Below are 72,089 nucleotides of genomic sequence, written 5' to 3' on the forward strand. Positions count from 1 at the left end.
AATGCATTTTGAACTTGTAGATTGACTATTTTCGGTGCGAGACACCATTAAACGACTGAGCATAAATTAAGCATCAGACTGAAATTATCATGTCGGGGAGGAGGAGGACAGTTGAGTTGTAATGAGGCTGGTAGGCTCTGCCACAGACCAGACTGACTCTACCGCTTTATTGATCCCCGGTGGGAGCTCAGACAGGGAAACCAAAAAATTGTTAAATCGGTTGGAAAAACCACTGAGTGAGACATCTACAGCAAATCTCGGCATAAAGGAAGTGGAGAGCGGAGCATGCTTCCAGACATGAGAGCGGAGGGTAAGAAAAGCAGTATGTTTCGCCCTCACATGTCAGTTCAGTGATACATACTGTAATGTTACCTTGTGGGTGGCTGTCATGCTTGATTCAGAGGTAAGGCAGGGTTAATCACAGCGCTCAGCTCTGGGCAATTCACCACTGTGGGCTCACAATGGCTTTTCAACCTTTTTCATTTCAAGGACCCCAGTTTGATATCCATTAGTCCACGGACCCCCAAGTGATATGTTTTATTTTTATTTGTTTCTTTTTTTTATCTCTGCGACCCCAATCTACACAATAAAATCCCCAGTGTTATTTTAACCCCCGAGACTGTACAAAGAGATCGACACTTAAGAGTCCATTATGGTTCCATTCGTACAGTCTCTGAGTTACAAACCTGTAACTCGTCAGGGACCCCTGGGGGTCCCTGGAACCCCACGTTGAGAACCACTTCTTTAGACCATGCAGGGAGGAGTTTCTTTGAAATTCAACAAAACTGTGAACCTATATGCATATAGCACCCAGGTGTAGACAATAATATGGAAAACAAATGTTTCCAGTTCAGTTAAATAAATTACAGCTAAAGCTGACTATTTTAATGGACTGAAATGAAAGTGAATTGATCACAGCGCTGGTTCCATATTGATCTATCACCAGTTAATTCTGGTCTGAAGAAGACAAAAGGACAATGCACTAATCCTCAACGACTGATATATTGATTAAGCGATGATAATGGCTTATTAGCAGGGATGGATAACACTTATTGATTTGGGAGTGCACAATACTTAGAGAGAGAGAGGGAAAAAGAGAGAGCTAAGGAGAAGGGGGAGGGTGGTTATATTGCCTTCTACAGTATGTTTGAGACACACACAGCGTGTAAAAGCTATAGGGTAACCAGGGTGTGGGTGTATTCCTTGGTGGCAGTGGGCTTGGTAATATGATGAGTGAATCGTGCTTTAGTGCATCGCAGTGGCAGCACCACCAGAGTTCTTTGAGCCCCTTGAGATCTAATACAGTTCGTAGTTGAGTGTCAGCAGCTTTCCTGCATAACCTGTAACACTATTCAGAGCCTCCTCTGTTCGGAGGAAAAACATTCAGGGAATAAAGCAGGTGCGCCCATCCATGGGATTGGGGAACGAGGGGGGGACAGGCTGTTTGTCAGTGCCTGTTAGTAGGGGTGACCCAGAGGAATAGTGAGTAAAGTGGGTGTATCTATAACTGTCTACTAAAACATGGGAGGTATCTTCCTGGTTCTGAGGCTGATGTTGCCTCATATTGTAAACAACAGCCTATGAATTACAGTAAACGTACATAATGAATAATAATTAAACAGACCAGATGCTCTGTAGTGCAGAGCTAATGAAGTGGATCAAGTACTGTCATGATAATGTTCTGATTTCATGGCACTATCTTGGTCATAGAGATTTACATGATTTCCCCAGCATCTATTTCTTTCCCTGACATATCTCAATGGAAAATACTCAGGGAGTTTTCTTTGATTCCTATCTTTATAAAACTACATCCTAGTTAATAATAATAATAATAATAATAATAAATAAAATAATAATAATAATAAAAGATACATTATAATAATCAAACTATACACCATTAGGAAATGTTGCCTAATGTGGTGGCTTTATATTTAGTGTCTTGAATGATACAGACAGACACACACACACACACACACACACACACACACACACACACACACACACACACACACACACACACATTGTACTATTTAGTGTGATTATTTCAGCAACAATAGGAATGTTATTTTTGGTAATCTGACAGTTGAAACGCGCTAAAAAATGGACTGAGTAGCAGGGGTGGAAAAAGTACTCACATTTAATACTTAAGTAAAAGTATAAATTCTGCAATGTAGAAATACTCTGTCACAAGTAAAAGTCCAGAATTCAAAATATACTTGAATAAATGTACAAAAGTATTGGTATCAAAATGTACTTAAAGTACCAAAAGTAGAAAGTAGAACGTTTTCAGATGTATAATATTATTTTTATTTTTTTTAAAGCAGATCTACAAGCTCACAATGCTCATTGTGAGCTTGTAGATCGGCTATTTTCAAATGGCCGAAATGTATATAGGGCTGAAGTGTTTAATGTATGTTTTGTAATAATAATACAAATCTACAAAGTAACTAGTAACTTAAGTTTTCAAATAAATGTAGTGGAGTAAAAGTATAATATTTGCCTCTGAGATGTAGTGGAGTAGAAGTAAAAGTAGGCTACTGACAATTGGAAATACTCGAGTAAAGTCAAAATACCTCAACATTTTACTCAAGTACAAACTAGTACTTGAGTAAATGTACCCAGTTACTTTACACCACTGCTGAGTAGCTGATATCTCTTCCCTCCCCCTCTAATTCGGTCTGTGTAGGGCAAGGCAATAGTGAGTGCATCATTGCATACGAAACGTGGAAGTGCGCAGGAGCTGTGCAGGGAAATCGACTGAAAGAAAACTCGAGGAGCTGAAAAAAGAAAAAACATCTAGTGGATCCATCTGTCTGTATTATTAGGTAATCACAAAGAATGTCCTCGAAATGCCACGAGAAGACCGACAAAGACTAAAGAAAGAGTCTGGCGAGTAGGCTACCACCACCAGTGATGCGCGCAGGCAAAATGACGACGGGGCAGTGATTTTTCTTCCCAATCCACAGTTCATTTTGTAACAGCCATATGTGTGAATGTGTGAGTACAGACACAGCATATGTATACGGGATCTTCAAGGAACACTTGGGGACGGAATTCTGCCCAAGAAGAAGGAAGTGCGCACAGACCTGTTTCACCGAGGAAACCATTTTTCCCCATTCATTACGCAGAGAAGTGCTGTTTCTATGGGGTATTGAAAGGTTTTGAAGTTTAAAAAAAAGAAAAGAAAAAACTGAGGGTAGTTTTGAGGCAAATGTGGATTAGATAGGACAGAAATTCCCAACGCACCAAACAATAAAAGCTGTTCAAACCTGGACTGTCTGCGACTGGCGCGTTTGGATAGCTCGTCCTGTGCGTCGCCCATTCCTCATATGGCTCCAGTGTTCATTTTGTTGAAGACAAAAAGACTAAAAATATTTTGATATTTAGTCGACTAAGACTAGACTAAGACTAAAATAGGACTACAACTAAATGATGTGTTTTTCAAAAGACTAAGACTAAATCAGAATTTGCTGTCAAAATGAACACTGCTCTGGCTTGGTAAACTGCTCTGGTCCATTATTGACATTTCATGGCTGTGTTGAAGTGCAGCAACAGTAGTGTGTGGAGAAACAGGACGATGCGTGATTAGTCAGACATTGCACTTTTGCTCGCCTTATTTCCAATTAGGGGATAATTGCGCACGGGACATATAATAGGAACAACCGCAGCAACTATACAGCCACGCGTCCTGCAAAAATACTTCTCTTTGAATCCTTTAATTATTTTTCTTTTGCTGCTGTCATCGTAGTATGTCTGCACTCCGAAAGAAATTCGGGGACGATTACCAGGTAGTGACCACCTCCTCCAGCGGGTCCGGATTTAACCAGCCTCCCCCGGAGAAAAAGAAGAAGAGGCAGCGCTTCGTGGACAAGAACGGGCGATGTAACGTCCAGCATGCAGGTTGTGAAGCCAGCAGATACCTCTCAGACTTGTTCACAACACTGGTGGACCTGAAATGGCGCTGGAATCTATTCATTTTCATCCTGACCTACACGGTGGCGTGGCTCTTCATGGCCTTCATGTGGTGGATCATAGCCTACATCCGAGGAGACCTTTACAGAGCCCACGATGACAAGTACACGCCGTGCGTGGCCAATGTTTATAACTTTCCCTCCGCGTTCCTGTTCTTCATAGAGACCGAGGCCACCATAGGATACGGTTACAGATACATCACGGACAAGTGTCCCGAGGGGATCATTCTATTCCTGTTCCAGTCGATCCTGGGATCGATCGTCGATGCCTTTCTGATCGGATGCATGTTCATCAAGATGTCTCAGCCCAAGAAACGGGCCGAGACGTTGATGTTCAGCGAACATGCGGTCATTTCCATGCGAGATGGAAAACTAACTCTTATGTTCAGGGTCGGCAACCTGCGTAACAGCCATATGGTCTCCGCACAGATCCGCTGCAAATTGTTGAAAGTAAGTGTGTGCCACTAACTTTGGCCCAGGATGCCCCCCCCCCAATATATATAAAGCAGTGGTTTTCAACCTTTTTCATATCAAGGTCCATTATTTATTTGGCATTTGGGCCACGGACCACCGTTTCTCAGACCCAAGACTTTAGAATATTTTGTTGGATGAGATTTTGTCCACAATTCCATGCTGTGTTGATGTTGGTACTAATAGGAGAGATAACAGGCCAACGTTGATCAAAATAACAATTATTCTACATTCTCTAGTTGTGTAGACTTCTTGTAAATTAAGTAATGATGATGTTTAACAATAATGTAACTCTTGAGAGCGTAAAAACCATGGACCCGTAAAGGGTCCATTTGGTTTCATTTTACACTCAAGAGTTAAAGATCTATAGCCCAAGGGGCTATTTGGTTACCAACTCTCCATCATTTTGCTGGGGACCACCTGGAACCCCCTTAAGGACCACTGGTGGTCCCCGGACCACTGGTGGAGAACCACTGAAATATATAGAAATGTATTTTTCAATCACCATTTGTCAATTTCTATTTCAGTTGCAACAAAACACACCCATTTCACGACCAAATACAAATCCATCCACGCCCACGCATTAACATTTACTGAGTTAAACTGCACAAATGACAGGTTCTTATTTGTATTGATCCAGCTATAGCATCATTACCATTTCGCTCACAGGCAGACCAATGTTGTGATGAGATTTCTTGGGATCCATTGGTTGAATTGAATTGCTACAGTATGGCCTAGAATTTCCCTTAATCCTCCAAATAGCCATCTGTAGGCTTTTTTGCAGAAAATCCAGATGTTGGCCAAGTTTAAGAAGTGTGTTTCAAAAGAAGTGTGTTTACATTTTCCCATTGTGTACCCTAACAATTAGGATTACAAAGTGGGTAGTATGTTTTTGTTGCCAGTGGGTTATCATCACTAGAGTAAATGTGCTTGTGATTTACTTTATTCGCCTCACCACCATTACGTTTTCCTATGCCGTTTAAGTAAAATCCTCAGTGTTAATTTATCAATTTATAACTGAAAAAAAAATTAACAAATGTAGGCCTACCCTTCGTACACATTTGTCACATTTGTACACTCTAGGAGTTAAATCATTGATCACTTTGATTGTTTACTCAAATGTGAGCAGCTGTCAGAAAGGCTCACTCGGTCAGTGTATAGTTGAACCTTCATCTTTCTGTATGCTTCCATAGTCTCGCCAGACGCCCGAGGGCGAGTTCCTTCCACTGGATCAGCTGGAGTTGGACGTGGGTTTCAGTACCGGGGCAGACCAGCTCTTTCTCGTCTCACCGCTCACGATCTGCCATGTGATTGACACCAAGAGCCCATTCTACGAACTCTCCCAGAGGTCCATGCAAACAGAGCAGTTTGAAATTGTGGTGATACTAGAAGGAATAGTAGAGACCACAGGTAAGTAGTTACTCACAAACTTTGTTCACCCGTGAAACTGAGGCCTCAACCGTCTATACTTTAAGAATAGCTACAAATCTGGCTATAGCCTACTTGTACTATTGACTTTTATTCAAATATTTTTAATATAATTTGGACGTGGGGAAATCAATGTAATCTTTATTAATTACTCCAGGAATAAATGAATGATGCAAAGCATCAACTGTGCAGTCCTGTTTGGATTTTACAAGGGCCATGGGCTCACTCTCACATCATGCCACATGGACTGACAGTTGATAAGTTTATCCACTAACCTTTGGATGGCTAATTTTATTTTATTTTATTGTTCATTATTTTTGTAGCAATTGTGTACTTTCTAACTTATAGTACTGGATTGACACATTAAGTGGAACAGCTTTTAATTAGTTAATTCCCTTTCTGGCTTTGGGGAAGCATACATTTTAGATATCGGTGAATTTTGAAATGTTTAAAATACTGTAGCATGTACATACAGTATACAGCAAAATCTTCTTGTTGATTAACTGTGAGAGTGTAGAAATCAAACCAAACAGACATGTAACTCTTAGACAAATGAAACCAAATGGTTCCATTTAAATTAACACAGAAGATTTGACTGTATTTCAAGATTACACATGCACAGTACACGTGCATATCAGCGTAGGTCACTCACAGGCTAAAGTTGGCTGCTACATATTTTACTACAAGTCCTTTAAACACAAACCCCAGCATCCCTGAATTTCTCTGTATGTTATAACAGGCAAACATTTGGCCAAAATAGGCAAAAAAATGGCAAAAACAGCAGCTCTACAAGCTCACAGCACTTTGTGAGCTTGTACATTGGCTATTTTCGGCATAGAGATTTGGTGTAGAGGGAAAAAAAGAGGGGACCAAGTATAGACCACTACTGGCTACTATTCTTGGAGGGTATATTAATTTGCTTTCTACAGTGCTCTTGGAAAGTGGTTATGCCATTTCAATGAGTAATGCCACTAGCAAGATTCAGTAATATCTAGCTGTGATCATTGACCATCTATATTTCCATATAGACCGTTTCCAACCGTTTAAAAATACTGCAAGACTCACACACACGCACGCACACGCACACGCACGCACACACACACACACACACACACACACACACACACACACACACACACACACACACACACACATACATACACACACACACATACATTAGTAAGGAATCAAGAACTTGTGAAGCTGCAGGGTTACTGAAAACCAGGAGTAATGGGTCCATTCTGGCAAAGCTGCTTGTGTGAGGATGTGACAAGCAGCACTTGGTCTGTGCAATATGCTACAAATAGAAAACACCATTCAATTTTTGTTGAATATTTCCTGTTGACACTGTATTATGAAGACCTAGGGCTGGGCAATATATCTCTATTATATTGCTACTGTGTTATGAGACTAGATATTGTCTGGGATTTTGGATATCGTAATAAAGTGATATGGCATAAGTGCTTTTTCTGATTTTAACTGCTTATTAAGCCTTATTTCATACATTAAAATTTTGTCAAAAATAGTGAAAATAGCAGATCTACAAGCTCACAATGCGTCGCAAATATTGCCCATGCCTATTAAGATCATGGCAAAGTCATCTAACTCAGACATGTGTAATATGTCAGCTGTTGGAAGGCGGCAGATTTTTATTTGAACTGACATTCAGCAAAATGTGTGCACACACTAGATAGATGCACCAAAACATACAGACTGATTTGCCCCAATCATTTTCTTTCACTCTCTCTTTTCCCTGCACTGAAATCAGGGTATTTAGAATAACATTATGTAGGTAGTGAAATATTCAGAAATGTGCTCAGTCAGGTGGCTGTAATGATTTTAATATAGCATTGATTTTAATTTGAAAAGGTTGGGTCAGTTTTGTGTATGCTTCCATTGGTCAGAAGTGTCTCAGTCAAGGAGCACTTGTGTTTATGTGAAGTTAGTGTTGGTGCTGATGAACAATCCATGGTTAAAAATTGATGTACAGTGAAAGTCTAAATCCTCAGACGCTTTCATTTCTGGCCAATGTAACTCTGTTTCCATGGCAACCTTCTCCTTGAGCATTCCGGATTGCAGCACTGCACCTAAACTTAGATTTTTATTCCTATGGTATAGAAATCGTAATGCAATTCCAGTAATACACCAGTAAACATGGACGGTAAACATTAATTTGAATAGGTTTATATTGTTGACAAAATCACCTGGCAATGAGAAGGTTCTGGTGTGAAGTATGAGCTTGTTATTGTACGAGCGTAAGTGTGCTGCTTGCCAGAACAGGTGATACAGCAGAGACCACGAATAAGATAAAATATTCATGAGTCTTGGTGTTTACTAGTGAAGAAACTGCCCAATTCTTCAAGTGCATGTTTTTCTATGCTGTTCAAAAATCTGTGTCTGGAACACAGTATGAAACTCTTCACTAGGGGTAAAAAGCGCATCTTTGTGGTTTCTGCAGTTCATCGTTGAGGAACTTGAGATGCCATAGTACTTTTGTCATGTGGTATCTAATCTTTAGTCATACTTGAAAGCTTAGAGAATTCAATCAAAATGGTCGAGGTTTTTCAGGAACCTGTGACGTAACAACTGATTGTTTTAATTGTATGAGTTTTATACAACCAAATCAACATTAGTTATTCCCCTGTGGATTTGAGCCCAAGACCCTTAGATCCCCACCGTGTGGTAGATCCCTACCGTGTGGCATATTCCAGCGAAGCAGCACAGGATTGTAGTAGCATATACTCTCTTGGAGAAGAGATGACTACAGTACTGTACGTGTCTGTGTGGCATGAAGATGGCTGGCTTACATAGCCACGGGAGGTTATTTTCACTTGGAGTGCTGAAGTGGGATAATGTGGAGGATGCATTGCTCATCGCATTACAGTTGTATACTGTTAATGCAGTCTGATTAATTGCAGTGAAAAGATAGGGATGTTTACTTTGTACATTCTTACAACTTCAATTAAAGCAGAGCACACGTTAATGGCCATAACCATAACATACAACCATAAAATGTATAGCAGCCTTAACAGTAACAAACTCCATGCTTGGTCAATGGTGCTAAAACTGATCACATTATGGTCACAATTACAATGGTGCATATACATGTAAAGACACACCTTGTACTCAGGTAGGATATCAATCAGATTAAACAGAATATACACAAAATACGCAAGCTACAGTAGAATGAAGAGCAATTAGGCTGACATTGCCCATATACTGTAATATTTGCATTTGGAGTGAAAAATGCACGTCTGTCTTTAAGTGCTGTGTCAGTAACTGCGTGCAAGTTCGGTGACTTAAATTTCAGCACCAGCTAATTATATGTCTACATGCGATGTACGTACATCTTGAATGAAGGTGATTCTTATTTAGTCATTGTCAGATAATAATATTGTATTTGTGTAAAGGCTGAGATGCTGGGCATAGAAGTCACTGTAGCATGTATGACATTGGTTGTGTTATACATTCAGACACTCATTCACTACTCCCTACTCCCTATTTAGGGATTCAGATGTAGAACTCAGCTGCAAAATACAATTATAATTTCTGACACAATTCGGGCAACTGTCAATTACGTCATCAATGTCGCAAAAAAAAGAATTCTCGGATCAGCGTTGGCTGTTGGAGCGATAAATAAATACCTAATTTATGGATGGATGTATTAAAAAAACATTCCGGTATTCACTGTTGTAATGAATACTTATTTTTATCATTATATATACATATTATATCATTATAATTAGCCTGTGTATTATTATTGAGCGACGGGTACCATCGTTGTTGTGTTTTTATTTATTTCTTCCTTTCAGCGGAATCAGCGCAATGCATTGTGGGTTGGCAGAGCTTGGCTAGTGATCTTCGCCTTTACCCTACATTTCACGATGCATTGTGGGAAAGAATGAGTCTACTATAGGGTATAATAACGATATATACATTGAGACACACACCACTACAAAATGGCGTAATCACTATAAGTGCATAGACGAGTTTGAAGTTGGTCGGTCCCATATATGCGCATGACCATATATGGGCATATCGTCGGATCTATGGCACTGGACAACCGGATCTCCATATATGCCTATATATGGGCGTATCGGGTTTGTCTGAGTCATATAGTGACGGGCCAGCTATATATGGCCGTATCGGGTTTGTTTGTGGTTATGTCTGAGTCATAGTGACGAGCCCTACATATGGGCGTATCGGATTTGTTTATGGTTATGTCTGAGTCATAGTGACGTGACGGTGGTCTGCCCGCCCGCCGGCCCTCCCCTTAGCCAATTTTAATATAAGATTAGCTAGAAGACCTATTCAGCAAAAATGATCAGCCAAATTATTTATTTTCTACCTCCAAATACTACTTATATTTATTTTCCATCAATACAGCATCTCCGTATCAGTTTAAAAAAGAGGAGTATTCTTTTTACGGCATTTAAAATGATACCTTCAGGATTTCTAAATACCCTGGAATACCATAATAGCTTGATACCATGATATCTTGCATGATACCATCATGCAAGATGTTTAGGGATAGCTTGACAGCCATCCCTAAACATCACACTAGATTAGCCAGAACTCATTAAGCATGTAATGTATATTTTGAATCAACAAGCATTAAAAATTCAAGTATACAGCTATTTACAGATCCCTGAGAGGAAACTGATTTTCTACCAACTTAGAGACTGTTGACCCTGTATCAGTGGCATGAAGAGATTTGCACAGTTAGTATCCTATCAATCTCGGAACCCATCGGCAAAAAAAAAGGGAAAAAAGCTGCTGAATCTGTCTTGAGAGATTAATATCCTATTAATAGTAAGGCAGGTTTATTCTCTCTGTACTGCTTCTGGGACCTTGTCGACTTGATGTTGAATCATCAGCTGATTGTAATCTGTAAATAGATACATATTTAGAGCAGTGACCCATTGTCAAATAATACAAAAATGTAAATGGCAAGGCACAAGCTCTTTATTCATAAGCAGTTAGAGAGAACAAGACTATAGGAAGGAACCTGTAAACAGCTGTTAAAACGCCTCCGGCCGCGAAACCAATCACTGAACTACAATCAAATTCATTTTATAATTTACAGTGTTGAATTTGCACAGAATGCAATTACACCACAATGTCTGTCTGAATGGTGTACCGATTACATCCTGTATATCTAACATGCAATCTTGCACTTGTTTACCTAGTGTACCATTGAGATCAGAGGAAAAACATTTGGTTCAGTGGAAAGACAAACAAGTATGCATTTATAATTTTATGGTAAGCTACTTTTCAATATGACAGAGAAGGTAAAGAACTTTGTCAGCACAACGTAGTTTATCCCTGAAAAGTTGTATGGCACTGGAAGCCTTTTGCAGATGCGCAACGCAGTGGCAGGGCTGAAAAAACTTCTGCAAAGCATTTTCTTAGTTTAGTCACAGTGTCTGCTATGAAAAGCACCGATTCATCAGCATAAACTTGTGTCATCAGAATAAAACGTTTCTGTCAACTTTCATGCAAATGCATATACTGTGATCAATGTGCTTTTGGGGGCATGTATTGCAATTTACACGGTGTTGCAAAGCCTTTTAGAAATGTTGGAATTATCCCAGCAGAAAATATAATTTTTGTTAGACCATGTTGATCAGTTCTTAGTGTTGGCTGAATTCAATGACCTCACTGATTTTGCTCTATGGTGAACATGGATGTCTTAGCATTACGTTTACTTTATATTACTGTGTCTGTGAATTATTTAAGGTTCAAGTAGGCTTTGTAAAAAATATCTATCTGCCAGTCTAAGGCGATCTAAAAAATGAACAATGTTTTGGTGTTATTCAATTTACAGTGACACAACATTCAAGTCATTTACTCTTATGCCTGTTGTTAAATGAGGGATTTAATATGTTCACTCACTGTTTAAAACACAGTCATGAAAAATACATCACAAACACATAACTCTTACTTGAATACCAAGTTGTCTGCTGATTTGTATTGTTTTCATAGATTTCTATCAGCCCCCACTTTCTACTGCCACAAGGCTTTCACTGCTATAGAGAAAAAACATAGAATATCCTTGTTATTGAGCCTCAGCTGCTCAGTTTCAGTTTAAAATGAGTGTGGGAGGCAGAAGACGCTTGTATATGCCTGATTTAATGCTGATGTTTATTTATGTGTTTATGTGTGCAGAAACAAGCAGCTCTGAATAATGACACATCCCCTATCTTCTCAGACTAACATGCAATGTTTGACTCTTTTTGATGCAAGGAATACAGAGACCCATCTCTTAAAAAGAAAAAAGAAAAGAAAAAGAAAATTACGAATGTAACGGTTCTATGAATTCTGGATGACTGCCAGAGACAAGTAATACCTGGGTATACATTGTGCACATGCATAGAGGTAGAGACGTAATCTTCTATAAATGCACAAAATCGCTACGTATCTTGAGAAACGTCCGACAATCAACTTCAACTCGGCATTGAATATTTTATTAGACAGAAATGTAAATGCATATCTCTGAGGACCCGAAGGAGTGATGCGGCGCGTGGGAATTTCGGTTGGGTCGGTGGTTGTCCAATATTTATAATGGTACTAACAAAGTCACATATGCGACCTGGGTGACGCGAGCAACCTGTATAAGGAGGCCAGGAACCCAGCAATAATTTCCTACAGAATCTTCTCAACAAGACTCAGGAGTGACAATGAACTCTGACAGGAAACCCAGAATTCATATAACTGTAGTTACATTTGTAACTCTCATTCTACGTCACTCTCTCTAACCGCCAGAGACGCATGTAATACCTAGGTGACACATACTGTAGCGTTCACGCCTGACCTGGGATCGAACCCACAACATACAGCACGACAACCCACACTTGCAACCCGCTGCGCCAATAGAGCTGAGCTCAATTGGCAGAGCAGTTACGGACGGGTCGGGGCTTTTGTGGGGTCGCTACAATACTGTACCAACAAGGTCACGAGGAGGATTCTGCACAAGCCACAGTTGCAGAACAAAAGGAGCACACAAAACTGCTGTCACCAAGGTATAGGGGCAGCCACATTAAATCTGTAAAAGCGGGCAAAGGTTGGCAGAAGCCCACATAGCTAGCTGCAGCACAGATATCACTCATTGGAACACTCTTCAAGGCAGCCAAAGACACTCGTGCTTGAATTACATTTTACAGGAGGAGATTGGAAGCTCGGATACCAATAATATAACATCGACAACAATGTTTGAGTCTCTATTTAGACACGGCACAACCCCCTCCTGTGCCCTCCAAAACAGACAAATAGTGCATCAGACTTATTGAACCCAGACAACACATCTATGTACTTAGAGCCAGAACAAGACACAGTAGACTGACACTAGGACAGATGCAGTAAACCTGGCTGATCATGATTTGAAAGGCTGAAAGCCTAGGAAGAAAAGAGAGGGGTTGGGTCACATGGTAACCCCAGAACCATCAGAATTCCAATGCAAACACAAACAGTCCCTGGCAATGGACAGGGCATGAAGATCACCAGTACAGTAAAAGGAGAAAGGCTTATACGTCTTATACGTCTTACCAGACAGCCATCTACAGTAAGATCATAGCGGGGGCTCAACGGTGGGGAACAAAGGCTTCTAAGTAGAGGTGTAGAAATTAATCTACTCCAATTTCCTTAAAACTGGATCTTTAGGAAAAAAAATTGGGAAGGATTTATAAGTGGAACTTATTTACAGTACACAGTATATTTTGCATAAATAATTTGTATGAATAACAAGACAACTTTACATAGTAAACATAACAAAGTAAAGAGAATCACACATTTCAAGTTTTCAACTTACTGTACATTAGGTAAAGGAGAAACTCAATGTAGAAAACATTGAGTCACTATTTTATAAAAAAAAAAATTACTACAGTTACAGTAATCAGTGTTAAAATGCACATATCAGTCTATACTGAGAATGTGAAATTGAGAGTAATAATTGGTTTGATGGCTCCTTCATCTAGTATAATGCCAGCCAGCATAATGATTTGGAAACATCCATTGCCTCATTTTAGCAAAGCAGCCAATGGTTTAGCTTGGTCTGTGTTTTATCATTAGCAGCAGTAATTGAAATGGAGATGGAGCACTTTCTGTTGCGGTGGAGGTCTAATACTCTCAGGCATATGAGCAAAGGGCCATGGCACAGGAGGAGGGCGTCACTGTGAGGTCACATGAAGTCTGGAGCTGCAGAACTTAGGTAAACACCGGCACAAGTGAGCCTCACATATGAGGCAACTGTGAAAATCGAGACAGGTCCCTGGAGAAAGTGACCATAATTCATTCTGAATCATTACAGTAGAGCGTGTCCTCTCTTAGCTGTGCCATGCTCCCGGCTGCAGCTCTGCAGTTCATAGGGTTAATGTGGGTTAGATAGGGAAGTCAAGCTTCGGGAGCAGGTGAGAGCAGGAGTCTCCAATTAAATCTAATGTGCCCAGGGTTAGAGCACGGGGGAACAGTGGCCTTTCCTGTTGAATGCAACCCATGTAGCCTAGATGTTCAGAGACGTCACATGTTTAATAGCTCATAGCTCTCTTGTGTGTTACAAGGTGTTTCAATCATTTGTTTAATTTGCTGTCATTAACATTAAAAATTTCGACTAATTGCTTTTGTGTGTGTGTGTGTGTGTGTGTGTGTGTGTGTGTGTGTGTGTGTGTGTGTGTGTGTGTGGGGGTGTGTGTGTGTGTGTGTGTGTGTGTGTGTGTGTGTGTGTATAGTGGGGAAAAAAGCCATGTGTGTGTATAGTGGGGAAAAAAGCCATGTTGCATCACACATTGCAATCAGACAACGTTTTGTATGTCTATGAAAACGTTTGGATTGGGGGAAAAGAAAAGTTACTATATTATTATTTTATATTTTTACATATTTTATTGGTTTATTATTCCATTATTCCCATTATTATTCCAGAGGGCTTGTTGCTGCCATACTTGTTGCAGTGATTAAAACAAATCAGCCTTGCCTGGCTTTTCACATAAACTTGGCAAACAACAATGGATTTCATGTAACTATGAAAAAAGTTTTCTTTTGTGGATTTTTTTTCCAAGCGTCACATCTCATGACTACTGTATGATTATAACACATTGGGGTTGAACTCCACATAACGGGCATTGCAATGAAGAGGCTATGACATCGAGGATTCATTATCCCTTTAGATGAACTGCACTTGGTCTCCCACAGGGAAACAAGGTAATTGTGTCTTTAGGGATTTGTCAAGTCTCTGTTGGATCGTAATAAATAATTGGTAGAGGAGGTGTGGTGGTGGTGGAGATGGTAGACCTGGGATGAACCCGCTTGGTGACGAAAGCACCAGCAGCACCTAACGGCTGCCGAGAAGGCTGTCCTCATCTCGTCACGCTAGTGTAGAGCTGAAATTAATTGACTAGAAATAATTGTCTTTGTCCCTGGGAGACTTGCATGTCACGGTGTGGTGAGAAGGACAGTATAGTGCCTTTTCTTTTGATAATAGCATGTGCAGGCTGCAGGCCTCAACATTAACCCCTGTCATTGTGAAGGGGGACAGTATGGGACATAGTCATAATTGACACAGTATAGCGGCTCCACTTGTCTGACAGGTTATCCTTTTGAGAAACATTGCGCTGCTCTCCTGGTGCTTGGCTCACTGGCAGTATTGATTGGTAGTGCCTCGACTGTCCCCAAAGTGCAGGTGAATCGATCCGTGCGCAGCCTAAACACACAACCACGTGAACATTTTGTTCTTAGGACTAGTCCTCTGGTAAGACCCTCTGGGAAGTCTGCTTCTATTTCTGTCACTCACACTGTACACTTGAGCTCATTGCATGAGTTTGTTGCACAATGTAATATTCTCCTTGTTAATTTAACACTCAGGGTCCTATCTTCCGCCCGGTGCACAATTGTCATTGCTATCTTTCCACCGACACAGTTGTCATTTTTACACCTGGCGCCCCCGTTGTCTAGATAACAAATGATCTTGTAGGCCTACCTATTTAGGACGTGTTGGTCTTAAAATGAAATGTGGTCTGGCGCAATCAGGACGCACTGCTGTCTTATGCACAGAGTTTGCGCCTTGCGCTTAGACCAGTTATCTTATCTTCTGGCGCAGTGACAGCGCAGGTGTTTCCCCTACTATTTAGACAGCGCAACGCATTAAGAGCTCCTGATGCACGGAGCACGCAGCCATCCATCATGTTTTAATAAGTGGTTTAAAAACAACCCAACCCAACTTAATGATTAGTAAGTTGATGTGAAGGTAGCCTACCACAAAAAAAGAGATGCATTACTTTCCGTAAGTAGTCTATCTAAATTTTTTTAATTTATGTGTTCAAATACCTCTCATTTAAGAATGTTGTGAATCCAAAGCCTTCCTTATCTGTCTCTGTACAGTAGCTACAGTAAGGCCATCCTCAAAATCCAACCGGGGCTCCGAGGGCACACAGAGTGCGTTCCCACTGCGTCTCATGCTTTAATATGCAGTTTAAAAAATATAATGCACATGTGATTATTAAACTGATGTGTCAAAATATCACAGATGTCTCTTGGGCATGAGAAGACGTTCGGTTACTGTGATAAAAAAAAAAAAAAAAAAGGTAATTATGAGAACCAACACTCTGATTGGGTTAATTAATGTAACGACCAAAACACATGACTATTTCTCGGTCTAAATACAATCCCTTAGCGCCATGCTCCAACGTTAACGCCCAGACAACACGCTGTCTAGCTAGCAACATTGGCTTGGACACACCCCAGACGCAAATAGGGCCCTCACTCAGTGTAAAAATGTACCCAAATGGACCTGTAAGGGTTACATAAACCCTCAAGGGGTTTACTGTGTAGCGAAACTATATTGCACTGAGCATACAGAATGTTACTGTACGCACATCATCATAATAATGAGTTACACCTGCTGCTTCAATCAATTCCTCTGTAGATTTGTATTTCAAAACTAATAATACTATAGGTATAAATCAATACGGGATTCTCCTTGGTCAGTCTGTTTCTAGGAAAGAGCAGTAATATTTGTACAGTGTAAGTGTATAATAACTGCATTGCCAAAATAGAGCCATCTAAAGTCTGAATGGACAAACTCAAATATTTCTCATGGCCATTAGTGGGTGTGTGGCCTAAAGGCGAGCCATTGATTGTCATTGTTTCCTTTAAAGCAGCATTGGCTTTGTTTGGAAAAATGTGTGCTCCTGGCAGTGTTAATGGCGCTGGGCCATGTGCTCCAGTGGCCAGTTTTTCACCCCACTTTGCTTAGAAAGGGTTTTTGGCAGACTCTGCTTCTGCTCCCATCCCATCCTTCCGTCTCCATCTACCTCCACGCTCATGCAATCGCCTCAGCATCCTGGCTCCCTGAGCACCCCTCCCCCCATAGCAATACACTTCTCCAGTTTTTCTCCTCCTGTTTTCACACACTGCTCACAGGAACAAACTGGAAGCATCCGTTGCAGATTCTGGGAATATTAAAAACATAGGTGTTGTACGGTCCTAGGCATCTGATGCTACAATGTTTACTAGTAAGAATAATAAAAAATAGCCCCATATCTATTCCAATCATGCTTTAACCGCATGAAACCTAGCGTCCCTAATCTGGGAATGACATGATAGCCGGACATTTGGCAAAAATAGGCAAAACATCGGTGAAAATAGCCACTCTACAAGCTCACGATGCGTTGCAATGCGACATGTTTCTTCGATGTGTTGAAATTTGATGTAGAGGGAAAAAAGACCAAAATCTCCATTTGAGGGTTAAAACCCTCAAATGGAAAATGATATTGTCGATCAAAAACAAAATGTGTTTTGGGTCCTCTGCATGTCATTCAAGAAGCAGCTTTGCTTCACACTACTTGGCACATGCACATTTTGAGTGAGTGTGTGTGAGAGAGAGAGAGAGAAAGACAGACAGACAGACAGACAGACAGACAGACAGACAGACAGAGAGAGAGAGAGAGAGAGAGAGAGAGAGAGAGAACATAACAGTTACAGGGCTTGTCATTGTTGGCATCTGGTGGTAGCTATAGCTATTTCACCAAGGCTAAGACTTGAAGGCCACGGATATAAGAAGCTTTTTCAAAAAGAAAAAGAATGAAGGCAACGAGGCACAGGCGAGGCTATAGGAGGTGGAGGAAGAGTAAGAGTTATCTCCTGTTGCTGTAGCAGCAGATCTATGAGTCAAGATGTGAGCGTTTCACTGCCTCATCAACTCAGGTTGGTGAGAGGGCTCTTTAGCTAACTACTGTAGCTAGTCTAGCTCAGTGTTTCTCAAATGTTTTTGCACACAAACACACAATTTATTAAAAGTATTTCCAAGGCACACATTTATGTAAATGTGCCATAATCATATTATAATCATATACATAGCTATAATCATATAGATTATAGCCATGTAAATAATCATAAAAAGACTAATTACAAGGCATACCTGACCACCTCCCACGGCGCACAGTTTGAGATCCACTGGCGTAGCAAGCATGCAGTCACTGGGATATTAATGTGGAATAAGGGCTATTGTGGGCTATAAGAAAGTGGGATTGATGACTAATTGATTGACTTTCAACCCCTATCGGATCATGGAATAGTGCAGTAATGGTTTGCGTTTTTATAATCCGTGTCCAAATAATTGGTTATGTCTATGTGTATAATAATTTCCTAAATGATCTAATCATCACGAATTTGGTTGGGCATATGCTGAATGCACCTTTTTATGACCAGGACAGGAGAGAGGAGAAGAGAACAGGAGGAGAGAGCAGAGGAGATGAGAAACCAAAAGAGTTACTGGAGAGGTGAAGTAGAGGAGAGTGTCAGATAGACAGATAAGACACAGAGATAACACAGTTTATCACATATTTGTCACAGTTCAAAATGAGCCCGTAAGTTGTCACACAATAACAGCAGAAGCTATGAGACCAGGATTAGTACATTTTCAAGCTTGAGCAAAGCTTTAGCAACATTCAACATATATCTATAACATCCTCACTGTCAGGCAGAAACCTTATATCTGCTTGTTTCATCATTTTATGTTTTTTCATAAATAAATGCCCTATTACTTTGTCATATGACAGTGTCGCGCAAAAGTACAAAAAATAGCTGATCTACAAGCTCACAGTGTGATGCATTTTGAGCTTCTACTTCCATTTCCATTCCACTTTTTGCCATTTTTGATTTGGCTGAACCACACTCGCATGCTCTGACTCGGAAGCAGATTTGAACCGGAAACACATAAGGTTTCATATGTGTTTCCGGTTCAAATCTGCTGCTGAGCCAATCAAACAAACCTATGGGAAACTGAACTGGAACAGGTAACGGGTATGCCACCTTCTGGAAACCCAGTACTACAGTTATACACAGCCTATTATTGGGTGAAAATCGAAAGATTTCTAGGCTGGGCTAAGCCCCCAATGTCACAAGATCCTAATCTCCTTTATTTCCATCTCTGCAAATCAAAGTAAATAAAAACAATGTGTTGCTAAACACTTTTTCTATGCCTTGCCTCTCGATGGTGGTCACCATAGAAACCGATTATGTGATAAGACTTCTGGCGACAATAGACATACGGTATCTGTCTCAAAATGAGAAAACAGGTTGTTTTCTTTTCATCCTTTTACAGACAATCTCTTCTGTCCTTTCAGAGAGTTTATTGAAAATGGGGACCACTCAGTTATGAAGGAGCCATGAAGTATTTGCATTGTTCTGTCTGGTGGATATTTAACCTTTTAAACCCCATTATGCTTAGTTGACCAGGGTCCCCCAGGGCTCTAAAATTGTCCCCACTCCTTTTTTCCCTCTAAATCTACAAGATCTACAGAACTGCTATTTTAGACCATTTTCAGTAGTCTATACTTGGTCCTATCCTTTTCCCCTCTGCACCAAATCTCTTACATATTATGAGCTTTTAGATCTGCTATTTTTGGTGAATGTTCGCCTATTTTTGTTGAATGTTCGCCTATTATGACATGCCCAGAATAGCGACGCTAGAGTTCATGTGGTTAACTCCACTCTCTTCTGAGGCACATTGCCACACATGCTGGTCATACCCTCTTCTATGGCTTTCTGCTCAGCACTGCTGATCTCGCTCTGCACAGCCCTTTAATATTTTATATCACAGATCCTAAATGCAGACAAATGGGAATCCTTTCTTCGTGCATTGCGGAATTAGGAGCCACGGAATTGTCTACCACTTAATAGTTGTTCCCTGCCATTTATTAAACATCGTAAAGCCATCTGTGAGTGTGCTGCCAGGCATTTTGTTGGCAGGCTTGACTGTGGCGGGTTGTCTGACAATAGGAGCAATGCTTGGATAAAAGGGTGAATCAGGGATTGCGTTAAAATGTTCTCTGTATTTTCACCATCCAGATTCATATTTCTGCTTGCATTTTCCTCATACATAACACTTGTGCTGTTGCTACAGCTCTGATAGACTGTCAGGGGACTTTGCTGACAGCACTGCACTGGTGAGTGAGGCTGCATGGGGGAGTTTGTGTGCATTTGTGTCTGTGCGTACAGTATGTGTGTGATGGTGTATGGGGGGCTTGTGGTTGTTTGTGTTGCTGAGTGAAAAAGAGAATCAGCCAGACAGCGAGAGAGAGAGAGAGAAAGACACGACGAGAAAGAAAGAGTGGGAGTATATTTGGTGAGGTTATCTCAAAATTTTGATTTCAGGAAAAAGTCTTTGATGCCCACCATCCTTTCTTCGACTTGTGTTATGGGACTTCATTCAAAGAATCATCGTCATTTGAATAATCTTTCATTTCATTCTCAAAGATGACAGTTTTGAGTGTAATTTGCTGCGCTTAGGCCTCTCTAGCTCCAGGTCAGGTGGCTGTACTGTAGCTTATAAAATTGTATAATAGCACAGCCTTTTTCATACAAATTAATTTCAAGCTCTGCCTAGATGGACTGACAAAAGCTTAAAAAAGATTTATACTCTTATGTCTGACCCGTGAAGACTAGGGCCTCTAGATTTTGGGTGGACTCGGGGGCAGTCCACATTGCACAGTGAGTTCCATGACAGAGCTAACATAATCTGGTGTTTGGACATTATTCTGGCACACTTTCTTCCCTTTCTATTTACAAATATCTTTATTGGGATTTTTTAAAGTGGTGCCAGCGTCGTCGACAAGTGACTGTGTGAATAGTATGTCTGTCTGTCTGTCTGTCTGTCTCCATGTACTCGCCCCTCCTGTTTTTATGGGAACAGGAGGAACTCGAATTAGTCTCCATGTAGCACGGACACCTGCAACTGATTCCAACTCAAACCTGCTACTCATTACAACACAAACAGGATGGCAAAGAGTGGCACACACATGTACGGCACTTATACATGGGAAGAAAAAGTGCGAATGCACGCACACGCATGCACGATTCACCACACATGGACAGACACAGCGCACACACGCACTCATGACACACACTAAACAGGTAGCAGCAGCCTGCTGTTTCAAACTATAACTAATTTGAAGACACCTGGGTGTGATTTACTTCAAGTGTCGCCCTCACAAGTACGGACATAACTTATTAATCAGTACTATGAGCCGAAATTAAATGGATACATCCGTTTCTGCTGCAGTAGGCTTCTTTCCCGATCACAACTATGAGAGTGTACAAATGGAACCAAATGGACCCCGAGCTCCGCTCCCCACTCTCCATTTATGAACACAATGGACACACCTGGCAAACGTGGCCTAATCAAATCTCACTGGAACAAATGGCATTTGAGTCTTAGTTGAGTCTACCTTTAACAGCTGAACTTGACAAACACAGAACATTAATTAAAGGTAGGGTAAGTGATTTTCTTTGGTTAAAATAAGTGTTAAATAGCTCTATATTCTGATAGTACTCATTGCTATAGAGTGTTTGTTCAGTAGAAGGAGTCTCCTTGTCTCTCCAGCTCTTTATAAAACAGAAAATGCATTTTCGTTTCAGTTTCAGTTTCATTTCCAATTTTATCCAATCAGGATAGAGAACTCAATCAGGATATAGATTAAACAAGTGCAATTGGAACTGATGACACTAAGAAATGAGCAGGCAAAATTGGAACTGGAAGACTATAAAAATTAAGCTTAAAAATGGGTACTTTCTCCTGATTGGCTGAGATTTTGACACCTACCGGAGAATGGATTTTCTGTTTATTAAAGAGCTGGAGAGACGGGAAGACTCCTGTTACTGAACAAACACTCTATAGCAATGATTACTATCAGAATATAGTGCTTTAACCTTTTAACAAAATACTTTTTGTTTTAACCAAAAAATATCACTTACCCTACCTTTAAAGGGATAGTTCAAACCAAAAAATAATTATCGATTAGTCATGGATATATTTATTTTTTTGTCGCATTCCTAAGCCAATAACCAGAACCGCTGCCGGTCATCAAATTATTGGCTTAGGAATGCAATAAAAACAAAAAAATATCCATGAATTCAAGTCTCCATGGGTGACTAATCAATAGAAGAAAAAAAAATTGGGGGTGAACTATTAGCCTGGCATGGCCAGACTAATATCACTGCGTAGATATTAGTCTGTAATCTCTGTGAGGAACCTGCATTTCTGAGGGGCAAATTCAAAAGGGCCCTGATTGGTCCCTCACAACTTCGGAGGGAGAGAAATCCAATCTCTATTGAGAGGGGCCAGACCTAATCTTTTTTTTTTTGCAATGGCAGATCCGTCTGGAACCAGGCTAGTGAACTATCCCTTTAACATTAGATTGTGATGTCCGATTCTGTCGGAGGGGAGCGGGAGGGGGATTGAACCAATCAATTAAGTTACGTTGTTGTGCTTCTCGCGTTTACGTGTGCTCTCCTGTTGGAGATGGCCATGATGTTATGGTGCTGTGCCACCAGCACTGTAATGAGCCATTTCCTGATGTAGACATGTAATGTTGACATTACAAGCATAAAAAAGCTGCTGGCTTGGAATTAACAGAATGGGAAGAAAAGACACAAGTTCATATTTTCCTCATTATGTATTATTTCACCTGCATGCACCCTATCCGCTATTAATTAACTACATGGCTTAAGTACTAAAGAGTCAATCTTATTTGTGTTAGGCTTCAACTATTGCAGCAGCATATAATAGTAATAAAAAAACAGTAGTCTAATAAAGGAATAAAATTAAATAAGCCATCATACAACATGCATACAGTGTATACAGTATATAGTACAACAACAGCAACGGCAAAGAATATGCAGTACACAACAGTTATATGTTAGTTGTAGTTATATATAAATATTAGGGCTGTCAAACTATTTTAACTATGCTCAAAATATGCCCATTTCTCTTTTTGTAGGAATGAAAAGATGAATAAACCTCTCTCGCTCTCTTTCTGTCTCTCTCGCTCTTACCCCGTTGTGCTACTGTATGTGATTTGAGCCACTGCCTTGGTAAATCGTGCAGCCTGTTCTGGCAATAACTGACTTTTCCCCCCACGCACAGGTTCTCTTTCCATCGCTTAGATGGTTTGTTGGGTTTCGTGGTGTAGCCTAGTAGTTGCATCAATGTTTTTAAATGTTTTGTTTGATTCTCGCAAGAGGAACATTCATTTGGTTGTGTTTTTTTTTGTAATTACGTTAGATGTTAGCTAATACTTTATGTTTAGGCACAATAAGTAGCATTAGGTTTTGGTTTGATTTATGACTGCCATCTCTCTCTTCTCTTTATTCAGAGAATGTAGAAAATAAATTATAAAATGCAATACAAAACTGTTTTCTTGTGGTGGGTTGTTCTTTTTCATTAGACCCACCTTTTTAATCCACCAGCTGTATTGATTGCACTGTTGTGTCAAACTTGCAAACCCATCAATTGTGCAGCCAATAAACATTAATGTTACAGCCTTCAAACTAGAGGCCTATGTGTGTCAAGTTCTGTCAACCCCAGATCTATAGCAGAACATATGACCCTTACTGAGCCAGGTTGGAAGCAGATTTGATCCACACTTCCACAGCATTTTAAATCCTGGATAAGCTTCTTTTTGCCTACCTGGTCTGTGAATACCACTTGCCACTATCAAGAAACACTGGCAAGCTGCCTCCCAGTTTACAGTTCTTTTCTTTTCCAGCCACCAAAGAATCCATTTTATCTTAGTTGTCACTCCACCGACTCAGGTGCTGTCTCACTTTGTTATGTTAGTCGACAAAAGCGGCCAGCTCTGTGTTATCAAGGGAAAAGTACATTTATTTAGAGTCTTGAGCTGAGATGGATTCTGGGTTTCTGAATCCTGAGAGATCATTCTCAAAAGAACTGTTCTCTTGGGGGATGTAAGCACCGTATTTCACTCCACAGCGATGTGAGTGCATGTGTACAGCACTGTCATCTAAAAGAAATGCATTTAACCACTGTAAACCCCAGCATCCGCTTTAAGAAAGCTTTAGCTGAAAATAGCAGATAATGTGAGCTTGTTGATCGGCTATTTTCAGTGAAAGCTTTCCCCACAATAACAGAAAACACACTAGTATAGAGCCCTGAGGGACTCCGCTCAACCATATGGGGTTTAAGTGGTGAAAGCTCAATATTTGTACATTTGATATTGACCACACTGACAACTTCTGTCTGATTTTTGAGAATGGGTGTTACTGAGATCTGCATATCAGAGGCATACAGTACAGCAGTAGATTTCAACCTTTTTCATATCAAGGTCCATTATTTATTCTGCATTTGAGCCACGGACCACCGTTCGGTTAGATTTAGACTCTCAGACACAAAACGTAGAATATTTTGGATAAGATTTTGTCCACAATTCCATGCTGTATTGATGTTGGTACCATAGGAGAGATAAACCGGCAAACGATCAAAATAACAATTCTTCTACATTCTCTAATTGTGTAGACTTCTTGTAAATTACGTAATGCAGATGTTTAACAATAATTTTACTCTTGAGAGCGTAAAATGAAACCAAATGGACCATTACGGTCCATTTGGTTTCATTTTCTCGTTGAGTTGCTTTTTATATTTAGGTTTTCCATACTGCTTTTATGTCCTCAGTATTAAATAATCACACTGATTTCATATATTTACAATGTAGGTATTTAGCAGACACTAAATGCGTAAAATATAGGCTATATATTGTACAGTACATACATAAAAATACATTTTGAACTTCTTCACCTAATAAATATTGAACTCTGCTATCAAAAGTTACAGTGGGCCTTCAGTCCCTGCTGGCTGAACATGCCCAGCCTCATTATTGATTAATCTGTAGTCGATAGTGTCATATCACTGAAATTAATAACTTTTGTGAGTGCATGACATATCAGTACCTGCATGACAAAGAATTTGTGATTCAGGTTGTATGTACGGTACCCACCACGCGTAGTTTGACACTTGTTAAGTGATAGTGGCAACACCTGACCTTAAAACAAGTTGACACAGTGTTGACGCTGAGAGGTGTGTTTTTCCTGTGTATGATGTCTTTCCATTGGGCATTTTCAGATACAAACAGTGGGAGTGATTTATGCTAGAGCCCGACTGGTGGCAAATTTCTGGGTCCAATGCCCATCCCGATTTTGTAAAGTCCTAGCCCACAGATTACCGACATTTTTCAAAAAGTCAAAAATCTTCTAATCACTTTGATAAATCTTTATTTGATGAAAGTTTCTATTTGAGAACATTGTACTTATAATAAGCAATCAAACAAAAATAAAGACAAACAACTATTTTATATATATACAACTTTTTTAAATTAAGCATATTATTAAACTTAAATATATGAAAATACTATTTAACTGTAAATATACAATGAACAAGCAAACAAGTGAATATAAAATACAAATGTATAAGCTCACAACTTGTCCTGTTGCGACATGTTGTGACCATGCCAGATCTGCTGCTGTATCTTTGAAATGTTGGGAGATTTTCGCCTATAATGACTGAATGAAGGACGATTGAAAGTAGTAAAAAATCGGGACATATGGACCACATAATTGCTGATACCGGTGTAAAAAAAAGTCAAATAATAGCTGATTTGTAGGGCCTTAATTTGTGCATCTGTGTGCATGCATGTGTGAGTGCCACAAGAAAAGCAGGCAGATAGATCAGACAGACATATCAGAGTGTTGAAAGCATTAGAAGTCAGGGACTGATTTATGGTTTGGGTTGGACCAATAGCAGTGTTAATGTTCCAGTTTTGGGTAAAAAGGGAATAAATTATGTCTCTGGAATGCTCTCAAAGTGTAATTGCACCATTTTACTATGGCACTAATAGCCATGCAAATGTAGCTGTTTGTCTATACTACATGTGTGCATGTTTATTTGTGCGCAACAGGGGCGACTCCAGGGTCATGAGAGATCAGGGCCTAGCCTTTTAAGTCTAATAAAAAATTATCATCGATAACATTAAAACTTTGTATGGCACACTAAAGTGTTAGGGGAACTAAGCACGCTCAAATAATGGGTCGATTATTATACTAAATAATTAAGTATCAGTGACTGAGAGTTCCTGTAGGATGACTAAGTAAAGACTTATCAGTTGAATTAAAAAAACTGGGAAAGTCACTGTACAATGTTTTTCTGTGCACAGTTGTACAATGGTGTCACGCACCAAAAATAACACACGCAGAAGGCTCACAACACGATGCATTGCATTGTGAGCTTTCGGTGCATGACACTGATACAACAAAGTATCAATAGGGCTTTAGTATCGCAGTGAGTGCAGGCTTGCTAGTGTAGCTTTTCTCCACCAATCTGAGCTTGTAGATGAGACAGTAGCAGGAACTGACTTATCTGCTACAGTAACAGGAGATGACATATCCTCTAGCCTCGCCTGCTTCTCATTGCCTAAGTTATTGCCTTCATCCTTTTTCTTGAAATGTTTCGTATATCAATACTAGTGAATTAGCTAATGCCAGATGACAATGACAAGCTCTTTAAGGTGCACTGCCCTTTCTCTCACTCGCTCAGTCACCCACACAAAATGCACGGGTGCGGTGCCAAGTCTGAGATCTGCTATTTGAATGACACATGACACACAGAGGGAGGAGGACCCAAAACGTAGCCTATGTGAGTTTAGTTTTTGATCAACAAAATTACATGATTTTAGAGGGCTTTAATGCATTATTGGAATGACAGATGAATACCCCCGGATCTCAAAATAACAATAATATATAATCCCCCCTCTTTTTGAGATCCAGGGCTATTCATAAAAGAGCCCACCCCTAACGACACCCTAAGGTGTTCAAGTGTGTGTCATGGGCACAGTGCACACAGTAGCACATGGTAGCCAAGCTACCATAGCTGCCAAGACAAAATCCACGATATATGAGTGATGAGCCGGGGAGAGAACATCACTCTGTGCTTTATTAAAGATGACATCTATAATATGAGCTCAGGCCTTTCCTGATGAAAAGTCACCAAAATATATTATTCCAACAGAACAATGCCACTTTGAACAGGGCTTATGTGTTGTAAAAGGTCGTGATTGTGCAGACAATCTAAAGCACTTCACCATAGGCTATAGGCTAGAAGGCCTGATGGATTGCTTAATAGGACTGGTTGTTGTATTGAGTGATAAAAAACAACAACATTTGGAATAGTATGGAATGCTTTTCTACTGTTACGAGCATCAAGAGGGCTGTTGTTCTCCGTTTCTTCTGACTGAGCTCTAAAACCTAATATATGCAAATGTATGCTTTATGCGTGGATTTTTTAAAAATCTTTTTGTCGAACCATGTCGCACGACACTTTTGCACCGAAGCATACATTAGCCTTAAAATGAAGGGCCTGTGGTTGTCATGTGGTACCTGCATACACTGATATGGTACACTGTGGGTTTCCATAGAAACACTGAGTTTCAGGCACGTATGAATTTTATATCATAGCATAATGCATAATAGCATAATGCTTCACTAATAAGACAAAAAAACTTTTTTTCCCCTTTTAAGAATAATACATTTTCCTTCATTTATGTGTTTCCCACTGTATTATGATCAATGTGTATGTATATTTCAAGCATAGAGAGTAAGATGTCATGTCATTAATGCAATGCATCTTTAATAGAAAAAGAACAGGGGAACATTGCTATCTTCTCTTTTTTTCACAAGAGGGGGGGGCTTTGGGTACAATTTGATTTCCAATTTCAAGTCGATTTTGATAGCATTACATCAATTTACTAGAGCTCCCAGCGTAATATTAGAAGAAGTGATATTAACCTTCTATGCACTCTGTGTCTCTGCTCAGCCTTTTACTATTGTGGCACACAACACACATTTAATAATACAGCACAATCCGACAAGTCTGGCAACTGATTAGTGGTGGTAACAACGTCATTAAAAGACCAATAAGTGATTGACACTCACTATAAGATGTTAATCATGCTGATAAACAAATTATGATGAGGTTTTGGCTGTGAGCGGTGTTACAAACTGCCAGTGCAACTTGATTTCTATTCACACACATTCAATCCCTCAACTGACTTCTTTTCGGCCTCCAAGTTCCCCATTAGTTCCTCTGGCCTTACTCGCTGCAACACTGTTCCATATACCTAAAGCAGCGTTTCCCAACCGCGGCAGGCGGACCTTTTTTGGGCCGCGAAGGAATGCTAGGTGTGCCGTGTAAAATTTGTAATGAAAAAGAAAGAAATCAACCCCCTCCCCCCAGAACAATAGATACGTCGTGGGCTGCTGCTGCCTTGAGCCATTGGCTCATCGTCCGTCGCGGACACACATCCAGTGAATCGACCCTCGCACATACTGTATAAATGCAAATGTGTGGCTTTGTCTTCATGGGGCCAAAATGAAAGTGGGTCGGAACGGGCCGATACGGCGGACCTGAACGCCGTACCGGCGAAGAGGGGGTGTCAAAAGCCATGATGAATGTCCAAAAATAAAACACATGTACTAACGTTAAATCAACATAAGTGTTATATTTCTTATAAAGGGCTTCTAAATCGCTCCAGGGTGTTAGTGTGAACGTAATCCGTGTAGTTTGTGGTGTTTAATTACTCCACGGAGATGATCTGTTCACTCGCAAGCTGCTGCGACATTGTCTGTGGGGTAACCGAAAGTGTCGCCCCAAAGCACGCTACCCCCATTTGTTTTCGCGGACCAGCGGTTCTTGTATTTGTTTTACTGAGGATAAGGTTAGAAATAAGTTTAGGATTAGGCATAGTTTTACTGATGTTACGTTTAGGGCGCCCTCTCACCAAAAGTTGGCTGGCCGCTGTTAAACGCAGGTTGTGCGCGGCCACAGTTTTTTGCAGCCAGCGGATTCTAAAAAACGGGAGTGACGCGCCTGTCACTCACTTTCAGGACCCTCCTGTCACTCACTTTCAGGACCCTCCCCATAGCCCGCACCACCTGCTGCCTTGAGCACCATGGTGCTTCCTGAGTCTTGGGACGGTCCGCCTTCAACTCACCCGATTGGACAGAGGGAGAAAATCAGCTCCTGCCTCCAGCAGTTTTATGCTTCCAATGGACAAGTCGCGTAGAGCAGATAAACGCAAGGTCTGCGCGACAAGCGGAAAAATCCGCTCTTGCGTGAATCCATGCATTTACATTGACAATGCATTGGCAGATTCTGCCCCAGAGGTAAAATAAATGTGCGGTGAGAGCGCGCCCTTAGGAATAAGGTTAGGTTTAGACATAGTTTACTGAGGTTACGTTTAGGAATACCAGATGGGCGACTGTGTTTTGGGGCGAGTGTTTTGGTATCCGTCTGTAGTGGGCAACTGCGCATGCGTCCGCAATAATTTTGTATTTTCTTTTTACAAATCTTTTTATTGAGTTCTAAAGTATTTTTCCAAAAAAAGGACTCAAGTTTCAAACAAAGACACTGTCTCTTTCCTTTTTAAAAAAAAGTTATTTGTTGAGTGAATGCTGTCATAAATGTTTGGATGTTGTGTTTTTAGAAGTATAGGGTTTAGTACAAAGACGTTTTACTCTGGTAAAAAATTATCACACCATTCGGCCTCATGGTGGCGCTATAACAGCCCACTTTACGTTTTGGCCTATAACTCTTGAACCGTAGGTCATGACGCAACTCCCCATATAGGCCACGCCCATTTGCGTCAGGATACATTTTCCGCCATTTTGAATTTTCTTCAAAACACACTTTTAGCTCCTCCTCCCACATATTTTGTCAAAATTTCACAAAAATCGGTACACATGATCTCTGGACCCATGCGATAAACATCTCCAAGCGGAATTTTGATAGTCATTACCGTTCGTCCGTAAATGGCTTCCAAAGTTAGCGGAAGGGGCCCGTTTTACAAAAAAAGGCCACAAAACACGAACGAAACGTCCAGTCAATCCCAAATTTGAATCACATGTCAAGGGTGGTTTACTCAACAAATCCCCAAAATCATTTCCACTTTGATCCATAGGGGGCGCCACAAATGCTCAAAATGTAACCGTTTGATGCAAAAACCTTATTTTGGGGGGATCAATCCTCTCAAAATGAAACGCAAGTGATCTCAGGAGTTACGTGACAATGTAATTGGCGCAGCCTCCGACGGTATTCCTCCCAGCGTATTCCTCGAGTCCCGGCGGCAGCGACCCGCGACTCGCGTCGGCGCAACCACACTCTGCAATTGCCCTGAATTGCGACGCGTCTAGTTACATCTTGTGTACATGAGAGTAAATATTTTGTAGCAGCAATACAATTATAGCCTGCCATATATATATATATATATATATATATATATATATATATATATATATATATATGCACACCGTATATCTAGGTGTGCCCTGGGATCTTTTGGCTATGCCAGGTGTGCCTTGGCACCAAAAAGGTTGGGAAACACTGACCTAAAGCACTTAGGATTCTGAAGTGATCATGCAGAAGTAATACTTTGAATACCCCAACCACATTTGATGTTCAGCCTCATGCACATCTGTGATTGTGTACAGAGCTGTTATCGGTGAATTATTTCATGGCCTTGGGAATTGGGCGGAAACACTGATGCCTCTAGTTTCCATAAAGACAAACATCCACACAATTTGTGGTGGTCTTTGTCTAGGAGTGAGTGAAAATGAAAATCGTATGATGGTGTTGCGCGCTGAAAATAACAGAATTCAGCTTGAAAGTCAGTTATTTTTGCGAAGTGATCTCATTGTAAGACAAAATGTATGTGGCTTTATTTAGGACTCATTTGTTGCTGCCAGAGCAATAGGCAGTAATTAAAACATGTGATATTAATATCCTGCAACCACACAGGTCCTAATGGACTTCAACAAGCCTCAACATGAGTTTCCCCCAGCTTTTTATCAGCCCTTACTCTGGGCTGAAAGGAGTTAGTTGTTTACTGTGCTCAGTTGATAAAACTACGGTATAATTCAAGTATATTGTTTTAGATGCCGACAGAATTATGAGGTGTAAAATTAACTATTCACTTTTTGAAAACCATGTTAAATGTATGTGTTTAAAAGGGCTTTGTTCTAAATGCAAGTTTCTTTAGATGAACATATGAAGATATGAATAACATGTGACGACAAGTAGCGAGTGGATTATCCCTGATAATCATTCCATAACTTAGTGTGAAACAAATTAATGTTGCTGCTCATTAATTCAAATCTCACAATTTTACTAATTGTATTAATTTGTTTATGAGGATGTGAGGGGAATGTTAAGCATGCAGTGCTATTCCATGTAATGTAGGACAATCACACGAATGCACAAATATGCTTTTACAACTGGAATAATGACTGGAAGATAGTAAATAGATAATCTTAATTAGGTTTTGTGCTTTTATTTAGTAGTCTTGAAAGGATGCAATTAAGCGCTTTCAGCAAGGATTTTCAAACTCGTCTCAGCTTAGAAACAGCTGAGAAATTCCAGAGAACAGAGGCTTCATGTGTAAATGTTGGTGCTTTGGATTAAATCTACCTTTGTTGTTTAAGAAAGCATTTACTTTCTAAGGAAATATTAGTGTGAGCTTAATCTCCTACAGCCCCTACTGTATCTATACTATAGTCAGCACCCCTGTGGTTTGCCTCCTCAGTAATTTAACTATCATAATCTTTTATCTGCTGTAGTGACTAACCAAGGTCAAGGTGTGGACTGAATTGCTAAGTAGCTGGAGTTTGGATGTGTACGGTGCTGTATATTTAAAGAAGCTAAATAGAGACATTTTATATTAAATGTATTTGGCATTTTAAACAGAGCCTTTGCCCCAGAATATTGACAGGGATTAGGGATATACAGTCAAAAGCACACTAGTATGTTCATCAAATGACACATAAATAGGTGTCTTTTACGGCTGCATGATTCAGTCCCTTGAGTAATGATTATCAGTCAGTTCAGAACAGTTCTCTATGCTTAAATATTTCAGGATACACACTACATTAAAATAGCTAAATGCCCCCATTCAACTATTTTAATGCAGTGTGTAGTTCAAATAATTTATTGTATACATGAAAAATCTCTCTATCTTCTTCAAAATGTCTGGAACTTGCTCATAACTTGCTCTCGGAAAATCAATTAAGCATTTTATGTAAGCAGCTGCTTCGGTAATAAGTACTAATTCATTGATGCCGTTTTGTTTGCAGTGTTGTTTGTTTAGTGATCTGAAAATGGCAACAACAAAAAATTAGGAACACCCCATTTGTTGAAGGCCACCAGGCCAGGGAATTAATTGAATCAGGCCTGTCTGTTTAATATGATAGTCAAATGTTTAATCTCTTCTTACTTCTTGTGCACTGACAAGACAATGGCATGTCATTTGCCACAAAGGTTTCAACATCTAAAGTAAATTTTCAGTAATAACTAGCAAACAATTCATCCAGCCAAGTATGATTTCTTCTGTTTGTGTGTGTCTTCGACAGGGATGACTTGCCAAGCGAGGACGTCTTACACTGAGGACGAGGTTCTGTGGGGTCACCGCTTCTTCCCCGTCATCTCCTTAGAGGAGGGCTTCTTCAAGGTGGACTACTCACAATTCCATGCCACGTTCGAGGTGAACACGCCGCCATACAGTGTCAAAGAAGCGGAGGAGGCATTGCTCCTCTCCTCGCCCCTCATGGCTCATTCCCTGTGCAACAGCGGGGAGAAGAACAGCTCCCTGGACTGCCTGGAGACCTTGGAGGACAACGAGAGTGCCACCAAGCTCCCCACCAAGCTGCAGAAGATGCAGGCTGCCCGCGATGGTAATGTAATGCCCAAGAAGCTGCTGAGGATGAGCTCCACCGCCTCGGAGATGACGTACAGTTTCGGAGACCTGCCCATGAAGCTGCAACGTATCAGCTCTGTGCCTGGGGTCTCTGACGACAAGCAGGCCGGCAAGGCCTCCAAGATCTGCACGGAGCCCATGATGAGCAAGTCAGTGGCAGACTTACCTCCCAAGCTGCAGCGAATGGCAGGGGGTGGAGGGGGCAGAATGGATGGACACCTGCCACCTAAACTCAGAAAGATGAATTCAGATCGCTTCACGTAAAACAGGCTAAATATCTTATCTCACCCCTAACCCCTTGTACTATTCCCAATTTATTAATGGACAATATTCTTTTATCAAAAGAAATGTAGAATATGAAAAATGTGCACATACACCTTATATAAAGTAGGGTGACGGAATACAGCACACATGTTCCTGGATGTAAGCGTACATGCTATGATGAGAGACCTCTGATTTCTTTCAGGATGATGTACAACTAGCACAATCGGGCATGTAAGAAAACACCTAGCGCATGTAGAAGTTTCACTAATTTCTGGCATGACATTTATTGATATATTATTTTACAAAGATTATTTCGATAGTGAATTTTACTGACAGTGAACAGTTGCACAAAGCCATATGGTTTACAACGCTGAAAACCTACATTACATGGTTCTAATTTGTGGTGGCGAAGGGCACATACATTTGTTTTGAGTTGATTGCTTTTGTTGTTTAATGTAAAATTGTGGCAATGTTACGTTGATTGCATGCTACTCTTATTGAATTAGCTAGACAAAGGTAATAGACAAAGATGTTTAGCCTTAACTATATTACCTTGTTTCCATTTCCATGTTTGTTCACAGCTGTATTTTTTGGTATTTCATGTATAGAATATTTTACCATGTGAGATTTTATGAATTTATTAGTTGATTGAGCATACAGTATGCTGCTGGATGATGCATTTTATATTGGCATTATTCATGTGGCATATTGGAAATGGGCACAATATTAAGCAGCTTTCAACTCACTTAAAGTAGCACTTAAGTTGAAAACATCAATACCTGGGCCTTATAAGCACAAAACAATCCTTAGCTATTTAACATTCATAGGTATTTTGTCAATACTTTACTAGTTACTACAGCTGCTCATCACTCTTTACACATGAAAATCAACTTGACCTACAGTAGGCTTACAGTACATAGTCACTATATTGCTACAAAAAGGATCATTCATTCTTGCATTTTAATGTGTTAATTGAAATTTCAACTTAAGTGTTACTGTTTATTCATAGATTTAGAGGTGGGGCTATAATATTAAGGAGTAGTCGCCACATTTGTCTTAACCACTTAAACCCTATATACTACAAACCACGAAAATACCTGATCTTGTAGATCTGTCCCATGTGATCTACAATCTATTTTCGCAGAATGTTAGCTAATTATAACATGCCCAGAACAGGGATGCTAGGGTTCATGTGGTTAAGAGTCCATATTCTCCCTCCAATGTAATGAAAGCAATAATGTTATGACTATAATCTTTATATAGCCACAGGGTCTATCACAGCCCCCTATTCATTCTGTTTCCCGAATGAATGTCATGAAATCTGGTTTCTCTTTAAAGGCATCAAAGACATTGTATGATACTCGACCTCTTCAGGAATAAAGATCTAAGAGAAATATTTAACATCTTGCTACTTTTACTAAATGTAATGCATGCCCCCACAACTCTTATGAATAAAATGGAATGAATAAGCCTTATAATATACATAGGGCACCGTCAAAATGATGAAATGACCAACATAAAGCCCCCCTGCTATGAGGAATTGAGGTGATTTCCCACCATGGTTTAACTCCATTTATTGTCTAGGGCTCAGCATATTCTAATCACTGAAATAAAATACTTCAATTAACAATTTTGAGTGATTACAATCACCTACATTCCATCCCTTAATAATTATTGAGTAATAATTATTAAACCCATGAATTCCAGCATCACAATGTGCTTACGTATGTACAAAGCATGTGCACCAGATACCCTTCAGCAGTTGTGATACTGTGTGCAGTGTGTGTGTGTGTGTGTGTGTGTGTGTGTGTGTGTGTGTGTGTGTGTGTGTGTGTGTGTATATATGTATACTATATGTAAAAGAACAAATCGGAAATTTGTGTTTGGTAGATTAGGTCTCTGTTGTAACAATGCTTCTTGGCAATACCTTTTATACTGCTGGAAAGCTGTTTATTTGACTTTAAATGGTGCCCCATTTGTAAGGAACATGCATTTGTAGGATGAGTAGCACAGCTGAATAAGCTGTTTGGCATTGGCAAATTTGTCATGGGCACAACCCACATACTCAGCTATACTGCTCATCCCACAAAAAAATGCATGTTCCTTACAAAAGCACCATTTAAAAAGGGAAATAAACAAGCTTTCCACTGGTAAAAAAGTTGTTGCCAAGAAGCATTGTTACAACAGTGACATAATCTACAAAACACACGTTTCTGAACATTTTGTTCACGGTTTATATACTGTATGCAATGTGTGTGTGTGTGTGTGTGTGTGTGTGTGTGTGTGTGTGTGTGTGTGTGTGTGTGTGTGTGTGTGTGTGTGTGTGTGTGTGTGTGTGTGTGTGTGTGTGTGTGTGTTGGGGGGGTAAGGCTGATGGCACACTGCTAATACAAGGTTAATTAATCATTTACAACATATTTCTTCTGATTGAGATGGCACACAGGCTAGTGAAATAATAGTTTGTGTGATTTTCAATTAAAATCATGCAAGTAAAAAGCATCCTACACATTGTTGATGCCAGTGGCGCTGAGAGATCCCTTTCTTCTGCTGTCTCCAACCCCACTATTTTGATCATCCCTTCCACAACTACCTCACAGTGCACTCTTAATCAGTGTTATAAAAAGCCTGTGTGATGACATTATCCATTCAAGTTTTGAAGACTTGTGTGTAATGCTTAATTTACTATACACCATCGTACAACAAAGTATAAGTCGGGCTTAAATCCTTTTAGTGTATCTTAACTTAGCTCTTCCCCAGAGACAATCTACCTTTATTGCTAAAGCGATCTTTGCTCCAGACGGCATTTTGGTTTTCTCCTCTGAGAGGAGTGTGCCTTTCGAGGAGCCCCGTAAATGCATCGGAACAGAAATAGCATTTCACAATACTGCGCTAATTGACTCAAGACTACACGGAGAGGATGTGGGAGGATTGCTGTGCTGAAATGAGAAGCAAGGACAGGGCATTTGTTATTTAGAGTTTGAAGACTCATTAGCATTTTGGTGAAAATAAATAACGAAATAAAACATTTGAGGGATGTTCATTGTCAAACTTCTTCAGATTGAATATCTGACACAGAAACAGCCTGTGGCAAGGGACCAGCTGGCATTGTTCAATGATTACAGGACAAATGAATCAAATGTTTTGTTTGCTGTTCTGCACTGAAAGGACTGCATTTTCCTATCCCTCCATGAGTTCAAATGGTTCTCATAAATCCTGCCACCTCCATCTATTACTTGAAAACATAAATTTGTCCAGACAGCAATTTATAATTATAATTCCACTTGGTTTCCATAACTGCTAAAGTGTCTGTGGTACAGTGCATGTTGACTTAAGATGAGTGGCTGTTTGCACAACCCACTGTCCTTTGCAAAGTGCTAGGTAAACAGACATTTTATGAATGCTAAATATAAAGCCGTTGCAGTAGTTTACTGTCCCAAACAAGTGTTTTTGGACAGATGGGTCTATTCCTGATATCTAGCAGAAGAGAAGCGCTCTATATCATCTCTCTGACACAAAGTAATGATGCATGGATATTAAATATGAAGAATGGCACTTCATATCAAGGTAACTGCTATAGTGGCTGCATGTTGCATTTGACCTTTTAAAATAAGAAACATGTTCCTGTATAATTGTAATGATTCCCTAGTTGTCTCTTGGTCTGCCATTTCAAGCATGTCAGTGTTTCACAGTGTGCTGAAAACAGGTTTTATTACTCAACCCTGGGTCAACATAAACCTAGCTTTAGCAAAATGTAATGTAACTGTGTTGCGCTGTCAGTTAATTCACAGTATACCATTTCCCTTTACCTTTGACCGCAATACAATACGGAGTGATTTGTGTTAACTCTTTCCTGAGCGAAAATATATAGGCCTACCCATAAATCACTTGGGAAATGTCAAGTGGTTTAATATGGTGATCTCCTTAAAGTGGTGGAGATAAGTCTGAAATCCATTTGCTTAAACGAAAATCTACTGTAAAAGGCTTGCACTATTGCGATTTTCTCATTCATTTCACGCAACGGCTATAGCTTTAGACTCCATGACTCATGAATGCTTTATGTGATTTACTGAGGTGCAGCTTGGGTCAGGGGAGCTGGCATTTAAGTGTTTGTTCTTGCTCAAGGCACTCTCTGTGTTGGTCAGAGGTTCATATTACCCTTGTACAATGAAACAAATACATGGGCAGTAGTATTGTTTGTTGTATTACATGCCTGCTAACACTATACTTAGACTGAAGCTTAATGCGCTCAAAAGGGTAACTATGCCTTTGGAGTAAAAAAAGCTATAGTTATTGGTATCAGTACACACTGTTACAACAAACTAAACCAACCAAAATAATAATGAACAAGACAACATGGAAAACGTACGGTACCCTCAAAATTGTGTTAAAATGTCTCAGGCTTTGTAGACCATTACAGATTCAAAAAAAGATCAGTGCCATTCTACAATCAAGAGCAATTGAACAAAAGACAAAACTGACAGCAATATGAGAGAAGAGCATTACAGACAGAAGAAGAGAGCTAAATTGGTGTGTGTGATGAATAATGTATATGTCTCAATCCTTCCAACCCTGTAAGTTTGCAAAATGACAGTGATCAAAGTTGAGTCTGCAAGGGATGGTATTAAGGGCAGATTAAAATGGTTGAGAGAGTGTAAAAGAGAATACCAGAGGGGGAAGGGATATTTCTGCCTCTTGTCAGATTCTGTCATGGTTTATTTTACACTCACACTTTGACTAAATCCCTTAGCTCCTCTGTTTCCTGACAATGCAAACATGCTTTATAATCCAGCGTGGAAGCAGCAGCCATGGGGTCTGGTACAAGTGCTGTCAATATGTGAATTAACTAGAGATGATCAGATATCATTTTTTCCTTTAAAATATCGATTTCAATACTTGAACTTGCGTATTGGTCGATGCAGAGTAAGATAAGATGTATATATAAATAAATAATACACACACACACACACACACACACACACACACACACACACACACACACACACACACACACACACACACACACACACACACTAACAGATGACTCCTCTCTGGTGCATTGTGGTTTTAAGAGCAACTGGTGGAGGCACCTGAGTCAGACTCAGAATCCATCTGTGATTTGGTCACCAGCAGAGTAGGGAAAAGGAGCCGCCGAGACCTCACACCCAGCCCACTCTCAGTGGAATTCTGCCCCTTTATCTATTCCCCTCCACCTAATGTTTGTCTTAAGCCTAGTGTGCATCTGTCAGCCTCCTTGGCTGAAAACCTCTGCTCTGAGAGAGGAAAAATTAACAGGATCTATTTTTACCAAGGCCAGGGTAAACCGCTGTGCTTCGCCTGGTAGAGTGGGTGAACATCAGTGGACAATGATTTATTATTTGTTTACCATTACCACAGTGTTCAAAAGATATTTGACAGGGCTGCCCTCCTCTGTACAGTCATTTGTCACTGAAGAATGCTCTGCCGTCTAATCTAATACCTTGTTTGTTTTCTCTGCTGTCATGCTGTGTGATGTGTAACGAACTGCATCTCCTGTTTCTCTGCACCTTTAATTCAGCAACACACACACACACACACACACACACACACACACACACACACACACACACACACACACACACACACACACACACACACACACACACACACACACACACACACACACACACACACACACACACACACACACACACACACACACACACACACACACACACACACACACACACACACACACACACACACACACACACAGCACTTAATGTTGTTTTAATGCATGCCATTTTGTGAAAAAAAACTTAATTTTCAGTCATGACAAACTACCCCATTACTCAAGCCACTGAAGTGATATTGTAGAATAAGCTAAAAACACAGATGCACTACCTGGACATACGGAATGTTTCTCTTCATTGCAAGGAACCCCTACAAACCATCACTTTTGCTTGTATTGGATGTAAGCTATAGGAAAATGGACTACGCATACATGGAGGGCATTGAATAGTGGAATTGTGGTGCTTCAAGCAGAGCCAGTAGGACTGAAATAAAACAAGTGCACTGCTCTCACATAATCCATGACTGCTAAAAATAAGCCTGTTCAGACGAGGGTGGTGGATTCTCTGCTGCATCCACAGCAACACTGAGTGATAAGTCTGAAGCTACAATATGAGAGACAGATTGTGTGCGTGTGTGTGTGTGTGTGTGTGTGTGTGTGTGTGTGTGTGTGTGTGTGTGTGTGTGTGTGTGTGTGTGCTCGTGCGTGTCTGTGAGCCATTGGCTTGCTTGTTGGAGATAGGCTTTTGATTTGGCATGCGGTACAGTAGTAACCCTAACAAGCCCATGCACAGCCTAAAAACAAAAATCCAGTAGTTACTTGGGTGACTCAGACTACCATACACTGTAAGCAGTGTCAGATAACTACTTTCCTTTTGAAACACATCTGCGTTACACAAAGAAGTCAATGTAAACATATTATGAGCTATTTTAAGGTGAATGATAGTAATCAGATTATACTGATCATTTGTCTGAAAATGCGTAATTAATGATGCATTTTAAATTCTTAATGATGAGGGTTTCCCCATAGTTACCTAGCAACTGCAAACTGCTATCTAATTAGATTATGTCCTCTTAATGCGGGGCTTCTGTTTTACAGGCCTTAGGGTAATTCAGTGATATTTGTGCATGATTTCCATTTGAAGGTAGTGATTTATCCATTTATTTTCTTCAAGAACTGGAATATTGCACACCACGAATATTGCACACCACTGAAATCCACCAAAATTTCAACACCACGTCCTGAGTGGCCTGTTCACTCTACTATGGCTTTTCGTTTGGGTTTGTCATTGTCATTTCCATATCCATGTTTATGATGGGATAAATATTCAGTTTATACAATAGTGTAAATATTCAACAGTTTGAGGCTATGTTTTCCTTCATCTCTTTGCTTGTAAAGGGTGTTGAGTTCCCCTGGCTGGTAATAAGGTGTTCAAACTCTGCCAAGAAAGGTTCAGTTCACTAATTTGCAATTAGAGTAGTAAATAGTGTGTGCATTCACACTAGCCTTTTCTTTTACTCTGACTCTTCAATTGAGTTACGGTACTATTTCTTTTGTATGACCATAAGTCTGTGACAAATATTTAATAATCTATCTAGTCCTTCACAAAACCTGTGTGTGTGTGTGTGTGTGTGTGTGTGTGTGTGTGTGTGTGTGTGTGTGTGTGTGTGTGTGTGTGTGTGTGTGTGTGTGTGTGTGTGTGTGTGTGTGTGTGTGTGTGTGTGTGTGGGTGTGTTTGTCTGTGTGTCTGTGTGTCCCAGGCATAACTGACCGAATGGCCTCAAAAACTCGTGTCCCATATGACCTGGGGGTGTGCCGAGTGGGGTTTCGGTCAGACCAACGGTTTCCAAGAACCGAAAAACCGCAAACATCTGTCCTGCACCTCAGTTTATTACTTTTAAGTGAGAGAACTCTACACCATACACAATTTGAATCTAACAAACTGGTACACCTGACCATTTATCTCTTCTTAAGGGTGAGTTATAATTAGTTGCATGCCATTGTCTTGCACCAAAATAGCAGATCAATGAATAAAATAGCTGAACAATCTGCTATTTTTAGTGTGCGACACAGCACACAGCAAAGTATAAATCAGGCATTAGGGAAAATATATTTTCTGAAAATAAAAGCCATTCATACTGTTAGTAATGCTGGGTGCATGAAGAGCATAGCAGGTATTACAACACTTTAGCAACTTGCGGCACTTCAGCTTATAGGCCGTGTGTCTGACATAGCTCTCTATGCGAGAGCCTTAATGCACTTCAGCTGCATGCATTTTTGATGCAATGGAGAAATACGGTAAAGCACAGTCATAGCCTCCTGTTGCCTTCACAGCAGGAGTCAAACCACCCCCTAACGTGCAGCTGATTGAGACAAATGTTGCAGAATGGAATGGAAAATCTCACCGTTTACTTTATTTCTGTCTTCCTGGGGTCATATAATTTCAAAATGATTCACTTCTGTGGTTTTGGATTTTGTGGATTTTGTGGATTTGTAGATGGCGATCTACAGTCATAAGCACTAGGGTTAAATTCAACCCTTATTTCAGCTTACTCTCACTGCTGTGTTTTTCATTTTTAGAGTTATATTGAAAGTACCTTAATGACATTGTCAAAACAATCTTAATTGGCACAAAATCCAGGGAGTAGGCTGACTGTGGGCAATGGCCTCGAACGTGGGCGAGTCTGACATCTCGCCCACGTCATGGCAAATGAAGGCTACATTCAATTATGGGCTACTTGTCAGGCTGGGTGAATCATTCAGTGTCTTTAACAAATAATGCTGCACAAAAAAAGTTTTTTGCTAAACATATTACACATTTGGATTGGTTGTTTGGCTTATTCAACCTCAAGGCCCTCGTTGACAAATAGTCCCCAAAAGAAATAGATGAAATTGTACCAAAAAGTTACCTAAAGACTAAATGAGATGGAATAGTGATCATTATATTGTTAGGAGCACTGCATGGTAATAAATATATCCTAATAATGAACTATGATTGACCAGCTACTATAGTCTAGCAAGCGACTCATTTGGTTTCCAGTAGGACATATTAATGCAATTGCCAAGGCAGAACAGAAGCACTGTTAGGTGGAAGCATTTGAAAATTGGGTGAGCCAAGAGTCTAACCAGATAAACTGAGCAACCAAAAAGTGAAGAGCTTTTCAAGGTAAATTGTTCATAGATCTGATATTCATTGATCAATAGAGAATTATCAATATCTGCTCTCACCCAGCTGCTTTCCTGTGTGTTGTGTGAGGCTTTATTCTTGCTTATTTATGGCGGGCTGAAACTCTCCACCTTAATATATACAGTGAGGGTCACGCCTGGTCAGGTCACTAGTTCAAAAAGAGGCTTTGTATTATGGAAGTGAGACTTTGTTCAAATAGTATAGTAGTAAAAATATTTGATTAATTTCAGTGGTTACGGAATTCTTAAAAATGTCTTGGGCTCTGTTAAGATCATACTCAAACAATAGAGACACAAAAACACAAGGCAAAGAAACTGATTTTAGATAATTAATGATTCTTAAGATGTTCTGCAGTAGAATGAAAAAGGGACTACACATTGGCATCAAATGGCCCTCAAGTGGGTGCCTTTCTTAACTTCTCTATCAATCCCTCAGCTTAAATACAAACATTTGTACACATAGTATTCCAAATATAACAAGTTGACATTTACACTAAAAACTAGAATATATGACACAAATAATTACTATCACAGAACGACATGGGATCCTTGCAGTTCCATTTGTATACTCTCAGAGTTTATATCTTACAGTCTACACAGGTCTTATGACCTGCATGTTCTTCGAAACATAGCGCCAAATGTTCATCCATCTTTTAACATGACAGGTAGTTCTAAAGGGCAACTCCCATCCTCAAGAACAAAAGGCCAGTATCTCAACCTGACGTGCTAACCTGTTGTCACGGCTTCACACGTCAGAGGGAGACAGGCCGTCACCGTCACAACAAAAGATTTGGTCACAAGGACAACATGGAGCTTCTGTGTATGGAGGGATTATGAGTGACTGATGATCATTTGTAAAGTAAGTCGTACCAGGCTGTTATGTGATTTTACACATAGTTATGAAATGCCAAGATGAACTTGTTGAGTGGATAATTGTCTTTCACAGCAACAAATGTCTTGAGAATGTCTTATGGCCATCTTAAGCTAATGTACCGTACACTAAGACAAGTGAGAGAGAAAAAAACAACGTTTTTTTGTTTGAGAATCCATAGTTTTTGTTGGTTGACGCCATCAATAGACAAGCAAGTATGAAACAGCATTTACATTTTCAAAGTTTGCAGATGTGTTACAGATGTGTCTGAATTTTTTTTTACCAGAAAACATGAATCGAAACTATATATTAAAAAAAGTTCTAAGTTGTTGGTCTGTGTTTTGAGAATCCAGTATCGCCAGAAGAGAAAATTATTCAGTCAGGCACAGCTGAATATTCTTACCATCTGTTCCATTTTATTCCAGTGCCTGACTCCTGGCTCATGTTTAATGTATCTGTGCTAATTACATCATCCACCTACAATGGCCATCTCTACATCAGGAAATCATTCAAAGAGAGCATAGGACCTCACCTCATAAAAGTACCGTATGAATACCTTCAGAACAACACAGAATTTCAATCACTTGCTCCATTGCCTCTATACTTGATAATGACCATGGATAAGAAATATTCATAATGAACGGAAGCATAGTTCATGAACCCCACCCCCCAGTCCACGTCCCACCGCCAAATCAAAATGATTCTTATGAGACATGCAATTTCATCCCTTTTGACAGAATAATCAATGTTACATTCAGCAAGCAACATACATGTAACATATCAATGATTTGACCACATTAGTGCTGTATTTATGATCTACTTAAATCCTCTGCAAGGGAGGTCAAGTGTGACTCAATCTAATATTATTATTCCCCTGGGGGAAATGGGAGACATATGGAAGACGAATATATAATGGGCCTTTCTCTCCCATACACGCTCATATAGCCAACAACTGCACACATATTAAGTATGCAAATACACCCCCCCCCTATGCTCATAACACACACGCACGCACTCACGCACGCACACACGCACGCAGGCACGCACGCGCGCACGCACGCTGAACTGAAAGTTCAAGGTACATTTCAACAACTGGCTGCCTATAGCAACTGCAGTAAGAGCTAGTCTTCAGTAGTTGCCCCATCTTCATTGGTTAAGCCATAATCTATTGCAATAAAAAAAACATCACGACAAACATAAAAATCCATCTCACCCCTGGTGCTACACACTGTAAATTCTCTTTCTCCTCATTGGCTGTCCTTTAAGCCAACTGGGTGTCCGCAATGCCTTCCCATACTCTGAATGGGCATAAGACCTCCGGTCACAGAATTCAGCACAACACTCGCTAATTTACCACAATTGCCAATTTACAGCAGACACAGACACACGCCACTCTTCACCTTCCGGCAAGCATTTAAATGAACATCTTCAATACGTTTTTCCCGCAAACTAAAGCAAGGTAAAACAACTAAAGAAAAGCGGACAAAAGGGCGATATTCATGCACTCTTAAGCCCAGTCCACAGCAATGATTCGCAACGCAACTAGTATCAACTGCAACTCCTTGCAACTCCTTGCAACCATTATCCCCAAATGGCACCGGTCTGCAACTGGTCAGTCCAGACTGCTACAATTTCTTGCAACTGGTTGCAAGTTGCGACTAGTTGCATTGGTGTGGACTGGCCTTTACAGGCACAAACAATCCAACATTCAATTCCATTGAACACTGTTTCAGAGACATTTAGATAATTTTATTCTTATTAATCGATTATTATTCTCCAATATAAAACTACATGAGCGCCTCATAGTTAGCCTCGCGTGGCCAGACGATATCACACGACACACTGCGTGGATATTAGTCTGGTCCCTATCAACGATAGATTTTTTTCCAAGGGGCGGTTACAAAAAGATCCAAACGGACTCTATTGGTTAGACCTAAACCAATCAGAGCAGTGCTTCCTTGTACGAACCAATCAGAGCAGTGCTTCCTTGTACGTCATTGCTCCAAATAAGGTGATAAGCCCGCCCACATTTGGATACTGGGCTCTGATTGGTCCCTCACGACTTCGGAGGGAGAGAAATGAAATCTCTATTGAGGGGGGCCAGACCTAATCTGCAGAGGGCTAAAGTGCGATGCAATTTTGCAAAGGCAGATTCGTCTGGAACCAGGCTACCTCATAGTGGCTGAAGAGTTTCTAATGATCTAATAATTTTGATTGATTGTATACTTCAGAAATGTAAACAGTACGAGGTACAGTCAGTCAGACATTAAGGATAACACAAAAAAGGTCCTATTTAACAATTAGTTTCTTGCTCTGGACCCCTTAAGTCAACTTTAGATGTGAAAGGCACCTTAAATTAACTCTTGAGTTAGATTTTTTGTAATGTTTACTTAGATGCAAGAGTCATGACAGTACTTTTCAAGGGTATTAACTTGGCACAAGCTGGTATAATATGACTGTCATTCTTGTTTAGACAGTATGAAGAGTAGCAAAGCTTAAACAAACATGTTTATAGGATGCTCTTAGCTCTGCTTAACATCTTAAGAAAACATAAAAGCCTACTGTATGTTTTCTACCATCTCTGTTGGGGCTTACATAGTACAAGACCCATCTACTGCAGAATAAGCTACAAGACAACTGAAAAGAAAACCTCCATATGGCTGGCAAATGATTTAGTGATTTTTGTCGAGCAACACTGACTTATAAATTAGCCTTAGGCTATCCAGGCCCATATACAGTAGAACCCATGTTGCCACCTCCTCAGCAGGAGATGCATTCAGTGATGTGCCAAATCAATATTTAGGTTGCCTAATGATAGCCACTCTCATCAAAACATATTTTAATATGTATATTTAATTTATGATCTGTTGCCAGGAAATGTTGACTTGGCATTGAGGGGTACGCAATCCCAGGGAGGGACCACATCAAATGCTTGTGTGACTTTGAGGGAGATGAGAGAGAATTGGTCGTTTACCTCTCTCACTGCCAGATTCTTCTTCACTGATAGCCTACCTTAAATCACCTGACTGAATTATACCCACCGAAGCCTAATGTATACACTGTTACGCCGACAATAGCTGAAATACAAGCTCACAACATGTCACGGACACAATGCGTTACATAGTGAGCTTGTATCTGCTATTTTTAGTGTGAGACACTGTTGTATGACAGAGCATAAATTACAGGCATGACTCGCCTTCTTTCTCATTTCAGCTCTTCCTCAACAGAACCCTCTGGCCTTGAAAATAATCACTACAGGGGCAGGCTGAGGAGACTTTCAATGCCAATTTCATCCTGTTTGATGAACAATTCTGCAAATTAATAGGTTAAGAAAGTTGAACTCTCATATTAAGGTCTTAGGCCTGCGTGGTCAAAGGATTTTTCAGTCATACGATTGACCCTTATCAAAACAGCCATTTTGAAGTAATAACATAAAATTGTGCATGGGCGTGTTTCATAATGTTCCAGCATGGACTGCTCCTGTACAGTTGACTTCATGCTGGCACACAGAAACTCATAAATGAAACACACCCACAATTAACAGTGGCCTATTACCTTCATCTGCATTTAAAAATGAATGCTATGAATGGGGTTCATAGGCAGTAACACCAATCACAATCCCAAACAAGAAACAAAATAAATGCAGTACTTGAAATAGTTCTACTCAGGTATTCTCCACAATAAGTCTAGAAGTTGTCAGCCTACCTTTGATGAGGAGACTGGGAATGGTCTTACACAGGATTGCATGTCGTTCAAAGGGGTATGGGGAGCTGGTAGCACATTTTGTCGACCCCAGCGGACTCATTCTGATGGGAGTCTAGCACAGGAGCAGCAGAGGTCTGGAAAGACATTGATGGGGCAATTACTTCTTTTTAACCACTTTCAACCTGGTGTTCCTCTTTTGACCATGCCATTGTAGGAGAGTTTTTTTTATTATTCCAAAATAGCTTAAAGTAATACTAGGTAACTTTTTCAACAAAACTAAAGTTAAATTGTATATCTTTTGTGAGTGGGGCAAAAGTTTCACAACACCCACTCCATGAATTTCACCCCCGAAAGCCTTTTATACATATATTTTCTATTGAACGGTGATAGGGGTGTCTTTCCCGCAAAAATGACGTCATGTAGCCGGAAAACGGAAGCGGAAATGCACCAGTTTCCTGTTTGGCCAGGAACTACCGCACTGGTTTCCTGTTTGGCCAGGAACTACCGCGCTAATAACAAAAGGGAAACTCACGCTGATTTTAAGAGATTGTATGATTTGAAGGTCGAAAAACAACAGAAAAATAAAACACAGCTCACGGTAACTAAAGCTCCACTGGCTAAGAGAAACGATCCACAGATCGTATAAAACAATTAAAAGAACGCTTTTTGAAACGCTTCCGTCTTCCGGTGAAAACAAATGGAATTCTGGGTAACAGAGGAATAAACAAACGGCCTGCAGTGACGGTAATGACCAGCAGAGGCTGCTAAAAATCGTTATTTGTGGACATGCACTGTATAACTTTAAATAGCCCATCTACAAGCTCACAATGCATTGTGATACGGCTATGTTTGCTATTTATAGCGAATATAGCGTGAAGACAAGCTGAAACATGACAAGCTCAGTTTTTGTGTAGGCCCATTTTTATATCAAAAGTCCAATCTGAAATAATAATAATAATAATATAAAAAATGTATATAGTGCTTTTCCAAGTACCCAAAGATGCTTTACATGGGGGGGTTATTCCCTGTCAAACAAAAACATAATGCGTGATTACATCAGCAGGTACTAACCAATTTCAAAGAAAAGGAAGAAAAGGAAGAGTGCAGAAAAGTCTGCACAAAAGTCTGTCTGCTGAATTGTACAGTAAAAAAATACGGAGAATTCAGCTGTTTGTGTAGACTCTTTTCTTTTCAAACTTTTTAAAGTTAAACAGTACACTAAAATATGTTTCTGAAAACCTTTGAAGTGAGAAATAGACAATGCAGAAAAATCCAATTGATTTAGCACTCCCTTGTTTGATTTTATTTTTTACTTTGTAGACTTGACTTTCAAGCGGTTCATGGTACAGTAGTCCCCAATGCCCAATATCAGTCCCCATACCCGCATACAAAATTGGAAGCCCTGGTGCAGTTGAACCCCACCCCATCGCTGTGATTTGCTGAGATGCGCCCAGACCCTGTTTCACTAGGAAATATGCCACATTACAGAAATTAAATACTATCAAAATATATATTTTTTTGTATTGTGATTAATAACCTTAAATGTACTGTAGCACCTTGGTGTGGTTTCTCCTTTTACCCGTTCTGTTGTATGGCAGATTTGAGACATTGTGTATATTTATATGGTCTCATATAAATTCGGTTATTCCAGTACAACAATTTCTTGTTTGCAAGTTTAATTAACAGTACAAAATGTCATAATTAAGAGCCTAAGCTCAGCCACACTTTTAATTGATTCATTCGTTGATAGTAGTCGCTACAGGTGTGGTTGGACAGCAGTCAAAAGGTGCATTTGTTTGGTGCACAAATGGCACTGGGAACACACAATGATGTACTCACTTTACAAATGGATCACATACATCTACAGTAACAGAAGTCAGATATGAAGTGTGTGTACTTTTGTATGGCTCAAAGCCTCAAGACCAAAAAGCCTACAGTATCTCCCCCAGCTAAGAATTCCCCTTCTAGGCTATATGGTGCGTCCCAGGCATAGAACAAATAAATAGAGGACAGATGCCCCCGCCCCCACCTATTCATTTAGATGAAACTTGCTCACGCAGCGTAGCCTGCTCCAGCCCCTGAATCGCTAGCCTCGCATTCAGGGTCTGGTGAAGCAGGGTTCTCTCGGTTGAAAATGTAACCGGCTCGATCGGGATAATCCAGTATGAACCAATCACCAAAGAGTCCCACTTTGGCCACGCCCCCATCTCAGAAAACACATTGGGCTTTTAGACTGAATAATGTAGTGAAACTAAATCAAAATTCAGGCTGAGTGTCAGGCTACACCCAGCACATTGCAGACTCACTTTAGCTCTTTTAGTGTTACAAACTAAACACAAACTATTCACATATAATTCTTACAGCAACAGCAACTGTAAAAGTACGCAAAGCAGAGGACTTTGGTAAGATGCAGAAGTCAAAGAGAAAAGTTTCATGGATTCATTCGGAGGTGCTTCCAGTAGTGCGATGACCACATGAGAGTTGCATGAGAGTTGCTGTGAAGTCAGCCAGATGGGAGACAACATCATCTTCACCCCAGGGAAAAGAAGTGGGCAGAAATTGGGGAAGAGATGTGCAGAAAGAGAGAGAAGTAAAGGCGCTTTCTCTGGGCCTGACATGATGTTAGGTGCAGCAGTGAAGCGGCTAGTGAGGGCCTAGGTTAGCTCTGGGTAATGGGAGAGGCAGTTCAATATGAGACATGAATAAAACAATACACTGTGAAAAAGGTGGTCCAACAGCAAAACAAGCAGGATGTAGGAAAACATGTTGAGCTCCCAAAGAGGCTTCCTGCTGTGTACAGGGAACCTGCAGAACTTAATATTTATACACTTTGTGTGAGTCAGATAATGTAGCTGGTGATTTGACACTAGGGAGTAAGTACCCCAAAGAATCCTTATCAAATCATCTATGCATGGGAGGAGGGGTCAGGCCATTTTGATTAACACTGGTGGGATTCCAAATTCAACTCCAGAAAGAGGGTTAGTAGGAGTATAAAACACAAACAGGCATTCATCTTATATTCTCAGGCATCTCTTTAAGGACAGGGACAACATACTAACCCAGTAAACCCACATAGAGATGGATTCTCTCCAGATGATTCACAGAGATCTCCCTGGCAGTCTTGCAAGACAATCGGAGTCATGGTCCCCTGTCCTGGAGAATATATACTATCTGTCAGGCACATGATGAGGGGCCTTTATATGGGCCATAAATTTCTCGGCTGGACCCAGGCAACAACAATACATGTCATGCTGGGATTCATCACCTGCAAACAGATAACCTTTCTCAATTCCTATTACCCTCAGCCCAGCACCGTCTAATGCACTCCTGCTCATTTATAGACTGTGTGCCGTTGATAAACCCAAGAGCTCAGACTGGATGAGATGGTAGTGGTTATTATTGGATTCCCCCCAACATAACAAAACAGAAGTGATTGAGGACACACTGTCATGCCAGCAAGTTGTATTGTATAATACTGTATCATGACATGGCTGCATTCAGATGGTTTCGTCATGACAACAAGGCCCCTCTGGGGATACCCACTGCAATTATCCTCACTTATTAAAACTGTCCATCAGGAGTGTGCTACAATTAATGAAATTACTCAGGTCAGGGCCATTCTTCAACAGCACACCAACATTGCGCTGGGGCAATTCATTACAAGCAGGCAAAGATGGTCATCATTTTCTCTTAGTGCATGAATGGGAATGTTTTTAATTCTCTCAGCAAGGAAACAGACATGCATAAAATGAACTAGAACTACTACAGTACACCACAAATCATCATATGAATATACAACATTTTATTGACGTTCACAGAGAGAAGAGCGTTCAGAAAAGCACAGTTTTAGATGCATTATAAATCTTTTAACAAAGCTCACATGGAATAGCGAAGCAGATTATTAAAGGTGCCCATGAGATGGGGAAGTATACTGTACAGTACATTCAAGAGGCGTTGCTAGGAAACGCTACTGCTGGGTGAGTCAATGAGCAATCCACTGGCTCTGAGAGGAGCTACAATGGAACAGACAGCCTAGCAGCCCCACAATAATCTCAGTCTGCGTGGTCATTGCAATTATGCTAATTAATATCATCCTCACAGCTACTTTAACAGAAAATGCTGTGTTTTGCTCACGTAGCCTCTATACCTACGCCTCCCATTTCAATCAGCGAGCTGGGGAACAAGAGCGGGTCTCTGATCCACTGCAGCAGGGCTACTGCTTTAGGTTGGATGTATGTCTGAACACACACTGTAGAGAGAAGTTCGACATATAAGATATACAAGGTGTGTGTGTGTGTGTGTGTGTGTGTGAGTGTGAGAGAGAGAGGGGGGGGGGATGCGTTACAACAGTGAGCATAATGGTCGGAAATGTACATTCTAAATTATGTCCTTCTAACTGTATGTCTGCTCAAGATCAAGGAATTGTAATCCTGTGTGGAAAGACTAGGATGCTTTTACAAAATGTCTGGCATGCAGAGACCAACTACAGTACGAATGTCACTCAATCTCATTTTCTCTCTCTGTCAGACCACAAATATGTGCGGGTATGCACACACACCCACACACAGATACTAACACAATAATACAGTAGGCTACATGTGTACTGTACACAGAATCACAGATGCAGGTATGCACACAGACTAGACAAACACATGCCACATGAACACTAAAGTGATTTTGTCTTTTGGGGTGCGACAAAGAATCTCCCTTAACACATAAATTAACATTAATAATAAACACTGAGGAGTTTGCCGTGTACTGTAGGGCAGATAATGAGTCACTTACAATGAGACACTGTCCAACACAGCGCCTGTCAGGTGTTGAAGATTGTTTTCATTTTTATATTGAGCAGAGGCCACGTTTCACTGTGGGGGTTAGAGAAAAACATCTCGCGCCCCCTCAGCCCCCCCGTAAAGTCCCTGCAAGTGCCCACACCCCCAACATGCTGATGTCATTACTGTACACTCAGCGCCAGTCTAGAAATTTGTCGTGAAATGACTCAGAACATGTTGCCATGGGATGATGTCACTCCTGTTGGCACAAGAGCAAGTTATTGCTATAGGAATTCATTTTCAGCACGACTTAACGACGGTGCACCTTTGTAGATTTTTCAAAGTGCAGAGGACTTTGAATTGGATTTCCTCTGCTGTAATGCCATGAATCTTCAATGGCACGTGAAAGATGGCATTCCAATTCAAGTACCAAAATAGAAAACACTCAAATTTGAATTTGGAGGTTTTCATCCAACAGCTGTGATGTGCGGTTTATTGAGCAGATGAGGAGATCATTTCAAACGTAGTAGAATACAATGAAAACAAATTAAATGTTTTAATAAGAGTCAAATCTATGTAAGATCACATACTTTGTACTGCAGTAAATTTGGACAAGGTAGTATTGTCATCATACATGATGACAATAGTCTTCTCTCCATGAACAATGGAATTGTACATTCAATCCATAAACGCATCCACAAATTGGCTACTGGAGTCCAGACAAGGCACCATAAATGTTTTCAAACTTGTGTTGGAGTAATGACACACACACACACACAGAGAATGGGCAATGTATTTCACATAAAGCAGGCCTACTTCTCCCCTGTCTGCTACAGTTAACATGAGATGTGTCTGTGTCCTGTCTTAAATTAATCACAGCAAATGTCCCTGTGAGTACTCTCTATAGTGCACGCTAGTTTTTATAACTCAGGGACCCTTGGTGAGAATGTGTAAGCTGTAAAAGGAAGATAATTTTACCGTCTTTAAGTTTGCCAAGAATATACCAAGATGGAATGGATGCAGAATGTAAGCCTGTTGTTGGCACTATGCATCTTCATTTAAAATGACAACACTGGGCCTATTCCTTATCAGGGGATTAAGTCCTATTGACAGAACCAAAGCCACCTGCCTTGATAGAAGGTATCATAACATGAAGCATGACCGATAAAGACACTTAAAATAATCCAATAAATATGCAGATGCTACTGGACTGTGGCTTTACTGACATCATGGTTTTATATTTGAACACCCAAAATATGATTATGAATAAGGAAATGTATCTATTTCCTTAATCTGTACAACAGTTAGTCGCGTACAATACAATGATGTATACTGCAGTATACCACAGCCTATTCCACGTTTCCAACAGTCAGATTTAATGCCTTTGTATGGTGTTGACGTTTTTTTACCTCACTCTGCAATCCATCATTGCAGTAATCACTCATTTTGTTACGCATGTCATCCATCGCTACAAAAAACTGACTTCACAATGCCGCTTTGTTATTCGTGCACATGCACAGCATGCAAAACTTTTCTCGGCAGCCTATCATCCATGATGATTCTGAACACAATATAGTCTATACCCACTGTAGCAGGTTGCTGATATTATATATCATACTGTCAGTGTGTAGACTGACTGCGGAGCACCTTGGTCTGCCTGAAGGTACAACCTCTTAGTCACCATAATAAGGCCAACAGTGACATCTAGTGCTCAAAGGAAGACTCATCAGTGGAATAGCAAGGCTTGAATTGGGCCAATTTAACCTGATGTAATTTCAATAGAGGTTTCTTTTATACCAACAATTGAACCTCTTAAGTGTTTTTTTGAGCCTATGAAATAAATATTTACCCATTGATAATGCTGATCAAATTTACCAAATTTCCTTCCTTACCCAGGGGTTTAGTATACTAGACTGCAATATCCAACCCTATTTTTAAGGACTCTAGAGGCCATTGGTCCTGGTCCGTCCGCCACTTTGATCCCAAACAACATACTGGCCCTTGAAAACTACTGGCTTGATAGTCATGGAATTTGCTGTGCTCCTAATGCTTCCCAGTGGATGGCCCCTAGTGACCCCAGGGTTTGTGTGACGTAGGTGGCTGTCTTTTTAGGAGGCCGGAAGCAGGTTGGATTCTATCAATGGGAGGCACCGAGAGTGAACGTGAACACAGCTTCTAAACTATTCTATAGCCCCATTGTCACAGAACTAAATATTGGGCCCAATCGCCACAAGCCACACAATCTTCCCAACATTTTGATACAAAAGTGGCTTTTTTTCAGAGAGACAAATTAGGAGAATATCTACTTTGTTATCGACCATTCTCTGTCCCAGCAACACACTCTCACGAGATCTAGCACCAGGACATAGATGTCCGCGAGATCTGCCGTCAGACGGCACCCACTTTGGAGACCATTTGTGTACCATTTAGCCTCTAGTGGCGAAGGAACGGTTAGGCCATCTTCCTAAATTAAGCATCTTTGAATAGGCTCTATCCACAGCAGCCTTATTGGAAAGAAATTAGGCCTCTTCATTACTTCCTTCACAGGTCCTACCAATTAAGGCTCTGTTCCATTTAGTGCAGCACAGACTAGTGATTCAAAAACTTTTTAATTTGAAGGACCCCCATAACTCTGAGAGTGTGCAGTAAGGTTCAAATGGAACCAAATTAACCCGTACAGGTCCATTTGGTTCCATTTGTACAATCTCAGAGTTATAAGGGGCCATTTGGAACGCCCTCACGGAACCATGAGGATACCTGGACTACACTTGAAACCCACTTGTGAAGCAGAGTGTTTTCAGTGAGCCAACATGCACAATATCAGCACCCCCTGACTCTTTTTCACCAGAATGGGAGCCTTAATTAGTATAATTAGTAAGACTTGTGAAGGAAGTAAGGAAGAGACCCAATTTCTTTCCAATATGGCTGCTGCCAGTGCATAGAGCCTATTAGGCCTAGAGTTCCTCTTGCATTCAAGGTAGGCCTATCTCAAGATCTCATAGGAGAATTGCCATGTAATCTTCTGAGCACATTCACTCTCCCAGGACAATGAACCCCTCAGATTTTTTCTGACTTTACCTTACCCTACTACACACACCCATGCAGGACCAGGGAGGGACATCATACCTCAAATTCTGACCGTGGACACCCAGGGTCTGCACAATAACATAAAATACAAGCAGCAGTCAAGAGCTGTCCAGCACACTGGGCTTTCACATATATAGTATTATTAGAACATGTCATACATTTCACTGCATGAGTTGTTGAGTGAGAGACAAACCTTGAGTCTTGGTTCCAACTTCCACCTCGCCTCATCACTCTTCAGGCTGCAAAGTGTATCCACTCAGCTGAGAGGATGGTTCACCTTGTCTGGTACCTTGGTGGCAATGGCTCATGACGTACTGTATAGCCTTCAAAACTTTCCTCTACCGTCCGGTTACACTAGATGTCAGTATTGCAGTTTAAACGACTTTATGTTTTAATAAAATGTTATTAAACTGACAAGCCTTTGTTGAAAGGGTCAAGCAGACTTCTGTTGCCACAAATGAAAAAGAAAATCCATCATTAGCATTAGCGCCGCTGTTTATTTCCTACTTCTTGACAATTAAGGCAGCTGTGCTTGGCTGCAGTGTATTGCGTATTGCGCATTCAGGGGGTGCTCCTTCCATTCCGACATCTCACCACTCCGACTAGTGGCTTCCGCGTGCGGTTATGGTTAGGGTTAGGGTTAGGTATAGGGTTCGTCAACGTCGGAAAGGCGACATGTCGGAAAGGAGAAATGCACCCCGCATTCAGCTAGCGACTGACATGGCAGAGATTCAGAGAAGGCAGAGAGATAAAGCCTTTACACCGTGCTTCGTGTAAGTATTCCCAGTATTTTGAATTTGTTGGTAAATGGAGTAAGAATTACGTGCATATTCTGCCTGGGTGACAACTGTTTGTCAGGGTGGAGTTGAAGGAGCATATCAAGCCAAGCACATTCACGAACACCGCCTTGATTTTATGTTTACTAAACATAATCATAATGCGCTGCGCTGTAAAAACTTAAGAGTTATATCCGATATGGTAGCCAACTTTTAAAACAGTGTTGTGCCTATATTGGAATAGTCCTGGTGGAGGTAAACACGCACGAGACAATTTTAAATACGAAAAATAAAATGGCAAGTGGATAGGCTATCTGAAGCCTCCAGGTTAAAATTCCACAAAGTTACAGAACACAGAATTAACATAGGGCCTATGGACTGACATTTTATTGAATAATGAAGATACGGTCCTTTTAAAGCTATTTTGGTCACAAGTATGTGTTTAATGTATTTATTTTGATAAGCAGCTATGTTTGGGTTATTTCTTTATTTTGTGTATCATTGTGGATCCATTTAAAGGTCAGTCCACACACCAATGAAACCTCTTGCAAATCCTTGCAACAAACCCGTTTTAAGGCCAGTCACACCAACTCCTTAGCTGCCATTGGGGACACAGGTTGCAAGTTTAGTTGCATGTTGCAAGGAGTTGCATCGCAATCATTGCTCTAGTCTATAGCATCACATTGATCGATAATTCTGTGATCAGAAAACATCTAGTGTGGCAAATGAAAATAGCCTAAAATATACGCACGTGCAAGTGTGTCTGTCTGTCTGTCTGTCTGTCTGTCTGTCTGTCTGTCCGAACGTCTGTCCGCCAGACCGCACGACATTCTATTTATTGTGAAGTGCCGTATTCCCTGCAGTTCCCTGCAGTTCTCATTAATGGCCTAGCCCTCACGCCTAGCCCTCACGCTGGGCTGTGGTTATCTGGGCGGAAGTGGTTGAATTTGGCGGAAGTACCGCCCAAGGAAATTATGTTGATGCTCTACAAATCTGTTAACATTCTCTGTGAATGAACGAGTGTTGTGATTGGTCAAAAAAGATAGTTTCCGGGGGAAGCACGTACGAAGGTCCCTATAGACACTCGCTGCCTTAGGTCGTGACCAGGCTCTTCTCTTCGCAGATGAGTGAGGCTGGGAATGAGGCTACCTAGCCCTAGCAGGCCCTAGCAGCCCCCCCCCCTGCTGGCTGCAGAAAATTGCCACATCATTGACAGAGATGGGGACTAGTCGCCATGCATGCGACATGAGACTCGAGTCGGACTCTCAAAGACATTTGACGCATTAATGAATGACGTGGCCGACATCATTGTCCTTACCAGGGGTGCAATGCTCACAGGACGGCCTTGCACGCTGTGCATGAACCCATTTGACCAGGAGCACGCGCAGGCACACGCATAGATTTAAAACTACTTTAAATTCACACCTCAACAAAGTTTTCAAAGGCTCCCGACTCACACCTAGTGAATTAACGTAGGAATAAGCCTAGAATAGATGCATATCAATTGTCCATTGTGTGACTTGCAGTGTAGGTGTTAAGCGACGTGCGCGCCACGTCATTGAAATAGAGTGCAAGAACATACCAAATGAGCATTGCATGCCTGGTCCTTACCTTGTCTTGTCTACGGAATCTCTGGTGCGAGCTGCCAACCGATCAGTCTCTGCAATGTAAACATGGCTATCACAACAGCTGATGTGTGTGGGGTGCCTTTCATAACGTTTAATTATACAAACTTTGAAATTAAAAAAACATATTTAGCGCATCTAACTTTAGTTAACTTGGCATTCGCTTAATATTTTGATAAGATGGTCAGATCATTCGTGAGAGAACGTTTTTGAAACATCGGGTGTTTCATGTTGCGCTGCTGTCATTAAATGCTACGTTCATGTTCACTGCATTAACGTAAGCTACAAGCAAGTTACATGTCTATGTTGACCATGTAATGTTACAGGCTAAGGCTACAGGCTTATTTGGTTACCAAAATGCTTAGTATTTGTATACTCTGTCGCGCCTCATTGTTTATGTGCCCAAAAGAACAGATCTATAAGCTGTCGACAGGCGATGACGCAGTGTGTTGATAGCTTGTATGTCTGTTTTTTTGGGTAGGCGACTCACGTTATGAGTCGTAAGCTTTATGGGTTTGATTGAAGGCTATGATTGATGTAAACTTTCAGTACTAGATTAAAGCCTAAGTTGGCATTTGTCACAATATTTTAGCTCAGTTCGGGAGTCGGACCATTGCACAAAGATGGATGATGAAAAAGTTGCACTTTGCGAACGGGTACAGTCAGTGTCGTTCCCAGGATTTACATTTAGGGCAGGCGAGATTCCCCCCCCCCCCCCTCTATTACCCCCCAAAAAAGAGATTTCAACTCAATCGAAAATCGGCGATCGAAAACCGGCGAAAGTGGCCGTTTTCAAGTTGTTTTGGCCATTATCTCTGGAACGGAAGGTCCAATCTGCTCCGTTCAAAGCTTGTTGGATGCGTGACTTTGAGGACATTAAGCACACAATGACCTTTTTGGGTTATTTGTGTTTTTTAGGGGAGGCGACAGGCGAGATCTTAGTTCTACAGTGGGTACGCCACTGGGTACAGTGTTTGGACATGGACTTGGATGAATCCATCAGAATGGTGGAACGTTAACAGGCAACGTGAGTACATTGCGCCTTTCCTGAAACTGGCTAACTTATAGCCATACAGTGATGTTGCTAGGTTTTCAATGTAATGGGTCCTGGGACCCAAGGGTGGTCTTTTAGATGGGTCCCAGGGACATTTTATGAGTCCCACAAAAATTCACACCCTACGTGGTGCAGTGCTTGGACCCAGTTCGGTGCCCCCCCGGGACGGTTTTGTCTCTGTTGTTGGTGACAACTCTAGTGCGTCCCATGGACGCCACGACGGTGTCATGAATGCGTCCTTTCGCAATATTGTGCGTCAGCGACGCAGGACGCAGGCCTATGAGCATCTCTGGCCATATGCTACTGTATGTGACTGAGTACCGGGGACGTCCGTGGCTGTAGGAGTGTTCTCGTTACTCTCAAGAGACCGCACAGCAGTGCGCACTAGATTTATACGATATTTTACTGTCCTCAGCCCTCCTGTGACACACAAGAGAGAGTAGACAAAAATGGTACCATATTATAATGAGCATTAGTGAGGACCAATTATAGGAAAATAGGTTGAACATGTGTGAAGTTCAAGTGGTCCTTTTAAGTGAACCAACAGTCCCTCCCTATTGTTTATTATTGGTCTTTGTGGTTCAACTCGTTGTAGTTTAGGTTGTGAATACGTGTGATGACGTAAGAAGGTGACATTGTGGTGTTGATAGATTTGGTCTTTAAAAGGCACATCACAGCCAAGACACGAAGAAGAAAAGAGAACATCAGGAAAGAGATCAGTTTTTCCAAAGAGGTCACCGAAGAGTAATTTCTTGATTTTATACTGATGATGATGCTAATGATGACTGAGAAGTCCACTGCCCAGCTAATTGGACAAGAGTTTGTCCGACAGTACTATACATACCTCCACAACGAGCCTCACAACCTGTACAGGTTTTACGGCACAAACTCTTCCTATGTGCATGGAGGCCTGGACAGCAATGGCAAACCAGTGGAAGCCGTCTATGGTCAATCTAACATTCATAAGAAGGTAACAGCCCTGAGTTTCCGGGACTGCTCCACCAAGATCAGACATATGGACATCCACGCAACACCCAACAATAATGTGGTGGTGCAGGTGATGGGTGAGCTCTCCAACAACAAGCAGCCCATGAGGAAGTTTGTGCAAACCTTTGTGCTGGCTCCGACTGTAGCATTCAAGTGGTATGTTCATAATGATGTTTTCCGTTACCAAGATGAGGTGTTTAGAGATTCTGACTCAGAATCTCCCAAAAAGTTTGAGGCTGAGGCGGCTGTGGCGACTACCAGCCGTGAACCTGAGACGGAGCCTTCAAAGCAGGAGGCGATGAAAGCAGACGTCCTTCTGGAGCCCGAGCCAGCTGAGGAGACCACAGAGATGAGTCCTATCACTCCTATCGCCGCAGACCTCACCACAGCCTCTGATGACCCCGCCACCACAGCCTCTGCTGATGCCACCCTCTCCGCTCCAGAGGAAAACAACCCAGAGACATCTGAGGCAGAGATGGAACAGATGGAAGAGAGGGTTGCTTCTCCTGAGATGGCCCAGGACGAGTCTATTGACACCTACAACCAGAGACCCTGGTCAGAGCAAGATCAATGTGATGAGGAAGAGGATCAGGCCCCAACGACTGCCAGCCTTGAACCTGATGTAGAGGCTCAGAAGGAGGTGGAGCTTGCTGTCATAGAGATGAAAGCTGACACTGATGTCCCATCCCCAGTGTTAGGGGCAACAATGACTAATAAGAGCCTGCCTTCCAGCGGAGCAGTGAAGTCAACAGCACAGAGAACTGGAGGCCCTCCACCCGCACATAAGGGTCCCAGGCCAGTGCAGGAGGTCAGGTACCCCGACGCCCACCAACTATTTGTCGGAAACATCCCTCGCTATGTGGACGAGGTTGAGCTCAATGAGGTCTTTGAGCAGTATGGGACAGTTCTGAACCTAAGTATCAAGAGTGGTGGCAAGGGCCGTAACTTTGGCTTTGTTGCATTTAATGACTCTGCACCTGTACAGAACATCCTCTGCAACAAGCCCATAAAGGTTCGCGGTGACTGGACTCTCAACGTGGAGGAGATGAAGGCGCGCTCACCACGCTCAGCACGCTCACCACGCTCAGACAAGGCTGCAACGACTGCCAGCGGGGAGGTGAAGTCGACAGCACAGAGACCTGGAGGACCTCCACCTGTACATAAAGCTCACCAACTGTTTGTCGGAAGCATCCCTCACAATGTAGATGAGGCCGAGCTCAAGGAGTTCTTTGAGCAGTATGGTACAGTCCTGAAGCTCAGTATCAAGAAAGGTGGGAAGCTCCCTAACTTTGCATTTGTATCATTTAATGATTCGTCACCTGTGCAGAACATCCTCAGCAAGGGGTACTTACAGTTCCGTGGTGAGGTGCGCCTCAATGTGGAAGAGATGAAGGCACGCCCAACACGCTCGTACAAGGCTGCAAGTGGAGCGGTCAAGTCAACAACACAGAGACCTGGACATAAGGGCCCCAGTGAGGTGTCCCTCAATGTGGAAAAGAGAGAGATGCGAATAAATGGCATGAACACTAGACAACAATCAGCAGGGTAAATGGTCACATACAGTGTACTAGGATACCAGGGTAAACATCAAACCACGATTTGGTTGAGGCAGAGTTCAGAGTTCAAGTTCAGTATCAAGAGTGATTGAGAAGGTTTGGGTTTTGGCCAACTATTGGCTTTGTGGTCACATTTACAGAACATCCCCAGCAACAAGCTCCAAAAGCTTTGCGGTGACTGGACCTCCACCTGTAAATAAAGCAGACAAACTGTTTTGTCAGAAGCATCCCTCACAAGCTGGACCAGACCAAGCCCAAGGAGTTCATTGAGCAGTATGGATCAGTCCTGAAGCTCAGTATCAAGAAGGGTGGGATGCTCCCTAACTTTGCATTTGTGTCATTTAATGACTCGTCACATGTACAGAACATCCTCAGCAAGGGGCACTTACAGTTCCGAGGTGAGGTGCGCCTCAACATGGAGGAGATGGAGGCACACTCATCACGCTCGCTAAATTACTAAATTGGGAGAAAAGGAAAAAAAATAATCATGTGGATCTTGGGATACACATGGTCCCATATGGATCTCACACTTCATCTGGCCAGCCTGTGATGCCAATTGTCTATGACGTATCTATGACATATGACTCCAAATTTGGGCAAGGTTTCAGCCCAATCCGAGCCCCATTGACTTCCGTTATAAAATTTAATATTTAAAAAATCTATAACATTGTGTGAAAAGTCATGTCTGGTGGTATTTCTTTGGCCTTGGTGCACAAGAAATTTGGCGCTGATCGGTCAAGTGGTTTGAAAGATTAGCTCTGGACGAGCGGGCGGGCAGACAGACAGACCTTTTTATAGACTGCTAGCCTCCTACAGAGACCATGCCGTAAAATTTATTTTTACACTGTGGCTCCATGGGCGAGCCGTCTAGAAGAAGGTCTGTGTGTGTGTGTGTGTGTGTGTGACCGCAGCTAATCTAATTAACCACTGAACCTATATTTTTTTTATATTAACTTTTTTTTATAGCTTTTCTAAAATAATCAAATCCCCATTACCCTAGATCAGCAGGGGAGCCCTGGTGTTATTAAACACCATCTTATTTCTTTGTTTCTTTTTTGTTTCTTTTTTGTTTCTCTTTTTTGTTTCTTTGTTTTTTAATCAATATTTTCTTTTATTCTTTATCCCAATTTAGAGGTGCTATCCCAACTTGTAAGCATCGCAATTGCAGTGACAAAGATTGCCCTCCCAGAACACGGCTAAGGCTCTAATCATAATTCTAGTCCCAGTTTCCCGAAGGTGGCATACCCACTTCCTGTTCTCGTTCATTTTCCCATAGCTTGCCTTAGTTTGATTGGCTTGGCAGCAGATTTGAACCGTATTTTATATAGTATTGCATTTATTACCTTCAATGCCCAAATCTGAGTCTCTGAGTGTAATTGTCTGTGAATTAAAATGTACATGTTCTGCATTGTTTAGATAATAAATATCCTAAAATGTGTAAGAGTTTTTTCCCACAATTATGGCAAATAATACGTTTTATGTCCAATCTAGTCAATTTATCGTCCTCCGAACCTTCCGGTTTGAACGGCCATTTAGAATTTTCTAAATCTCAGAAATTTATTCATCAGCGTCAATAAAACCAAACCACTCTAATGTTGTCCAAATAGGCCAAACAGTTGCTGTTAATTTTGTCCATATTATATGCTAATTATGTAAATTGCCAAACATATGCACGTTAGTATCAGGCATTTTGGGGGACCATAGTGTAGCTACATTTCTAACAAAACTGGCGTACTCGACATATCCGGGTTCACAATCATCGTCGCAAGACTCGTTGCTGACTTTTGAGATAGGAAGGATCGCAACTCACATTTTATGCTCCGTACAAAAACTTTACCCATATTAACCCTAGCGCCCCCAATTGTCAAACGTTTGCAAAAGTTTTCAAGAATTCTCTTATTTTTTTTATTTTTTTTGTAAACATGGCAGATCTACACGAAAACAGGTCACAATGCTACATGTTGTGAGTTTGTAGAACAGCTATTTAAGCTGAGGTATATGAGTTTTATTTTTGTCTAGGCTACCACATAATTTACACCTTAATATTTCAATCATGAATTTTTAAGCTGTTTTATGTTTTTTTTTTTTTTTTTGTATTAATGGTGTGTGGCTGTGGAAATACTTAGGCTAACAAAAATTCCCCTCCATACAGCAACTGGATAATGAGGACACCTCTGAACTGAAGGCCCCTTCTACATCTCTGTTGTGGTTGAATGGAAGGTAATCAAACCCTTTGAAGTAAAGCTGCATTAAATTGATTTTCTTGCTTGTTTATCTGTGACTTATGCATTGATGATAGCTTTTGGTGAAAGTAGGCTATATCCAACAAATTAATTATGCCATTTGGCGAACTAGACACTTAATTCCCTGGTTTATACCACATGAACGAATGTCTATTAGGGATGCCGCCGAAAAATACAATGTTCTAATATTTCTGGCAGTCTCCAAATTCGATTTTAACATTTCAAAATTGATTTTGCATAATTAAAAAACTTTTTTTTTACAGCCAAAATATAGTCTAATACTAACTACTCTGTACAGTAAATTGCTATTGATTTATTGTTCACACTGTCGGCTAATAGATAATACAGTAATGTAAACTGTAATGTAGAGGAGCTCTTCTCTGCCTCTCTGTCGCACAGCTGAAACGCTCAACATGCTGTTTCCTAAACTCGGTAAATACAGTACTTCGTTGTGTGCCGGTGCTGCACGCTGAATGCAAGCCAATCTGCAAGCCCACAACGTGTCACGGATGCAACGCGGTGTGGGCTTTTAGGTCAGCTGTGTTCCTTGGCTGCGTGACACAGTTGTACACCAAAGCGAAAAAAGCAGGCACTAGTTGAGCTGTCTCGGCAAGAACACAGTCAATCCACAGACATAAAGCGGTGATTTCAAAGTACTGCAGTGGGTCACAGTCGAGACGATACACAGCATTTAACACAAACAACGTCAAATGTAACCTGTGTAATGCAAAACATCGAGCCGCAATGGTAAATTATTTTACCGCGGGGAAGTGTCGTCGTTGTGTTGAAACGTGCACAGTCGTGAACCGCTAATCACAAAGATTGGATACATGTGTATGGATACACGACCCGTAGCCTGGTAAACCCTCCCTCCGGAAATCTCAATTCCATTTCATTTCAGGAGTGAGTCTGGCCTGATCCGCCTGTCTGCAATATTGGCTGTGCTGGAGTTGGGCGGGAGTAATACCGTTGACTGACAACCCCTTCAGCCAATGATAATTTTTCCCCTTCAGCCAATCAGCAGTTCACCAGTCTTAATGTGACGCGACGGGACTTTTGAGACAGCCATACCCAAAATGGGTTGCCTTTTTCGGGTACAATGGTGTCACTGCCCGCCCCTACCGGTTCTCTAATTATTATTTTTTAAATAGGCTTTGTCATGATTAATTGACCACATATATGAAGTTAAACAACTAAATTCTATCCAAACGATATCTTATAAGTAAATTCCGTGCCTCAAAATAGAAGTTAGAGAGCTTTTTGAAGTAAAAAAATAGCGGAGAATTGGCCGCACATGAAAAAGATGGCTGCCGTTCGTGTTTTGGGCTCACTCGAACTCGCCACCTGATTGGCCAACGTAAGCTGTCAATCACAGAACAATGAGCGACGACGCTGATAGGCGCGTCCGTTTGGCATACACAGCCAATATTGCAGAGAGGCGGTTCATGCCAGACTCACTCCAGGAATCAAATAGAAATTAGATTTCCGGAGGGAGGGTTTACCAGGCTACACGACCCGGTCCCATAAAACAAACATTACCACTCGAAAAGTTACTATGAGGACTAAGGAGGCAGTACATACAAGATCTCCACAAAGGTTTACTCATCAAAACTGGTTATAAAACTGTAACCATCAACACTCAACACTAAATGTTAGTAGACCTACCCATATGAGTATAATATACTCAACCAAAAAATATATACCAACTTAAAAGTTTTTGTTTGTTAGGTGGCGGGAGGGGATAGTCGAAGAATCTTCGCCAGGGCTGTAGAATACTCAAATTTGACTTTTATCAGTTTCTGGCATCTCTAATGTCTATCAGTGCAATATTGAGCCTATAGCCATCAGGATATCTCACATGCTTAATACATATTTATTGTAGTATGAGTATGACGCCGACCAAGGAAAATGTTTTGCTCTGATTACATAGTGACATTGCACTGAAGACATTTTCTTCAATGTTTTGCAGTTTCTAGCATTTCAAAGTACTGCAGTGGGTCACAGTCGAGACGATACACAGCATTTAACACAAACAACGTCAAATGTAACCTGTGTAATGCAAAACATCGAGCCGCAATGGTAAATTATTTTACCGCGGGGAAGTGTCGTCGTTGTGTTGAAACGTGCACAGTCGTGAACCGCTAATCACAAAGATTGGATACATGTGTATGGATACACGACCCGGTCCCATAAAACAAACATTACCACTCGAAAAGTTACTATGAGGACTAAGGAGGCAGTACATACAAGATCTCCACAAAGGTTTACTCATCAAAACTGGTTATAAAACTGTAACCATCAACACTCAACACTTAATGTTAGTAGACCTACCCATATGAGTATAATATACTCAACCAAAAAATATATACCAACTTAAAAGTTTTTGTTTGTTAGGTGGCGGGAGGGGATAGTCGAAGAATCTTCGCCAGGGCTGTAGAATACTCAAATTTGACTTTTATCAGTTTCTGGCATCTCTAATGTCTATCAGTGCAATATTGAGCCTATAGCCATCAGGATATCTCACATGCTTAATACATATTTATTGTAGTATGAGTATGACGCCGACCAAGGAAAATGTTTTGCTCTGATTACATAGTGACATTGCACTGAAGACATTTTCTTCAATGTTTTGCAGTTTCTAGCCTTTTGATACAAGCAGGACTGACAGTATCTGGCAGCTTGGGACATTTGATGTATTATGTAATGTTTTAAACACGGTTGAAACACATTTTGAGTTAATGATACATTAATGCCAAACTTTAAATTAAAGCATTTCCCTCTCTCAGATCATAATCTGTCATATGTCATATTATGACATATGACCTTGGATAGTATGACATTCCTGCATAGTACATTAATTCAGTTATACCTGTTTTCTTTTAATATGGTCGAAGATGCCTCAGCAATATAATTTGGATGATTTATTGGATGACTGTCGTACATTCCGCCTTCAGTTTTTGGGGAGGATTGATTGATTGATTGATTGATGGATGTCTTTGTTGACAAAAATGAATATACAGTATATGAACATACTGTAGTTGTACACACATGTATGTAAAAAAAAACACTATTATTCTGCCCTTATACCATGGATCTGTACAGTACTAGACGGATAGCGAACGAGAAATCCACATCTCCAAAAAAGGGGATGAGGAGTAACTTTCTTGAACTTTACTTGAAGAATGTGAAATTTATATCCGTAAAAAGACAATAGTTTCCAAGGCTCTATGTAGCACAGAAAACAGTGTGTAGGCAGGAGATAACAAAACTGTGTGGCTGAAGCAGTGTGACTGTTACTTGTGGCTGTGGAAAGTATCACACCTGCTACACATTGTCACACCTGTTACTACTTCAATGATGAACAAAACATTGGACTGGGTTGCATATTTAACCAAAAACAGCCACAAGAGGGATTTATCCTTACAGACTCATTGTAGGTAAATAGAAAACATAAGGATACAATAAATGTATGTAAAATATAACACAGATATTAAACAAATCTGAAGCCAGTGGCAGCACACTCCTCGCCTGATACAAAATGTCACTTTATAATAACATAAGAAACATAAAAGTCTCTGAACTTCACTTTACTCTGAAAGCAAAACTACCAACTGTCACTGGGGTGCACATAGCGGCAGTCTGTCTCGATGGAACTCCCGACACACCTTCAGCTTGTCTGGGCGCAGCAGCTTCTGTTTGGAGAAGGTGACTGTGGTGACGTTGACAGGGAGGCTGCCGGGGACGATGACAGCAGGTCTGCTGGCCTGCAGGGTGTCCGTGGGCCCCATGCCCATACGGTGGGACATAGGGGTCAGGTAGGGAGTGCATATCAGCCCTGTCACCTTGGAACCCAGGCCCTGGCTTACAGGAAACGCCTGCACAGGTTGCATGGTGGTGCCGGGAATCTTGAACTGCATCTGTTTTGCCAAAGTGGTGGTGGTGTCTTCTGCTGGATGTGTGTATTCAGTTGAGCAGGAGGGTGCAGGTACGTACAGTTCTCCCTCGGACAACGACCCATGGCAGCGGCAGCAGCCTGTGCAACCACGGCTGTCTGGTTGGCCTGGTGCTGGGCGTCCTTGATCTTGGCCTGCAGGTGCACAGGCGGGTGAAAGTACTTGCACTTCGCGTGGCTGCAGTGTGACTTGATGTAGTCCATGCATACCGTCACTGTGTTGTCATGCTGCATCTTTTCGAACGCTGGTCTTCCCAAGAAGGAGCAATGTGATACCTCATTATGAGGCGGGGGCACATAGGGATACTGCTGCGCTATGCCACTGACATTTACCTTCTTCTGTGGAATGCTGTTAGGGCAGGGACTGAGGCTGGATGTGCGGCTATTTGGCAGCACATGTGTTTTATAGGAGTTGACATCATGTGGCTTATTAGTGGTTTTCAGACAGACTTCTCCAACTATGACCCATCCCAGATCCAAACGCTGAGCATAAGGAGCATTATGAGATCCATTTATCTGCTCTCGTGCTTTATGTGCTCTCAATAGGTCTCTTCCTATGAGGAGAAGGATGGGTGCATTAGGATACACTTTTGGAATGTTGTATGCTATGCGCTGCAGATGAGGGTGAGCCCGAGCAATGGCTGGTGAGGGAATCTCCGTTCTATTTTCGGGAACCATGTCACATTCTATAAGAGCAGGGAGACTCAACTTTGTGCGTCCATCCAATGACTCTACAACAAAGCCAGATGCTCGTCTACCTTAGATCTGAGACACACCTGAACACGTCTTCAGAGAGTATGGAGCAGAGATTCCTTGGATGTCAAAAAGATTAAAACAAGAAATGATGACTGACAGTCATATTATACCAGCTGCATGCTGTATTTTGCATTTGTAAGCGCGGCTTGTTTTCATAGACCTGGTTCCTGATAGGGCTGTCAGAAAGAATTTAGCTATTCAAATATAATGCGAATGTGGAAAAAAGCGTGTAGTCGCTGCCATACCACCTAATGTGTCGGTGTTGTGCACGTTCAGCTTGCGCCTGAGTGTGTGTGTGTCAACTGCAGCATCAGAGTGGGGGGAGAGGTGGAGAGAAAGAGGGATAGAGAGCAGCCATGTACAGGGCAAAATGTCAAACACGCAGTCATTATTATAAGTAGAGTCATGTGAAGATGGGAAAGTATTTGTGCAAGACACAAAATAATATCAGAGGCAATGTGTTCGTAGATGTTTTTATTGAAGGAATGGAGCAATAACATTTTGAGGTAAACAAGACAGTAGTACATGTATCTTTGAAATGAGTAATAAAGATGCAAATGAAAGTGATTTTCACAAATGCAAATTAAGGATAGTAATGGAAACATTTATGTAAAAAAGTAGAGAATGCAAGGAAAGCGCCAAAACAAAAAAAAAAATACCCAGGGGGTCCCCCCCCCCCTTAGGGGTCCTTGGAGACCTTTGGGGGTCCCTGGGACCTACAGACAAAAAATAAAAAATAAATACCCAGGGGGTCCCTGGACCCCCCCTCCCCTTAGGGGTCCCTGGAGACCTTTGGGGGTCCCTGGGACCTACAGACAAAAGAAAAATGCCCAGGGTGTCCCTGGACCCCCCCCCCCCCTTAGGGGTCCCTGGAGACCCTTGGGGTCCCTGGAACCCCCCCCCCCTTAGGGGTCCTTGGGGGTCCCTAGAACCTACAGACCCTTAGGGGTCCTCAAAGCGTTCAGTCTGTGTGTGTGTGTGTGTGTGTGTGTGTGTGTGTGTGTGTGTGTGGGGGGGGGGGGTGTGTAACAGCAGGCAGCTCAGCTGGGGTCAAATTTCGAGCAGGGTCTCCCCATTGGCTTAAAGACCATCTCGATGCAAATTTCGATCTCGATGCAAATGAGGCAGCAGGGTCTCCCCATTGGCTTAAAGACCATCTCGATGAAAATTTCGAATGATGACTCTGAGGTATGCCTGTGTGTAGACCAGCGGCTTGCAGCAGCTGGTAACAAGTGATCTGTTGCTCTGCTCATCAGAACTGCATACATTTTCATGGCTTGTTCTCTGTGTCCTGATGGATAAACCTTGACTAAGGTGATCTTGGAACATGACATGGGCTCCACTGCTTCTCCACATATTTGTGTGCATGAGGTTGAGACTGACGAAGAGGTGGACTGCTCCTCGCCTTGCTGCTCCCTGCCATGCTCTAACTCAGCTGGAAAATATTCCTGTCTCTGTGGTGGAGGACCTGGGTGGAGAACTGACAGGTGTTTGTCACTGTTGCACTCACGACATTTAGTGACCACTTAACAATTCTTGGCCATATGTTGAGTTGAACCACAACATCTAAAGCATATGCTGTGATCTTTGAGATATGCCCTCCGCTCTTCTAACGGCTTAGCTCTGAATACAGGACACTTTTTTAATGGATGTGGCTGCATGTGTATTGGACACAGTCTCTCAGGCTCTTCAACCGTCTTGTCAGCCTGATCAACTTCTGCTTCAGGTGAAATGTCAGTCTTGTGTACAGCCACGGAAGGTTTGCTATTTTGTTTGTAAGGTTTCTCTGTTTGTCTCTGCAAGGGATTGGTGAAGCTAGTGAACATGAAACTGGGATCATTCTTTATTCTTGCCTCTTGACGAATGAAACTGGAGAAAAAGGTAAATGGTGGAAACGCTACCCCATGGAGATCTTTGTAGCTGGATCCCTTAGTTATCCACTTTTCTTGTAGGTAATAAGGAAGTTGTTCTACTATGGGGTTTATGCCTCTGGGTGTATCTAGGTATGTGAGACCTGGTAGACATCCCTCTGTTTTTGCACACTCTATTTCTAAAAGAATGTCACCCAGCTCTCTCAATCTTTGAGGATCTCTATTTGTCAATCTAGGAAAATCTTTTCTTGAGCAGAGAATTCTCAATTATCTCAGGAGACCCGTAGCACTCCTCGAGTCTTTGCCAGACCATGTCGAGTGCTGCTGAAGGGTGTAGGGTGCAGATTTGATTATTTTAGCTTGCTCTGAGGACTGTGCACCAAGCCATTGTATTAACAAATCTAGTTCTTCTCTAGGTGACAGATCTAAATCTCTGACATCAGTGAAAGAGGCTTTCCATGCCCAATAATTTTCGGGATGGTCATCAAACTGTAAGGCCAGAACTCACCATCTCACGTCGTATCAAGATCTTTGTGAGATCCACAACAGCAGGAGCATCTTGAGGAGAACTAGATGGCTTGGGGGATTTCTGAGAATATGATGGCATAGTGGAAAAGTTGTGTAGTTCCTCGGTCTTGACAGGATAATTTTGGATGAGAGGGGTGTTTTTGCTTTTACACTGCCCATCCTCTTTCTTTACAGATGGAGCAGATACGTGTACATCTTTCTTTACAGATGGAGCAGATACGTGTACATCAGCTTTAACAGTCACTGAATTTCCCCATTTCAATTTGGTGATTGGGAATGGCTCATCTTGTTCCTCCTTAGGAGCCGACTCTGAACATTGTGATTTGGAGTGTGCTTTAACATACTCAAAAGTGCGCTGAGCTGTGTTAACAGGCGGTGCAAGATTGCTTATCTCTTTTCCTTCTACCTCTTCTTCCTCATCATCCTCTTCCTCATCATAGGCATCAGCTTCTGTTACCGCAGCTGCAGCAGCTTTCTGACTCTCAAGAAAATATGCAGATCCGCATTGATACAGGCGTTCTGTTTTTCCATTTCTGCTTGTTGCTTACGCAAATCTGCATTGATTTCAGCTTGCTGCTTTTTCAGCTCAGCTTCCTTGGCAGCAAAAGCGACTTGAGACTGTGCTGCCTTGGCTTTGGCTCGTGCCTTAATTGCTGCAGAGCTAATGCTGGACAGTTTAGAAGACCCTGTTTTGTAGACTTCTGTGAACTCACCTCTTCTCTTTCTGGTGATTTAATTTCCCTGTCTTGCTTGTTATTACTTTGCTCAGTAGGTTCTTCCTCCTCGATGACACGGTTGTCTGCTGACCGTAGAGCCATATGTGCCATGTTGCTGTAATTCTGTTGTTAGTGCCCGCTGTGATAACTGTCTTTTTACTATTCTGCCCTTATACCATGGATCTGTACAGTACTAGACTAGAGGGATTTATCCTGACAGACTCATTGTAGGTAAATAGAAAACATAAGGATACAATAAATGTATGTAAAATATAACACAGATATTAAACAAATCTGAAGCCAGTGGCAGCACAACTATTATGGCTGGTGAGCTGTTCAGAAATGAAAACAAAGCTAATAAGAACTGCAGGCTTTCTCTTCCTGGAAAGTTTACATGCTATAATAGAAGCCATTGTTCTCGCATTAATAAAAAAGCAAAATATAAATGCATTTTGAAAATCCTGTTTGAAATGACCAAATCTGCCTACCGATGATGTCACTGGTAGGCGGGTTTCTTAACTGTGGCACCATATTATAATGGATATTAGTGAGGACCAATTATAGGAAAATAGGTTGAAAATGTGTGAAGTTCAAGTGGTCCTTTAAGTGAACCAACCAGGTTTCAATCTGCATCCCTATTGTTTATTGGTCTTTGTGGTTCAGATCATTGTAGCTTAGGTTGTGCATGCGTGTGATGATGTAACAAGGTGATATTGTAGTCCTTAAAGTGAACCAAACGAGTTTTAATCTGCATCCCTATTGTTTATTGGGCTTTGTGGTTCAACTCGTAGTTTAGGTTGCGCATACGTGTGATGACGTAACAAGGTGACAGATAAGACACGATAAGAAGAGCAGAGAACATCAGGGAAGATATCAGTTTTGGTAATCCCAGGGTGTTGCTGACAAGTAATTTCTTGATTTTTATATTGATGATGATGCTAATGATGCCTGAAAAGTCTACAGTATCTGGCAGCTTGGGACATTTGGTGTCAACAGCACAGAGAACTGGAGGCCCTCTACCCGCACATGAGGGTCCCAGGCCAGTGCAGGAGGTCAGGTACCCCGACGCCCACCAACTGTTTGTCGGAAACATCCCTCGCTATGTGGACCAGGTTGAGCTCAATGAGGTCTTTGAGCAGTATGGGACAGTTCTGAACCTAAGTATCAAGAGTGGTGGCAAGGGCCGTAACTTTGGCTTTGTTGCATTTAATGACTCTGCACCTGTACAGAACATCCTCTGCAACAAGCCCATAAAGGTTCGCGGTGACTGGATTCTCAACGTGGAGGAGATGAAGGCGCGCTCACCACGCTCAGCGCGCTCACCACGCTCAGACAAGGCTGCAACGACTGTCAGCGGGGAAGTGAAGTCAACAGCACAGAGACCTGGAGGACCTCCACCTGTACATAAAGCTCACCAACTGTTTGTCGGAAGCATCCCTCACAATGTAGATGAGGCTGAGCTCAAGGAGTTCTTTGAGCAGTATGGTACAGTCTTGAAGCTCAGTATCAAGAAAGGTGGGAAGCTCCCTAACTTTGCGTTTGTATCATTTAATGATTCGTCACCTGTGCAGAACATCCTCAGCAAGGGGTACTTACAGTTCCGTGGTGATGTGCGCCTCAATGTGGAAGAGATGAAGGCACGCCC

General features: G+C 41.3%; 1 protein-coding gene across 1 annotated transcript; it reads left to right on the forward strand.

Moving 5' to 3' along the window:
- Window positions 1–3,749: 3,749 nt before the first annotated feature.
- kcnj3a (potassium inwardly rectifying channel subfamily J member 3a) lies at window positions 3,750–33,211 on the forward strand (the record flags this gene model as incomplete). Its single annotated transcript, XM_080412937.1, has 3 exons — window positions 3,750–4,421; window positions 5,636–5,852; window positions 32,604–33,211. 3 exons carry the CDS (start codon window positions 3,750–3,752, stop codon window positions 33,209–33,211), a joined length of 1,497 nt encoding a protein of 498 aa, XP_080269063.1.
- Between the last annotated feature and the right edge of the window lie 38,878 nt (window positions 33,212–72,089).

The sequence above is a fragment of the Gymnoscopelus braueri genome (assembly GCF_963280865.1).
Source record: "Gymnoscopelus braueri genome assembly, chromosome: 18".
Classification (NCBI taxonomy): domain Eukaryota; kingdom Metazoa; phylum Chordata; class Actinopteri; order Myctophiformes; family Myctophidae; genus Gymnoscopelus; species Gymnoscopelus braueri.